We start from the raw sequence: 72,089 nt of genomic DNA, 5'->3' as shown, positions 1-72,089 counted from the left end.
TCAGAAACAATTGTAGGGGAGGAAGTGGTTCCTTGAATAGGGAGAATGTTTCATTAATTTTGGTAAATCTACTTACAGCCAGATAAATAGATTTTGTGCCCATATAGGATAGATATTCTGCTCATATCGTGCCCCCTGTCGCTATTCCAGTTACAATTATTTGAAAGCACACTATATATAAAATTTTCAGTCCTGTATTTTTCAATTAAGACTACATAAAAAGTATTTTCAATGTCAGTTAAATCTCTTCAAAAACATCATTTTAGTGATTGCACATTATAGTATTCCATAATATAGATATATAATTTACCTAATGCTCTAATGTTGGCTACTTAAATTATTTCCATTTTTTAAACCACTTTATTGAGAAATGATTTACATGCAAAAAGTTGTTCGTACTTGTACACAACTTGATGAGTTTGGATATAACTATACACCATGAAATCATCACTACAATCTGTGGCATATACTTATCTATCATTTCCAAAAGTTTCTTCTCTCCCTCTTATTTATTAATATTATTTTGTGTCTGTGTATATGATAGGACTGCTTAATATAAGATCTACCCTGGGGCCGGCCCCGTGGCTTGGTGGTTAAGTGAGCGCGCTCCGCTGCTGGCGACCCGGGTTCGGATCCCGGGCGCGCACCGACGCGCTGCTTCTCTGGCCATGCTGAGGCCGCGTCCCACATACAGCAACTGGAAGGATGTGCAGCTATGACACACAACTATCTACTGGGGCTTTGGGGGGAAAAAATAAATAAATAAAATCTTTAAAAAAAAAAAAAAAAAGATCTACCCTCTTAGCAAAATATTAAGTATACAATACCGTATTGTTACCTCAAGGCACTATGCCGTACAGTGCAACCCTAGAATTTATTCATCTTATATAAATCAAACAGTACCCTCTAATAGAACCCCATTTTCTCCTTGACCCAGTCCCTGGGAATCACCACACCACTCTCTGCTTCCATGAGTTTAATTATTTTAGATTTCTCCTATAAGTGATATCATGTAGTATTTGCCCTTCTGTGTTTAGCTTATTTCACTAGTATAATGTCCTCCAGGGTCATGCATGTTCTCACAAATGGCAGGATTTTCTTCTTCTTTAAGGCTGAATAAATTCCTTTGTAGGTATATTCAACACTTGCTACATACATCATCTGCTGATGGATATTTGTGTTGCTTCCACATCCTGGCTATTGTGAATAATGCCACAACAAATATGGGAGTGCAGATAATTTTTTCAGATCAGGATTTCAATTCCTTTGGATATATAGCCAGAAATGGGATTTCTGGATCATATGGTAGCTCTATTTTTAATTTCTTGAGGAAACTCCCTATTGTTTTCCATACTGACTGTACCAATTTACATTCCCACCAACAGGGCAAAAATGTTCCCTTTTCTCCACATCCTCGCCAACACTTGTTATCTTGTGTTTTTTTGATAATATCTATCCTAATAGGTGTGAGGTGATATCTCACGGTGGTTTTGGTTTGCATTTCCATGATGATTAGTGATGTTGAGCACTTTTTCATATACTGGCTGGCCATTTCTATGTCTCTTTAGAAAGATCTTTATTCAGCTCCTTTGACCTATTTTTTTTTTCCTTGGTGAGAAAGATTACCCCTAAGCTAACCTCCATTGCCAATCCTCCTCTTTTTCCTGAGGAAGATTGACCCTGAGATAACATCTGTGCCCATCTTCCTCTACTTTATATGTGGGACGCCTGCCACAGCATGGCTTGATAAGCAATGCGTTTATGCATCCCAGGCATCTGAACCTGCAAACCCCGGGCCACTGAAGCAGAGTGCATGAACTTAACCACTACGCAACTGGGCCGGCCCCCTTTGGCCCAATTTTTAATTGGATTATTTGCTTTTTTGCCATTGAGTTGTATGAGTTCCTTATATATTTCAGATATTAACCCTTTATCAGATATATGGCTTGCAAATGTTTTCTCCCATTCCATAGATTGTCTATGCATTTTGTTGATTGTTTCTTTTGCTGTGCAGAAGCTTTTCAGTTCAATGAATTCTCACTTGTCTATTTTTGCTTTTGTTGCTTGTGCTGTTGGTATCATATCCAAGAAATCATTGCCAAGACTAATGTCCAGAAACTTTTTTCATATGTTTTCTTCTAGGAATTTTATGGGGTATTAGGTGATATTAGGCCTAGGAAATTCAGGAACTCTCAATACTACTCTAATCCTCATCATTCTTCCCTTAGAGTTCTACAAAAGAAACAATAATGAAAAATAAGGCACCACTTTTTAATTAATCGGGCTAGCTCCTAATATCACTCAAGTTCAGAGCTCAGATAAGCTTGGGTTGGAGTATTTGGTCTACTTAAAGCCCTTCAAGGACCTCGACTTCCCTTACAGCTTAAATCCCTATTGTATTGTCATATTACCTTCTGGCTGGCAATGTGATGCAGAAGAACAAAGTAATGATGAGTAAACCTAGGCACCATTCAAAAACAAGAGAATAGAGCAAGTAAAGTCCCTAAGGAGGACCTTGTTCAATTTATCAGTCCAGTCTCAGGAAGAAGAGAGGAAATAAGAAAAATATTCAGTACTATTATAACTCAACATGAGTTATAATAGTACTCATGTTTTAAAACATGAAATTTTAAAGCACAGTAACTCTACCCAGCAGTAAACATGTGCCCATCGATATCCCAGAATCTTACAAAGCAGATTTTCACTCCTCCTGGGAAACAAATAACTAGTGAAAAAGGTATTGATCCCTCCCCCACACTATTGAGAACTGAGTCAAAGGATATGAGTATTTGTCTTTTAATACATTTTGCAAAATTATTTTCCAGAAGGATTGTACTAATTTTCCTACCCACCTGCATCACAAAAATGTCTTTTTCCCTGCACTCTCATTATACAACTAACGAATTCTGCCTCTTGTTAGTTGTGTGATTTTGGGAAAGTAACTTAAAAGTGCCTCAGTTTCCTCATCTACAAAATAAGATTGATAGTGTCTAACTCATAATGTTATTGGGACAATGTAATCATATAAAACCCCTAAAGTAATGCCTATCTTGTGTTAAACGCTCAATAAAATACTAGTTGTTATTCTTTGTCATGGTTGTTGCTGTTAAAATCTTAGCTAATATCTCAGGTGAAAAATGTCTCTTGTAATTTTACTTGTTGAGTTATAATAGTACTGAATATTTTTCTTATATTTAGTGCATTTCTTCTTTGTAAATAGTCTGTTCATGTCTTTGGCCCATTATTTATGTAGTAAAATATTTTAACTTTTGTCTGGCATCTCCCTTGAATATTTTCCTCAGTTTGTAGTTTATCTTTTAATTTTCTTTATAATATTATCTCACAGAAGTCTTTCAATTTATCTTGTAAACTCAATACTTGTTTTCCTTCATGGTTTCTTACGAGGCTTTTGTGTTTTTCAAGTCCCTTCCTATCCAGACATCACAACAATTTTAACTTCTTTTTTTTTTATTTATTGTTTCAGTTTTAATATTTTCCCCTTTAATACAAATAGAATGACCCTTAGTGTGTGAAGCGCTGCTTTATTTTTAAACCCAAGTAAAGTTTGTGTTTTTTAAGAGGTTAAATGAAGTTTTTGCCTAAAAAATATTCTATGTTTTTCAGGGATATGTTATAACTAAATATTTAGTAGTTTTGAATAGTGAGTGGTGTAGATTTATGCATGGCAATAGTCTTAACAGTATACACAATCATTTTTTACCAATATGTATATAGCCATTTAGCGAAATCCACATAAACTCTAATATCTTTACATCAAAACTAGCAAAGAATGCTTCGACAATGTCATACTTTATAGAAAAAGTGGCCCTGGGGGATGGGATTTTGGAAAATATGAAATGGATTTAAATTACAACCAATTAATAAGAATAAAAATTTTCTATTTAGTATCAATAAGAATAAGTTGTGTAGCAAAAACTAGAAATATCCAATTAGGTGTCAGGTGTAAATGAGCCTCTTCTACAGGCACTAATATCATAAACCCAAAGTTTGTTCTTTTTGTCTGTGCCAAACAGGTAAACAGGCATAAATCTCAATGGGAGAAGGAAACCAAACCTCTGTGGCTGAGTTTATCTTCCTTGGCCTTTGCCAGGACTTGCAGACCCAGATCCTGCTATTTGTGCTTTTCCTCATCATTTATCTCTTGACTGTGCTTGGAAACTTGCTCATCATCATTCTCATCTTCATGGATTCTCGACTTCACACGCCCATGTACTTTTTCCTGGTAAACCTCTCTTTTGCAGATCTCTGTTTCTCTACTAGCACTGTCCCTCAACTGTTGGTCCACTTCCTGGCAAGGAGGAAAATTATTTCTTTTTTTGGGTGTATGACACAGATTATTGTCTTACTTCTAGTCGGGAGTACAGAATGTGCATTGCTGGCGGTGATGTCCTATGACCGGTATGTGGCTGTCTGCAAGCCCCTGCACTACTCCACCATCATGACCCAACAGGTGTGTCTCCAGTTGGCCATAGGATCCTGGGTCAGTGGGGCATTAGCGTCTCTGGTGGATACCACCTTTACTTTCCAACTTCCATATCGAGGACAGAACATTATCAATCACTTCTTTTGCGAACCTCCTGCCCTCCTGAAGCTGGCTTCTGCAGACACCTACAGCACAGAAATGGCCATCTTTGCAATGGGTGTGGTCATCCTCCTAGCACCTGTCTCGCTGATCCTCGTCTCCTATTGGAATATCATCTCCACTGTGACCCAGATGCAGTCTGGGGAAGGGAGGCTCAAGGCCTTCTCCACCTGTGGCTCCCATCTCATTGTTGTTATTCTTTTCTATGGGTCAGCAATTTTCACCTACATGCGGCCAAACTCCAAGACTACAAAAGAGAGGGATAAGATGATACCTGTGTTCTATACAGTGGTGACTCCAATGTTGAATCCCATAATTTATAGCCTGAGAAACAAGGATGTCAAAGGGGCTCTCAGGAAACTAGCTGGAAGAAAGTCATTTTCTTAGAGGCGATGATCTCTGGGTCTGACTTCTAGAGCTATGGTAACATTCTTAAAAGAAGAGCAGAATTTCAGTAAGCACTTATGAATTAGGTCATTTCAGGAAGAGTATGAAAGTGAATGATGTGTTATAGAAACTGTGATTATTCCACTCTAAGCTAGAGCATAGAGAAGAAATAAAAGGATGAAATGTTAGGTTATATCCTGATTATGAAAAGTGTCCAGTGGTATTTTGAAGGAGTTTGTGGTTAATTTAGCTAGCATGGACATGTTTTAATCATGATCACAATTAAATCTAGGAGGTTTAAACTGAGTTATCCTGAAACAATGTCTAATATGAGTTGCAAGCATGATTCTAAATCAAAAACATTTCAACTTGGATGTCTCAGTCATACAAACCTAGGAGTAGGCTCTGAATAAACAATCAACATATCTGGAATAGTCTTTAATACTGGGATCATTTGTGGCCCAGAGCATTTCAGCTTGTAAAAAGGCACCAGAGGCAATAATACTTTCTATTTCATGATCTTCTCTCCTGAAAGCTCCAGAAAAGGTTTTTGTATCATCATTCCAGATTTCATATAAGTATAGACTATCAGAGTAAAAAAGGAATTCAACAGTCATCTAATCTAACCATGTGTCTGAGGCTTAAACCATCCCATAATATTTCTATCGAGTAATTGTCCAGCATTTGCCTAAACAAGAATGATACGGCTCCTGATTCTTGGATTCTTTTCTTTCATATACAAATAGTTTTTACTATTAGAAAGATGTTCCTCAGAGTAAGTCAAAATCAATTTCCCTGTATCTTGAACCCACTTTCCCTAGTTTTAGTCTTAGAACAATTTTCACCATCCTTCTATACTCACTGAAGTCAGTTTCTATAGTTGCCCAAATTTAATTCTCACCACTCAAGAGTTCCCTTCAAATTCCTTTATCTGACATGCTTTGGTACCCTGTATTCCTCCTAGTCATCCTCCTTTGAACGAACCTGATTTACCCAATGAATATCTCTTCCAAAAGCAAAAGATAAATTAGAATTTTGGAAATTGGAGTTTACTAATCCAAGGCTGACCCCTCTGTAGACTTAGGTGCCTGTACGCCACATCTCACTGTTACTCAACGTCTCTAGAATGCTCAATTCCAGAGCCTACTTCAGGTTCTCCTGCACCCTTAGTCCAAATTAACTATCTGACAGCCGCTTCCTTCTTTTACCCAAACTTTGAATTCCTACAGTTACCGTGAACATGGGTCCAGGAACAACAGACCTCAGATTGACTCTGCAATAGAAGACATGCCCAGTGAAAATATATCTAGCAGCTAAATTTCTTGTTTCTTTCATTCATGCATCCATGTGTTCATTTTAAAACCACTTACTGACTCTTATTTCATTTTATCTTATCCAACTCTAGGTGTATCCAATACGCCCAGAGCAATGACTGACGCATAAAGTGTTTAATACACATTTTTGCACTTGTCACTATCCTTTTAAAATTACTGGAGCTGCATTACAGGAGACAAACTCTAATCTGGGGTGTGATGATCAGAGAAAAACCTTCATTCAAACAACATGTTCTAGTTGAGGTGATATAGATAAGAACAGAAAATTAATAGTTGAAGCTGGTAACTTGGCTGACAGTGATGATCGGGACAAGATCTATTTCAGTAAATGGTGGGAACATAAGAAAATGGAAACGGAAAGTGTAGGCACTAATTTCCAGAATTTTCACATGAGAGAGAAGGAAGAAATAAGGTATGGCTTGGAAAGTGGGGTTGTGAGCTTTTCATTTTATTTTATTTTAGATTCCTAGGTCACTGCTGCCTTTTCTTGAAGACTTTAATCCCTAGCTCACTACCACTCTCCACAACACACTGCTCCTGTTATAGATTTTGGTTATTTTAATTTTCACATAGAATGAAATGTTCTAACATTCTGCATTCTCAGAATTCCTTGATCTGCCTTCCTCCAATAATCTCTGCCATTCACTCCTATGGTCATATCTTAAATATTGCCATTACAGGTCATTGTATCCCCACTGTCCAAATTCTGAACCCACAGAATCCAGAGCAAAATCAAATGGTTGCTGTTTTAAGGCACTAAAGTTTTGAGACAGTTTGCTAAGCAGCAATGCAACTCTAACGCTGAGAGAATCATGCAACCATTCACTCCATCAAAATAGATGCCAGCGGGGCTTTTTCACATTACCAATAAAAAGCTGCCTTCTTGAAATTATTACCTCTCATGCTATGGAGGGAGAGGGGAAATAAAGGGCCACGAAGCTTCTAAAGAAAAAATATTTAGTACACTCACCCAAAAATCATACTAAAAATGATGTATTGATCAGGGTTCTTAGGTGCAAGTAATTGAAACTGAGTACGTATAAGTTAAAAGGGAAAATATAGAAATAATGGTAATTCTGTTCCTGCAGCCAGAATCACAGGCCAAAATCATAGCCGAGTCTGATGAGGACATCACTGCCATTCAGCACTAGACGGCGCAATTTACACTGCCATCACCATCAGCTCAGGCTCTGCTACTAGAGCTGCTAATTCGCTGAGCCTGGAAATTATCATGTTACTGCTTCTTCTGCTACTGACAGAAAAAGAAATTGTCTGCTGACAAACAGTACCTCTGTCAGGTGTTCAAGGTTAACATCACTAATGACAAATCATGTTGATAGTATGTACCTTTGACATGATGTAAGGAAAATGGCACTCTACCTCTGTGAACTTCCTCCACAACACCCAGAATCCCAGTCTAATCCTGAGAAAAATGTCAAATTCCAATAAAGAGGCGTCCCACAAAGTACTTGACCAGTACTCCTGAAAACTGTCAAGGTCAAAAAACAAGGAAAGTCTAAGAAACTGTTGCAGGCAAGAGGAGCCTATGGAGACATGACAACTAAACGTAATGTGGTATCTTGGATGGGATCCTGGATCAGGAAAGAGACAGACGATAATAATCAACCAACCAACAAAAAAAACAAAATGAGGAAATCTGAATAAAGTATGGACTTTAGTTAATAATAAGGTATCAATGTTATTTTCTTAGTTGTAACAAATGTACCATAATAATGGAAGATGTCAATAATAGGGAAAACTGTGGGGAGTATATGGGAATTTGCTGTACTATCTTCTCAATTTTTCTGTAAATCTAAAGCTATTTTAAATAAGTCCATTTTTTTTTAAAGAAAAGAAAAGAAACTGCCATCCTTGCTTTTTCACGTCACTAGCTCTTAATTCAAAGCCTAGACCAGGTGTATCTAATTGATTGAGTCCAAGTTACATGCTGTGCCCTAACTGCAATGGAGACAAAGAAAGTGAATTTTGTGTATATTTAGCTTCTGTGGAAGGACACAGACTCTAATTTCCCTCAAGATTCACAGAAGACTATGAAGATGGAAAGGGCATTCAGATGATCAGAAGCCAAAATTTGACAAATGTTCATTACACATGGCCCATGAAACCAAATCACACCCAGTAATGTCTTGATTACCTACAAATTCCAGATTGACCAGTGCAAGTCACAATCTACACGACACGGTATTCTGATAACGTGTAGAACACAGAAGGTTGAGTAAAGAGATACACTAGCTTAGTGTAGGGAATGCTTCTGTTGGGTGTTAAGACAGTCCTCATCTGATTGTGTTTACTAATACATTCCAAATGCCTAGTACAGTATCTGGCACATATTAGATTCTCAATAAAAATTTGCTGAATGAAATATATAAGTGATCAAGGAAAAGTGTTGGCATAAGTCAGGTCGAGTTTTCTTCACATTTTTTCTTAAATAAATACAGACAGGCTCTAATTCAGAAGAGCTGGATTTCATGATGATAGAAGGGAATGGAGTTTGTAGCAAACAATTCTATGCATCTTAAGGATCTAGTCCCAGATGGCTTCAGAGTCCTTTACTTTACATTGAAAGTCATATACTGAGAGAAACTTGTGAAGTTGTGCCATAAAAATAGCTGGACCTTCGGTGAGATGACTGCAACCTGAAAATCACCCTTGTTCAATTTGACAGCAGTGTCCAGGCTTCAGTGGACATTTGAACACACATGGTCAGAAGCTTCACACCTATGAGAGGTATGAGACGAAGGCTGGTTGTTCTCCCTCCTATTCTGTGCCGTCTCCATTTCCCTGCACTCTTATTTGGCTGTAGATCATGTTTGAGCCTGTTTATTGACAATACTTTTGAGTTAAATTTTTATTTTGTCTAGCTGGTTAAATACAACTTTCATAAAGGTCAACCCCATCACAAACAATTCATGGCACACTATACCCCCAGTCTTGGAAAATATCATTCCACAATTCTGTCATATCTTTCTAATGGTCCTCTAAGTCTTGAAGCATTGAGTGAGAAGCAGAGGGACAATTATCAAGTGATCTGAGCTTGAAGCTTAGCTTTGTCATCTTTAGTTTCAGTGAATTTGGGGATGAAAATCTCTACCTTATAGTGTTGTAGTGATGATTAAGTTAGATGATATTTATAGTTTGCTTATGATAGTATGAGTACCGAAGCTGGCAAAAAAATTCTAGTTCCCATCTTGTTTTACCTTGGTCAACACATGGCCTGGATTTGAAGCTCTCTACTAGTTTAAGATCTTCCTCTGGGACTCAATCCCAGACCCTCTCCTTTGACTCTTCTCTCTCTCTCTCTGCAATGTCCTCTCCACTCATAACATCAATTACTATCCATGCAGAATGGACACAAATGTTACACATCTAGCCCCAGACACCTCTAAGCTCCAGATGCCTGTATCTAACTGCCTATTTGACAATGCTTCCTGGATGTCACCAAGTATCTCACACTCAACAAGTGAAAACTGAACTCATGATCTTTCGCAAGATCTTTACCTCGATGCAAAATTGAATGAATCGGTGAGTCACTAAATGAGTGAAAAACATGTTAAACCATGTTACACGCAAGATGGTATCTTGTCGAAATTATGTCACTGTTTTTTGGTTCCAAGCAAATGGCGGAGAAAGGCGATAAGATGGGAGGCGTGGGGGACGAGAAGAAGGTAACAAAGGGTTGGCCAGTTTTACCCAACGGGATGCAGGAAGTGATGAAGTTTGACACGCCCTTATTCCCCCCACCCTGAGCGCTCCTGCATCCATCCATTGGTGGCCCTAGGCTTGGACTACACCATGGAGTGGGCAGGGCCTGGGGAAAGTGGTGGGACTGGGTAAGGCCCCCTGGTCTACTTGAGAGACTCCTGCCCCAGGGACTTCCGGGGCTCCTTTCAAGGCTGTTGGGCCTGCGCGGGTTGGGGGGGTGGGCAGCGCACCTTGGCATTTATAAGGCCCAGACCCCACAGAGGCATTTATGGGCATTTAAGGGCCAAGTGTGGACAGGGTTTCCTAGTTCTAGCCCTGAGATGTCACTATTTCTTGTTGGTTTCCAAAATCCTGTCTTAACCTTCACCTGCTAGGTACAATACTCCTGTCTCTAATAAGAGTGTGAGAAGAAGGAGGGCAGAGCTCACATATTCAGCTTCATCGTACCCATGCTCTTCACTACCCACCTCAAACACACATGCAAGTTCATCTGCACGCACACATACATGTAGCACCTAGCTCAGAGTAAGTGATTAAGTGATGCTGGTTAATATATAGATTATTTGATGACACAAAGAGATTCAGAAATAGAAAAAGATAAAGGAGTCAGAGTGGGATCAGGAATAGATAGTAATATATAGCATGATACAAAAGATAGTTTTTACAGGTTCCAGGGTTTATAAAATGTGAATGTTTCTAAGGGGTATGTTAACTCTTAGGTGCCAAAAGACCATGGTCCATGGATTATTGTCCTTCTTCTACAAAGGAAGTGCTGGACGAAGGATGGAGGGTGGATCTACAACAAGACCCAAGGATGAGAATTGTACCGTATTCCAGTCTTGCTGAAGGAACTACTGAGCAAGTCTTACGAATAGGAAGCCAAGAAGGTGTCATTGTCAGTGGAAAATTGCAAGCCTGCATGGGAAATTCCTTGTGGCTGCTTTTCTCAGAGTTCCCTTCACATCCTTGTTCCTCAGGCTGTAGATGAGGGGATTAAGCATGGGGGTCACCATTGCATAGAACACAGACACCAGTTTTTCCTGTTCTTTGGAAGACTTTGGTGTCGTGTAGGTGACAATTCCTGACCCATAATAACAGATGACCACCATGAGGTGGGAGCTACAGGTAGAGAATGCCTTGAGCCTTCCTGCAGCTGACTTCATCCTGACCACAGTCACTATGATGCAGCCATAGGATATAAGAATTAGGGAAACAGGTACGAGGAGGATCATGACACCCATGAGGAAAATGACCATCTCCGAAGTGCTAGTATCTGTGGATGCCAGGATCAACAGGGCAGGGGCCTCACAAAAGAAATGAGCAATACTATTGCTGCCTTGGTACGGTAGCTTTAGTGTGAAGGTGGTGTCCACCACAGACACCAGAATGCCGCTCATCCATGATCCTGCAGCCAGCTGGGTACACACCTTCCACGTCACGATGCTAGGGTAATGCAAAGGGTTGCAGATGGCCACATACCGATCATAGGACATCACCGCCAGAAGAGCACACTGTGTACACCCAAAAACAAGGAAGAGTAGAAGCTGAGCTGCACAACATGTGAATGAAATGACCTTCTTCCTGGATAGCAGGTGGACTAGGGCCTGAGGAACGATGTTGGTGGAGAAACAGAGGTCAGCCAGAGACAAGTTGAAGAGAAAAAAATACATGGGTGTGTGAAGCTGGCAGTCAACCTGAACAAGGGACATGAGAAGCAGATTTCCAAGCACAGTGACCAGGTAGACACCCAGGAATAAGATGAATAGCAGCTGCTGGGTGTGTGGGTCATCAGAGAGTCCCAGAAGGAGGAATTCTGTCACCTGTGTCTGATTTGTCTGTCTCATAGTTTGTCTCTTTTTTCACTGTGAAGTCATTACACGCTAAACATAGGTGTATACAATCTATAAAATTCTATAATTCAGAGTTGGAGGGCTTAGAAATTTCCCCCAATCACTACCAACCATTTCAAGAAACCCCTTGGTAAGGTTCTTAGAAGATGATCATGCTGCTTTAGTTGTAATGTTTTCAGTGTTGGAAAACTTAATACTTTATATGATGGTGCATTCATTTTTAGTGTCATCTGGCAAGTGTAGAGTAGATCAAAAGGATCATCTTCTTTATTCTTAATATCACACTTCTAATAATAAAAACATAGATTGAGTTTATCTTTAAAGTCATGCTATTTAATTTCACTTTATTATCAACTAAAATCCTTGACTCTTATGCTGCTCTTGCCACGCCTCCCCCATCTCATGATAGTGTTGACTTTTTTAATTCTTTGGACGTTCAACTGTTCCTCTTGTCTCTTCCCTGAGAAGACAGTCACTAAGGTATACGAAAACAAAAAGAGCCAAAAAAAGTACTTTGCAGAACTGACACTTTTCCTTGGACAAAATAACCTATCTTAAAAGAGCTGGGAAACCAAGGGGTAACTCTGGAGAGTGTGCCATAATCTTTGGCAATCCCATCCCCACTTCAGCTGGAGCTCCCAAATGTCACTCTTAATTGTCAGTGACCTTCCAAAATAGCAGACACACCACCACAACATAATTTCCATTTTAAGCTGCAAGCTTGGCTCATTTTCTGTGTTCACACTGAATAGCACTAATCCACCACCTCCAGCCCATTGTCTCTCCTTGCCTTGCTTTATCTGTCTGCTCCTCCCAGAGAGTAAAACTCCTCTGAAAACCATGCCTTTCTTTTTCATTTCTGTACTCTTTATTAGACAGCTTACAGCTTTATTCAATAAATTATCATTAATTAAATAAAGTAAATAAAAATAATTTGATCACATAGTTTAGGAGAGTTGTTTAAAAAGCCTGCCAGTATCCCTAGAGATTTTCCAAGAATTTGGAGCAATAATGAAATTTCATGGAGCTGTTTCTAAAAGAGAGGAAAGAAATTTAAAGTCTAAAGTTTAAGGCCATGTACAAGGTTGGGGCTATCAACCATTTATCTGCCCAGTAAAAATGCTACAAAATAATGTTTTAAATCCATTAAATAAAAAAATAAATACATCAAATAGAACATATAAGGTTATCAAAGAAACCCATATAATACAATATAATATATAGTTATGAAAATAGTCTTAGAAAACAAATATGTGATATCATAATACATGTGCTTCTTTCACATTTTAAATTTTAAAATATTATGGCAGGTCTAATAACCATGTTAATTTCAAAATGATGAGCTTAAAAGATATTTTGAGATATCTTCAACTACTGCAATGTTATATAAAAATACTTCTGATTTCTATTGGTGATAAAGTCACGGATGCTGCCAATGCTGGTCTGGGTTGGTTACCCACATTCCAACAAAAAGGAAATTTTAAATTTCAGTTAGAGTAAAGGAAAAATAAAGAAGTAGCATTCACATCTAAATTGAAGACCTCCCTGATTCTCAAATTAAGAACTGCTGTGCTAAATGAATTCCCAGGAGTTTTCTCAAAAAGCTAGAATTATACTCTATGTAATTTGATGATGGAATCTTCAGTGTCTGGTTAGGTCTGTGAGTCAAAGTGATGAAAATTTCAATTCATCATTGAAATAAGAAATGAATAAATAAAACAATAATATGAACAATCACATCTCTGCTTCATGATCACTTATGGCTCCCTTATCTGACCACAGGCCACCTTTCCAGCCATTTTCCCTCCACATAACTAGGACACACTGCATCTTTATATCTCACTGGTTTTTGCACAGCATAGTCCCTCTATTCAGAGGTATGTCCACTACAAAGAGTTAGCATCACATTCCTTGGGGGTTCATCACACTTAGAATATTCAGTCACCTAATTTGGTGAGCAAATGGTACTGGCCAGGCACATTCTTCGTAATAGGGATACAGACAGAAGACCCAGCTCCTGAGGCCAAAGAATCTCAGAGAAGATGTAACAAACTATAGTTGTGTTTTTACCCATTGCCAGTGGGGTCCCTGTAACATCATATATTCACAGCAAATAATGGTTTAGTGAAGGAATGAACTGGGCTAAGTGGCTCTTTATAATCTAACAATTTCTTAAATCAAACTAATATAGAATTGCTTCTAAAGGGAAAGGTAGTCTATTGTCAAAATAGCTGATATAAAAATAAATTTTGAGAACATTAGCTATTTTAAGATGGGTACTTTTTGAATTACCATCTATCTAGTGGAAGGTGCTACCTGGTATGTTCTTAGAGTCTCCAGGTTCTGGTTCAGCTCAGCTCCTTTAGACTTGCTTCTCTCTCTGCCACAGTTCACACCTTTCCCAGAGGAGAAATTAGTATGTGTGTCTACATCTCAGGGAAAATTAAGTGGTAAGCAAACATTCTTTCTCAGTTTTGATGAAAAGAGATAGCATAGGACTAAATACTTGTCACCAAGTTCTAAGTGATGCCTACAATCAATGGTTAACTTAAAGAAAGGGCAGCTACAGGACATTGCTGATTTCTATGCCTTCTTCAACTAGCGAATAACTACAGGTTTTTAAGATTCCATTTAGGAAAAATATTATCCAGGAACACTTTCATTTCTGACCCACACATTTTCCCCATTCCCCGCCCTTACCCATCCCCAACACACATAGACATGGACACACACAAGTACGCACATTCACAAACACCTAGTCTAACCTAGATACATAAGTGTACCTACAGCATCATGTACTTACCTCTGTCATAACTCTTAACAAATTATATTGAAATTATTTTCTTTCTCTGTGACTGTAAGATGTTCAAAGGCAAGGACCACATCTGACTCATCTTTATTAACAGCAAATAAGTTAAATACTAGCACAAAATGTGTCCAACAAATGTTTTTTGAGAAGATTTGACCTGAGCCAAAGTAGCAGGAGACAGAGAAGTGAATGTGAGTCGGAGAGGAGTGTGACCTGTGACCTGTCAGACGGTGGGAGTTCTCAGTGACCCTGGGAGTACAGCAGGAGAAGGCTGCACCCCTGACCTCCCCTGATTTGCTTTATAAGCATGTTACTCTTCATGCAAACGTGGAGAAGAAAATGCTCCCCCAGGTGACTACGAATCTGCCCCCAGGGTCAGGAAGCTTCTGAAAGAAAATCATGTTTTTTGTCAACCTTTCTCTTCTGTTATTCGCTGCCTTTGCCCCAGACTTAACATCAACTTGTAAGTTTGTTTCTCTAAAAATGACATATATTACTGGAGGTGGAACAGAATGACAGAGACACAAAGCCATGGATTGTCTCATCTGACAATTTCTTTTAGGTAGAGGATACTGAGAAAATTCATAGGAACGCAAAGAAAATGCTAAATTCCCCTTCCGATTCCAAGATCTTTCATGCTCAAAATCACCTATTCCCTACCTTCCATACTTACCTCCTGTCTTCCAAGCCCAGCTCAACAGAGGCATAAGGATCTCCACCCGAAGTATCAATATTGACACCATGGAAGTTTTGCTTCTGTCTCCATCAGGTGATGGTCATGCTTTGTCTTCACAGAGAATTTGACATTGCAATTGTGGGTTGATAAGGTAGATCCACTGTGGAAAAAAACATAGATAGACCTATTGCAGAAAATTTAGCTGTAAGAATCAGATTGTTTGGACAAAATTAGTTGAATTTTAAAAGCCAAAACTATAAAGAGATTGAAACCAGTCCACTCCCAATATATGCCAGATTATTCCCTTTGTTCAACTTGTGCCTTCACTCTCCCTCCCTCTAATACTCTTACCAACATTTTCTCATCTGGTGGAGATAAAAGATCGAATTAGCATGTCAAAGCCAGTAAAGACATCTCACTGTTGAAGGGGAAACTGCTGCAGGTGTATTGGCTGCAGAATAGGCAGAGCAGAGGCTGCAAGACTGAGGGCATCTTGTCATAAAGTCAAAGAGCTCGGTAAAATCTCTCAAGTCAAGATCAAGGACAAGGCGGGAAGGAGAATCCCCACATCTCCCATGTCCTCCTGCTCCATCCAAAGGTCTTCTCATTGATTTCAGGGCATAGTGCACAACAATAGTTCCATTTAAATGAGGTGAAGAGGGGGATACTAGGAGCAGTCTCTGGAGCAGCTGAGGTGTCAGGAGAATTCTGAATCATTAGGGTCGATCCTGACCTGTGTTTCCTCTCAGGAGGTTCCCAAATGGTTATAAGGAGGACAGAAAATAACACACAGTTAGCACTCATATCTCCATCTACCGGCCCATTACCAGTTCTTCTTACACGTCTTCTGTTTTGGGAAGTGTTGTATTGTTGCAATTAAGTATTTGGTTTCTGGGTTCTAGGTGGCAACCCAGGTCTATCACATTCTCTCTGTATGATTTTGAGGGATTTTATCATTTGTAGAATGTGAATATGATGTATAAAGATAATTATATTATATAATAATGATAATAATAATATTAATATTATGTAATAATTATACTATATAATAGATTCTCCAATTGTTAACATTTTAATCTCACTTTCTTTATTATTCATCTCTATTTATACACATATTTTTATTTTAATAAATTGATGGCAAGATGTAGAATTGATGCCCAGAATATATAAGGATCTGTTTACAAATTAATAAAAGTCAGAAAATTCCATTTTTTAAAATGAGCAGAAGAGTAGAACATGTACTTATAATATAGGAAATACAAATAGCTATTAAGAACATGAAAAGGTGCACTAAACATAATTAACCACCAGAGTATATAAATTAAAACCACAGTGAAATACCACGAACCTTCATAAAAATGGGTAAAATGATTGAGGATATAGAGCAATTACATTGCTGATGGGAGCATAAATTTGCACAATTAATGCAAAAAGTTCATTTGAAAGCATTTTTGACAACTAACCTAGACATATGCCTTCCCTCCTATACCCCAGTAGTTTCACTCTTGAATATATACCATATAAAGATGGGTGTTTATATCCACCACAAGATATGTACAAGGATTTTTATTACAGCATTATTCATAATAGCAAAAGTGGAAACAACATAAATTGCCATGGACAATAGAAAGGATACATTGTGGGACATTCATGCAGTGGAATATTATTGAATAATTTAAAAAGAATGAACTACTACTACTACACACAACCACATAGACAAATCTCACAGATGGTGTTTAGTAAAAGAAGTCAGATACACAAAGAAGTATATACTGTATGATTTCATTTATTTCAAGCTCAAGAACATGCAAAACTATTTTATTATGTTTAGAATTCCAAATAATGGTTACCTTTGAGGGAGTGTTGATTTGGAGTTGACTGGGAGCCTTTTGATGTGCTGTGGCTGTTCTACATTCTGATCTGTATAATGGCTACATAGGTGTACATGTATGTAACAGTTTCTTGAATTATACGTAAGACTGGTGCACATTACTGTATGTAAGTCATACCTCATTAAAAGAGAGAGAGAGGGAAAGAGGAAAAAAAATGAAGTTAAGCATTTGACTGAAACTGGTGGGGTAGGGGTGTGAAGAGGCAGAGCAAATCCAAAGGCACAAACAGGGAAGTCAAAAAGATAAAAGAAGAAATCAATGAAATAGAAAACAAAATACAAATATGACAAGATCAACAAAATTCCAAATTGGTTCTGTGTAAAGGTTACTAAGGTAGCCAAAACTCTATAAAAAATTATTTTTAAGAGTGAAAATAAAATTTTTTACAATGTCATAAACCTATGTTACTGCAATAAACAAAAATTAAAAAAAAAAACAAAGAGTGAAAATAGTGAAGCAGGAAACTCCAAACGACTATCCCTCCAAAGAAATACAAAAAACATGACAAATACTGTCAGAACAAACTTTATCTGGACCCTGGAAAACAGTCAAAAGTTTACAGCACCTGATTGAATGTTTCATCAAGAAAAAGACAACTGAAACCAAGTAGGAGAGCTTTGTGTCATGTTAACTCACTCTTACCAAGAAAGTGAAATGACATCCCACAGAATGAGAGAAAATGTTACCAAACCAGGTTCGTTTTTGCCCGTCGTCCAGAAGGCCAATCACCGAGACAATGAGACTGCAGCAGAGACTCCCTTAATCACAAGGGAGCCAAGTGAGGAAGTGGGAGAACAAGTCTCCAACCTGCCTCCTGGAAAATGGGGACTCAGGAATATTTATGGGGTAGGGCAGCAAGGTGGTCTGAAGTGTGGAGACAGACAACTGGAGGTAAGGAGAGGTGAGGTAATTGATGAGCTGTGCACTCATAGTCAAACTTCTTGCCTCTTCATAGGATGCATGTTCACAAACTGGTGGCATTAGCATGATCTGAGGGTGGAGTTTTAGCCTCTTGATGTCAAAAGGTCACTTATCGGGCACCTGCACAGGCCCAGTTGATGAGTTGGTGGTCTCAGCCAGCCTGAACTAGACAAGGGAGTCCTAATTCCTGAAAAACAGCTTAAACATCCATTACCATGGTGATCTAGGTACCAGGGAGATGTTATCTATAGGAACCTAGTGGAAGTCAGATAGGATATTGCCTAAGCAGCACAGGTAACAGTGGGCTGGTGATCAACTAAAAGCTATAATTAGTAACTGCAAACAAACAAAAAAAAAAGAAACAAAAACTTTACTAGCTACCTAATCAATGGCCATTTACCAATTTCAAAAATATTTGCAAATCATGTATCTGGTGAGAGTCTAGTATCCAGAACACGTAAAGAACACATACAATTCAAGAACGAAAAAGATGAACATTCCAATATAAGAATAGACAAAGAACTTGAAAAGGCAGGTTTCCAAAGAAGATATATAAACAGATAACAAGAACATAAAAAGATGCTCAACATCATTAGGCATTTGGGAAACGCAAATTAAAACCACCATGAGATATCACTTAACAATCATTTGGATAGCTATAATTTTAAAAAAGGAAGGAAGGGAGGGAGGAAGGGAAGAGGGATGGGAGGGAGGGAGGAAAGGTGGGAGAGAGAGAGAAGAAAGAAAGAAAGAGAGAGGGAGAAGGAGAGAAAGAAAAGAAAGAAAGGAAGGAAGGGAGGGAGTGAGAAAGGGCGGGAAGGATGGAGGAAGGAAAGAAAAGTATGAGTATTGTAAGGATGTGGAGAAATAGGAACCCCATACATTGCTGTTGGGAATGTAAAATGGTGCAGCCACTGTGAGAAACAGTTTGGCAGTTCCTCAATAAGTTAAGTACAAAATTACCACCTGACTCAACAATTCCACTCCTAGGTATATACCCAAGAGAACTGAAAACGTGTTCAAACAAATGCTTGTACATGAATGTTCACAGCAGCACTATTCACAATAGCCTAAAGATGGAGACAACCCAAACGTCCCTCAACTGAGGAATGAATAAACAAAATGTAGTATATCCATACAGCAGATATCATTCAACCACAAAAAGACATGAAGTGCTGATATATGCTACAACATAGAAGAACACTGAAAACATGCTGAGTGGAAGAAGCCAGACACAGAAAGCCACATATTGCACGATTCTATTTTCATGAAATATCTAAAATGAGCAATACATAGCGATGGAAATACATAGAGATAGAAAGCAGATTAGTGGCAGATAGTTGCTGGAGAGACGGATGAAACGGTACTGTTATTGTTATGGGATTTCCTTCCAGGGTGATGAGATGATCTATACCTAGATAGTGGTGACAGTTTCATAACATCATGAATGTACTAAGTGTCACTGAATTGTACAGTTTATGATACAATTTTCTGTATCATAAATTTTATGATATTTATATTTTACCACAATTACATAAATAAACAAATAGTAGAAGAAACATACAAAATAATGACAACACTAGGGACCCAAACTTATTTACTAAAATACATGACAAAGGTGCTCTGAAGATTTTGTTAGTTCTCAAGTAACACAAATCAAACCCATTGTCTTTCCTGCAAATTACGTGGAGCAATGTTTTTCTCTTCTGATGCATTATTTAAGGAGCAAAATAAAAGTCACAACTTTCATTTGAAAAACAAGAGTGATTTTTAAAAAAGAATAAATGCAAATAAAATATTGAGTAACAGGAAAATAACTATAGCTAAAACTTTTATTAAATGAAAGACTATTATGAACAACTATATATCAATAAATTTTAAAATAGATGAAATGAATAAATTCATAGAAAACGTAAAATGCAAAATTGATGTAGAAAATTATTGCAGGAGAACTTGAAATGACAAATACCACTGAAAAGAACGCCACAAAGACCTGCCCTCCCAATATACTCCAGGTCTGGATACTCTTACAGTTGACTTCTACCAGACTTTCATGAAACAGTCCATTACCTTCTTTGTACACTTTTCCATAAAAGACAGGAAAAAAAAGTTAATGCTTCTTGTCTTATTTATAAGTATCATGTAAACTTGAGTAGTACAAAACCACATAATAGTGTATGTAAGAAAAGAAAAATACAGATTCATTTCACTTACGAATGTAGATGCAAAAATCCTAACTAAAATTAGAGCTAACTGAATTCAAAAGTATATTTAAAAATATTACACAGCATGATCAAATATAAATTATCTCTTGGATGCAAATATGTCTTAACATAGAAACCATACAAAGAAATGTATGAATTATTATACTGAAGGATAAAAATTAGATAATCTCAGCAATGTAGGAAAAATAATTGTTAAAGAAAAATACCTATTTATTATTTTTCAATCTTTGTAAACCAGGAGTAAAATAAAAGTTCTTTTACCTGATTGATTTTACACCAAAACCCAAGAGCAAATCTCACATTTAATATGGAAATTTTAGGTGCAGGCTCTTAAGATCAGGAACAGGACAAGAATGCTGTCACCATTGTGTTTAGCATAGCACTGAGTGTCATTGAAACCAGCATGAAGAAAGGAAAAGATATAAGATACAAGAATTGGAAGAGAAGAAATAAAACTGTGCTATTTGCTGATCATATGATTACCCACCTAGAAAAAACAAAAACAAAAATCTTCAATGAAGAAGCTGTTAGAGGTAATAAAGAAAGATTTCCTGGATTGGAGCTCAACTTAAAAAAAAAAAAAGCAAATTTCTCAACCAGCAATAATCAAATGGAAAATATAGTTTTTAAAATTGGGTACAACTTCACAATAGCAAAAAAAATTATAAAGTATGTAGAAACAAATAAAAAATACACAAGACCTCCATGGCAAAAAACATGAAACGGAGAACAAAGAAGTGAAAAAATCTTCCCTAGAGCAAAATACTTGGAGATAAGCTTTGCTAACTGCAGCTGTGCCTATTCAGCATAATCAACTGTTGTTTAAAACTAACCGGGTCTTTCTGTCCCTACACAGTATATGAGTGATCTGTCTTTCCCAGGAAGTCAAGATCCAGACATCAAGATTCAGCCTCACAAGGCCAAGTGTAGAATGAAGATGAAAACTAACCAGAAAAGTCCAGATAGTCAAGTGAAAACATTCAGCCTTCACGGCCAAACGCAGGCTGGTGGGAAGGTGCCAAACAGCAAGGCCACATTCTCCTCCTCCCCTACCTAAAACCCAGGTAAAAACTCTTATCTTTTTTCCTTCAAGGAGGTGGATCTGAGTTCTAACTCCTATCTCCTCATCTAGCTGCCTTTCAATAGCAAACCTCTTTCCTGGCCACAAGCCTGGCATTTCAGTTTTTTTCTTTATTGCCCCTCCTGTGAGGTGGGTAAATGAACCTGTGCTTGTGTTTGGTAACAAACATAGCTCTAGTAAAGTAGAAGATGATCTGAATAAATGGAGAAATATTTCATCTCTTGAATCAGATGACTTTAATATTTTGAAGATATCATTTCTCCCCAAATTGATCTATAAATTTAGGGTAATACCAATAACAATTTCAGTTGGATTTTTTGAGTAACTCCATAGATTGATTCCCAAATTTATGTGGATAAATAACAATCCACAATCAGTCAGAATATTAAAAGGGGTAGGGTAGGAATGCCCTACCAGATACGAAGACATATTGCCAAGCCACAAAAATAAAAGCCAGGAGATACTGGTGCAAAACAAGACTAACAAACAAATGGAACAGAATTGAGAGCTCATAGACGAACTCATGTTGAAATGTAATGTACTTCAAAGTTAATTCCAAAAATCATTAGGAAGAGGACAAATAGTTTACCCAATAATATTGCTAAAATTAGCTTACTATATAGAGAAAAATAAACTTGGATCCGTACCTGACATGATACAAGAAGGTACCCTCTGAATGGATTAAATTTTAATAAAGCTAAAAGCTGAAACAGAGCAACGGCATCTTAGAGAAAAAACAGGAAAACATCTTTCTGACCTACAAAATCACAAATCATAATGAAAAATTTGATGAATCTGATTTCATCAAAATCTGAGATTTGTCTTCAGTAAAGAATAGAACAATACTCAAATTCATTAGTAATCAAAGGTATACAAATTAACAAAAAAAACCAAAGAGATATCTATTTACCTGTAGTAGACATACAGAAATTACAAAGTCTACTATAAAGTGTTGGCAAAAAAACTAGAAAATAGAGAACTCTCATTCACATTTGGAAAGAATATAGAAAGGTATAGCCATTCTGGGAAGGAATTTGGTATTAGTTGGTCACCTTATGCTTATTCTATAAGATAGCAATTAATGCTAAATAGAGAGCCAAAAAAATTCTCACACAAACTTATATGGTACATTGTTGGGCTATCTGTGGTTCTGTTATTTGTGTTGGCCAGGTGTTGTGTAACCTGGATATCCCTCAGTGGGACAGGAGATAAATGAAAATGCAGTGGATGAACACCAAGGATATTCCACAGTAGTTAGAAGGAAGAGATTAGACGCACACATGGGAACATGAATGATCTTTGAGAGTAGACTTAGAGCTGAGTAAAAAAAGTAAGAAATAAAGGAGCATATAACACATCATTTATATAAATTAAAAATACACACACAAACAAAAAGTTTTGCGAAAACAAAATAAAAGCATGGCATACATTAGAATTGTTGCAAGATCAATGGGAATGAGGTATGGGTATAAATTAAGCAAACAATAAATAAAATTAATGTATAAATAAATAAACAAGAGAGGGGATTTGAAATCACTAACCATGGTACTATGTCATACACCAAGGAACGTAATTAATTCAATTCTTTGCACCTGAGAATCAAAAAACAAACAAACAACAGGAGAAATTAAGATTTCATGGTACTTGTACAGAAATAGAAAGTCAGAAAAGGAACAGACTAGAGAGTATTAAAACGGACCGAATCTAGCAGAGTTTAGTATCTTATACAAAAGATATTTTAAATTGATGAAAAATTTTTCCATAAATGGTGCTGAGTGATCATTTGAGGAAAAAAACTAAGGATCCCTACCTCACTCCTTACATCAAAATAAATTCTAGATGTATCAAGATGCAAATGAAGCCATATATGTAAGCAAACCTATAAAAATCTTAGAAGAAAAAATGGCGGATTTTTGAAAAGTATAATCTATTAATAACAGAGGCCTTTCAAATATTAACACAAAAATCAGAAGTCATAAGGAAAAAGACTGATTGATTTGCCTAGATTAAATTATAACATGCTTGCATGATACAAAAATCAATAAAGAAAATCAACTGGAAAATGGAAAAAAACTTATTTCCAAGGCAAAATCAAGGAGCCAATTTTTCATAACATTCAAAGATTTTACAAAGCAGTAAAAGAAACTTAAACAGCACAATAAAAGAAAATTAGCAAAGGAAATCAACAGTTCCCTCACAGAAAAAAGAAATAAAAATGATCAATAACATATAAAATTTTGCTCATCCTCAAGTATAAGTATCATATAATAAAGTAACAATGAGTTTTTTTTACCTAACAGATTAGCAAAATTGAAAAGTTTGACAATACCAAATGTTAGTAAAGGCGTAACTAAATAGGAACTTGCATGCAATTTTGATGGGAGTGTAAATTGATGCAACTGACAATATCTATTGATATTTTAAAGGCATATGCCTTTAGACTCAGCAACTAAGCCTCAGAAAACTTATTCTTCAAATGTATTTGACAAGGACATAAAGATGTATGTTCAAAGGTGTTCACTGTGGCACTGTTTTAATGTTTAAAGAGTGGAAATAACCAAAATGTCCATTAATATGTTTATAGTTAAATAAATCATGGCATATTTATACCACGGAACATAATCCATTGATTTTTAATGATTTGGATTTATACGTGCTGTGAAACCAAAAATGAACTACAAATAATGTGTCAGCCAAACCACAAAACCAGTAAAACAGTAGAATTCAAATTGATAGCATTTCCTTAATGTGATAGATGACGTTTTGCTGAAACTAAATTGCCGCTTGAAATGTGATTGGAAAACTAAGAGCTTCAGGGCATTTCCTTGAATCCTTCATGCCTGTACTTCCATGTGATCACTTGATTCTTCCACCATTTTTCTTTTACATCGTTTGGGCTTCAGATGATATGGATGCGTTATTTAGATATAAAACTCACCATCAAAAGTTTTTTTGTTAGCTTCAGAAAATTATAGAAGTTCCATTTTAATGTGGCCAAAGTTTTAATTTAATAGTTTAAGAAACTAAAGTCTCATTCCACAAAACTGTCCTTTGACTGTGAATTATCCCCACAAATGAAAAGCTTTGACTTTACGTCCAGTAAAGTATACAATTTTAATGTAACAGCACACTCAGAACTTCTGTTGTCATGTTGATATTAGGACACTGCTAACCAAACTAAACTGCACCACTCAAGGTGATCACATGGCACCAAAACCACCACAAACAGAAAGGAAAGTGCAAGCACTGCAACCAAATTGCAGTATTCATTGAGAAAGTTGGCATCCAGACAATCCAATAGAGTAGCCCCCCCTCATCCGTGGTTTTGCTTTCTGCAGCTTCAATTATCTGCAGTCACTGCAGTCGGAAAACATTAAATGGAAAAGTTCAGGAAAAAAAATTCATAACTTTTAAATTGCACACCATTCTGAGTAGCACAATGAAAACTCACACTAACCTGCTCCATCCTGCCCAGGACATGGACCCTCCCAGGACATATATCAGCTACCTGCCCTTAGTCACTTAGAAGCCATCTCGGTTATCAGGTCCTCTGTCCCAGTATCGTGGTGCTTGTGTTCAAGTCACCTTTATTTTACTTAAGAATGGCTCCAAAGTGCAAGAGTAGTGATGCTGGCAATTCTGATACGCCCAAGAGAAGCCAGACAGTGCTTCTTTTAAGTGAAAATGTGAGTTTTCGACTTAATAAGGAAAGAAAAAAATCGTATGCTGAGGTTGCTAATATCTACAGTAATAATGAGTCTTCTATCTTGAAATTGTGAAGAGAAAAGAAATTCGTGCTACCTTTGCTATTGCCCCTCAAATATGTGTGTATAGGAAACAATATGATACACATATATAGGGTTCTGTACTATCTGTGGAGTCAGGCATCCACTGTGGGTCTTAGAACTTATCCCCCTGGATAAAGAGGGACTGTATCTGCTCATTTTTATTTCTATTTAATTACCATATAAGTGAAAACACAAGTTTGATATCTTGTGAACCCTTGAGAACATATTTGCTGATCCCATTTTGACTAACATTGGTGTAGGGTTTGAAAGAGGGGTGAGTGTGTTTTGGAGACTTTAGTCTGTGATTTCAAATATAACACAAAGTGCCCTAGGGTGTCTCAGAGGATGAAAGGTAATGAAGTTGAGGGCTCTTAAAGCTCCAGGGAATGCCCTGTTTACATCACTCGCAGGACTTCACCTTTAAATATTTCCTCAAAGGAAAATCCTATGTTCAGAAAGGACCTGGGAGAATTGGAGTTGGTACCTTGAATTGAGTAAGGCTGAAAGGCTTGGAATGGAGTCACACTCACAAGATGACTCTATTGCAGACCTTGGGAAGCATTGCTCGGGAGCCAGCCCAAAATTGGTGCTGCCCGTCAAGAGTGGATCTGCAGGCTGCAGAAATCACTCCCTCCTACACTTGATACTCCATCCCTTCACCAATGACCCCTCTGCCCTATTTCTGCCTCACCTCAGCCCTCAGGTGAGAGTGGGAAAGCTGCTGATGGCCCTGACTCTGTAGCATCCTGCAATACTGTTTGGGGGTTGGGAGGTGGGCCTGGTGTTAGGAAAGATGAATTTTGTCATTTACCCTCTGACCCATGAGCGTTTTCCTTGCTAGACTCTCAGAGACAACAATTCTACACCCACTCTTCTGCTCCAGAATCTCAGCCCAAAAATCCTCTTCCAGACCCTCCTTCAGGGATGAGGCTGTTTCCCGACAGATCACAGAGACTGCATCCTCTCACATTACTTTCCTCTTGCAGATGAAAAGCAACTCTTCCTGATTCTCCCCTGCCCTCTGTTGTCGGTCCTTCAGTATTCAGTGTTTCTCTCAGCTTTGCATTTGTTTCACCATCTTGAACAGCCAGGGAGCTGGAAGGAAACTAGGAATCTTGCTTTGAGGAACCCCATCAAGAGCCTCTTGCTCTTGAGCGTGCTCTGGGTCTATGAGATGGGAAGGGACCAGGACTACGTGTTACACTGTCCTACAAATGCTGGCACTGCCGCCTCCAATCCCCTGGTGAGTTAGGGCAGATTGAGGAGAGTGGGTTCAGTCACAATCAGTGCTGTCCTTCTAGTCCAGAGGAGGATACTAGCCCCCACTGCTGGTGCCATCACACGTATACCCCATATTCCAACATCCTTCCCCTACGAGTCAGGCATGGTGGGTTCCCAGATGACCCAGCCTCGGTCAGTATCCAAGTGGCTCAGTACCTACTCTGTGACTCCTTTTGTTGTCGTGAAAGATTAAGTGGCCATGAGGGTATGTATATAAGAATGTGAAATACGTATGTGAGTATATCTGGGACGTGTGGACATCGGCGTGTTTGTGTGAGATATTGTTTGTAAGCTGAATGAGTAGGTCTATGTAGCAGGTGGGGTGTGTGTGTGACAAGGAATAATCCCCATGGATGCAGTTGTGTGCATGTGAGACAGAGTCATTAAGGGAAGGTATCTGGAAAGGCCATATCAGAGTTATCTCGTTAAATTTCCCATCAGAAATTGCTTATGGATTTTGATTATAATTGCATTTGATTTTTACATTGTTACTGGGCAATGTTTCTCAAAATATAGTCCATGGAATAATCATATCAAAATCATCCGGTAAACTTGTTAAAAAGGTAAATTTCTTTGTTCAACAACAAATCTACTGAAAATCTTTAGAGCCCAGAAATATTTATTTTCAACAAACTTACAAAGAGAATTATATTGGGCCAGCCCCAGTGCCCTAGTGGTTAAGTCAGCATGCTTTGCTTCAGCAGCCCAGGTTCAGTTCCCAGGCATGGACCTACACCATTTGTCTGTCAATGGCCATGCTGTGGTGGCAGCTCACATACGAAAAAAAAAAAAGAGGAAGACTGGCAGCAGGTGTTAGCTTAGGACTAATCTTCCTCAGCAAAAGAAAAAAAAAAGAATTATAAGGAACATTAATATATGAGAATCAATGATTTGGGAAGAAATGACACCTTTATAATATTTAAATGTCCCATTTACAAAATTTAAATTTAAAAAGTTGAATCTCCATTTATTCCTATTTACTTCTATGTTCCTCAGCAATGCATGAAGGATTTTTGTCCTGTATTGTTTCTGAACATAGTCTGTTAAATTCACACCTAAATATTTGGGAGAGGTTGCTGTTACGAATTGTATCTACTTTTAATTAATTTTCTAATTAGTTCTCATTAATATATAGGAAAAAATATGTATAGAAAACTAGTCTGTTTACAGACTTCTCATCATTTCTAATCAGTTTTCACTAGATTTTATTACGATTTCCAGACAGAAAATAAAATCATCTACAAATAATGATAAATTTGCCTTTTTCTTTCCAATAACTATACCTCTCATTTCTAGTTTCTATTTCTAATTTTTATCACATTAACTAACTCTTTGGAAACAAAGACACATTTTTCTAACCCAGAATTTAATGCAAATGTTTCTAATACATCACTATTAAGCATGATGCTAGCTTTTGATTTCAAATAATATATACCATCACAAGACAGAAGTATATAACAATTGCTTCTAAAAGGAAGTACACCTAAGTTCCTCTTTTACTAAAAGTGCTTATCAGGAATGAAAAATGAACTTTATCAAATGTCTTTTGCAGCATCTACTGAGATTATTTTTTCCCATTTTGATTGATCTGTTAATATGAAGAATTGTTTTAATAAATTTACTAATTTTGATCTATCTAAGCATTCTTGGAAAGAATTCACTTGATCATTATGCTTTATTCATTTTGAATACTGTTGTAATCTATGTTTTTATTTTATGTAGACTTTGTATCTATCTCACGGGAATTGGTTTTATGCCCACTTCTTAGAAATTAACTGACTTTTCCCTTTTTCTCTATGAACCAGGTAAATGAAATAATTACCATTCTTTGAAAGTTCAAATGAATTTCAATTTGTTAATATGTTGATATTTTCATTATTATTCAGTTTAAAATACTTTATAATTTCACTTGATTTCCTCTTTGATCCATGAGTTATTTTGGAGAATGTTAATTGCCAAATACTTGAGGATTTTCCAGTTGTCCTTTTGTTAGTACCGATTTATACTTTAATTCTGTTATGGTCAGAGAATATGTTCTATATGATTTCAATCCTGTGTGATTGATATTTGACTTATTGCCTGGCATATATAGTCTGTCTTTAGTAAATGTTCCTTTTGCATTGGAAAAGAACATATATTCTGGACTTGGTGGGTGGAGAGTTCTATAAATATCCATTAGGTCAAGTTGGTTGTTAGTGTCCTCCAAGTCATCTATATCCTCACTGATCTTCTCTCTGTTCTATCATCAGAAGTGTTGAAATCTCCAACTATATCTGTGGATTTTTCTCATTATTCTTTTAGTTCTGTCAGCTTTTCTTTAAGTACTTTGAAGGTCCATTACTGTGTGCATTCATATTAAGTATAGTTTTGTGTTTATGATGAATGACACTTTTATCATACAAAATGTCTCTCCTTATTTCTGGAAATACTCCTTATATTGAAGTTTACCTTGTCTGATATTGGTATAGTCATTCCAGTTTTCTTATGACTAGTGTTTGCATGGTATATTTTTTCCATCCTTTTACTTTCACTCAACCGTGGTGTTATATTTAAAATGTATCTGTTGTAGAGAAAATGTTTTTAGGTCTTCCTTTTTTTCACCATTGACAATCTCCTTTTCATTAGACTGTTTTATCCATTTACTTTTCATGTAATTATGGATACAACTGGGTTTAAGTCTAACATCTTGTTATTTGCTTTCTATTCTTCCCATGTATTCTTTTTTCTTTTCATTTTTCTTGCCTTCTTTTTAATCATTTTTTTATTATTCCAGTTTACATTTTATATTTGATTTTTAGCTATAACCCTTGTTTTATATGTTAGTGGTTACTCTGTGTGTTACAATATGCATCCTTAATTCATCCCAGCCTTCCTCCTAAGATCTGTCCTCTCTCAGGTAGCAACTTAGTGCCAGGAGTTTTCAGTGAAGCTTCTCCACTCTGGCTGGAATCCCAAAATCTTGCAGCTTTACCTGAGCTCCCTAACAGTTGCTTTGTGGGGGGTGGGTGGGGGAGCTTGCACAGTCTTATCCTGTGCATGCACAGCTTAGTATTCAGCCAAAACTCAGACAGATTCATGGAGCCCCTTTACTGTGTAGCTACTTCCTTTCTGATATTCTCTTTCACAATTTCCAAATGCTTTGGCACTATCAGTCATGGGTCTCTGTCTCCTCAGCTTGGCAAGGCCATCATCCCCTGCTTAGGCTCCAATTCCATGGACCACAGTCCTGAGAGTGCCTCCAGGCATAAAGCTACTGTGATCATGGGGCTCACCTTGTTTGTTTCCTTGATATATGGGCTTACTTTCTGAGTTGACTCTTGTCTAATGTCTGAAAATGGTTGTTCCATATTTTGTTTTATATTTGCTTCTAGCAAGACGGCTAGTCCGATTCCAGTTACTTTATCAAGACTGAAAGTACAAGTAACAAAGTGACTAGTTTAAATTATCCTCAGTTAAGTGCTGTTTAGATTTTCCTAGTTTTATATTTTTCCTATGTTGGCAATATATGGCCTTTCAAAGAACAACTTTAAAGCACCAAAACATTAGAAAAGAAAAATAGCCCATCCATAATTCCAGTACCCAGAGTCAACTACCCTCAACATTTTAGAAATTTTCTTCTTTCAGACTTTTCTGTGCATTTTGAAAACATACATTAGCATTGGCTCCTAAGGCATTAGCAAAACCACTTTTGGTAAGAACCAATGGAAGATGATTGTCATTATTATTATTAATGATATTAATAATCACTATCTGTAGGTGCAGAGGAAACAGTACTGTTCAAATAATGCCCAGACAACAAGAGAAGGGGAAAGAGAAAACGATAGACATTACTTTGGGGCTGAAAGCGCTGAGAACAGATAAGTTATTCCCTGTGGAATTTCAGAAATAATTGTGGGAGAGGAAGTGGTTCTTTGAATAGGGAGAATGTTTCACTAATTTTAGTAACTCTACTTACAGCCAGATAAATAGATATTGTGCCCATATGTTATTGATATTTTGCTCACATCGCACCCCCTTTCACTATTCCAGTTACATCTATTGAAAGCACACTATGTATAAAATTTTAAGTCCCATATTTTTCAATTAACGCTATATAAAAAATATTTTCACTGTCAGTTAAATCTCTTCCAAAACATCATTTAAATGATTGCATAGTATAGTATTCCATAACATGGAAGTATAATTTACCTAATCCTCTAATGTTGGCTACTTATATTATTTCCATTTTTTAAACCACTTTATTGAGGAATGATTGACATACAAAAAGTTTTTCATACTTATTGTACACAACTTGATAAGTTTGGGCATAAGCATACACTGTGAAACCATCCCTAAAATCTATGCCATATACATATCCATCACTTCCAAAAGATTCCTCTCTTCCTCTTATTTGCTATTATTTTTTTTGTGTGTGTATATGATGACTGCTTAATTTAAGATCTACTCTCTTAGCAAAATTTTAAGTATACAATGCAGTATTGTTAACTATAGGCATTAGGTCATACAGTGCATCTCTAGGACTTATTTATCTTGCATGAATAAAACTTAGTACCCTGTAATACCTCCCTATTTCCTCCTTGCCCCAGCCCCCAGGAACCACCACACCATTCTCTGCTTCCATGAGTTTGACTATTTTAGATTCCTCATATAAGTGATACCATGTATTATTTGCTCTTCTGTGTCTGGCTTATTTCACTTAGTGTAATGTCCTCTAGGTTCATCCATGTTGTCACAATTGGCAGGATTTCCTTCTTGTTTAAGGCTGAATACATTCCATTGCATGTATATTCAACATTTGCTTTATCCGTTAGTCTGTTGATAGATATTTAGGTTGATTCCATGTCCTGGCTATTGTGAATAATGCTACAATAAATATGGGAGTGCAGATCTGGATTTCAATTCCTTTGGATACATACCCAGAAATGGGATTTCTAGATCTTATGGAAGTCCTATTTTTAATTTCTTGAGGAAACTCTCTACTGTTTTCCATAGTGACTGTACCAATTTACATTCCCACCAACAGTGCACAAAGGTTCCATTTTCTCCACATCCTTGTCACCACTTGCTATCTTTTTTTTATATGTAATATCTGTCCTAATATATGTGAGATGATATCTCAACGGTGGTTTTGGTTTGCATTTCCACGATTAGTGATGTTGAGCACCTTTTCATATACTTGGTCATTTGTACATCTTCCATAGAAAAAGGTTTATTCAGTTCCTTTTCCCATTTTTTAATTGGCTCATTTGCTTTTTTGCCATTGAGTTGTATGAGTTCCTAATATATTCCAGATATTAAGTCTTTATCAGTAATAGGGCTTGCAAATATTTCTCCCATTCCATAGATTGTCTTTTCATTTTGCTGATTGTTTTTTTTCCTGTGCAGAAGCTTTTCAGTTTGATGTAGTCCCACCTATTTTCGATTTTGTTGCTTGTGTTTTTTGTGTCATTTCCAAAAAATCATTGCCAAGACTAATGTCCAGAAGCTTTCTCCCTATGTTTTCTTCTAGGAATTTTATGGTTTCATATGTTTAATTCTTTAATCCACTTTGAGTTGACTTTTATATGTAGTGTGAAATACGGGTCCAATTTCACTCTTTTGCATGTGGATACCCAGTTTTCTCAACATCATTTTTTTTTTTTTTGAGAAAGATTGGCCCTGTGCTAATATCTGTTGCCAGTCTTCCTCTTTTTCTTTTTCTCCCCAAAGCCCCAGGACACAGTTGTGTATCATAGTTGTAGAGTTATAGCTCTTCTATGTGGGACGCTGCCTCAGCACGGCTTGAAGAGTGGTGAGTAGGTCCGCGCCCAGTATCCAAACCGGTGAACCCTGGGCTGCCGAGGCAGAATGCATGAACTTAACTGCTATGCCACCGGGCTGGACCCACCAACACCATCTATTGAAGAGACTGTTCTTTCCCTTTTGTGTACTCTTGGTACCCTTGTGGAAGATCAGTTGACTGTGTATGTGTGGGTTTATTTCTGGGCTCTCCATGATGTTCCATTGTTCTACATGTCTGTTTTTAACCATTATTTTATTATATGATGTGACAAATATATTTTCTTGAGAATACTCTCTGCAACTTAGAGTATTTATTTAGAATGGGCTCCTAGAATTGGATTTAGAAATTGGGGGAACGTTTGGAGGTATTAGATGATATTAGGCCTACGAGATTGAGGAACTCCTAATACTACTCTACCCAATACTACTCTAATCCTGGACATTCCTCCCTTAGAGCTCTACAAAAGAAGCAAGGAATAATGAAAAATTAGGCACCACTTTTCTTAGTTGGGCTACTTCTTAATATCACTCAAGTTCAGAGCTCAAATAAGCTTGGCTTAAGGTACTACTTTAAATCCCTTCAAGGACCTCAAATTCCCTTACAGCTTAAATCCATATTGTATCATCATATAACCTTCTGGCTGGCAATATGATACAGAATAACGAAGTGATGATGAATACACCTAGGCACCATTCAAAAACAAGAGAATAGAGCAAGTTCTTAAGGGGGACCTTGTCCAACTTATCAGTCTAGTCTCAGGAAGAAGAGAGGAAATAGAAACATGCATGACCTTTTAAAGCACAGTAACACTACCCAGTAGTAAACATGGGCCAATCAATATCCCAGAATGTTACAATCAGATTTTCACTCCTCCTGGGGAAGAAAGAACTATTAAAAAGGGGATTTCTCCCTCCCCCATACCACTGAGAACTGAGTCAAAGCATATCAATATTTAAGTCTTTTAAAGTATTTGGCAAAATACATTTGGCAAAATATTTTCCAGAAAGACTGTACTAATTTTCCTACCCACTTGCATTGTACAAAAATATCTTTTTCTCTCCTCCCTCATTATACAGCTAATGAATTCTATCACTTACTAATTGTGTGATTTTGGGAAAGTAACTTAACTATGCCTCAGTTTCTTCATCTGCAAAATAAGATTAATAGTGTCTACCTCATAATGTTACTGGGACAATGTAATCATATAAAATCCTTAAAGTAATGCCTGTCATGTGTTAACTGCTCAACAAAATACTAGTTATTATTTATTGTTGTGGTTGTTGCTGTTAAAATCATACCTACTTTCCCAGCTGAAAAATGTCTCTCTCATTGTCGTAACTGTACTTACTGAGTTATAATACTATTGAGTATTTTTCTTGCATTTAGTGGCTATTGCATTTCTTCTTTGTAAATAGTCTGTTCATGTCCTTGGCCTATTATTTCTTGGACTCAACAATTTCTATAGTGTTTTATACGGAATCTTAATGTAATAAAGTATTCTAATTTTTGTCTGGCATCTTCCTTAAATATATTTCTCTGTTTGTAGTTTATCTTTTGATTTTCTTTATGATATTATCTCACAGCAGTCTTTCAATTTATGTTGTAAACTCTATATATGTTTTCCTTCATGGTTACTTACAAGGTTTTTGTGTTTTTCAAATCTGGTCCTGTCCAGATTTCACAAAAATTTTAACTTTTTTCTTTTTTCATTGTTCTAGTTTTAATATTTTACTCTTTAATTCAAATAGAATGGTCCTTAGTGTAAGAAACGTTAAGGCTTTACTTTTAAACTGAAGTAAACTCTGCTGTTTTTTAAGAGGTCAAATTAAGTTTGATGCCTGAAAACTATTTTACAGTTTTTGAAGATACGTTGTAATTAAATATGTAGTAGTTTTGATAGTTAGTGGTGTAGTTTTATGCATGGCAATAGTCTTAACAGTATACATAGTCATTTCTTAACAGTATGTGTATAGCCATTTAGCAAAATCCACATGAACTCTAATATCCTTACATCAGAACTAGTCAAGAAGGCTTTAACGGTGTCACACTCTATATTAAAAAAGTAGCCCTCGAGAGAGGGTATTTGGGAAAAAATGAAGTGGATTTAAATTACAACCAAATAATATAAATAAAAATATTCTACTTAGTATCAATAAGAACAAGCTGTGTAGCCAAAACTAGAAATAGCCAATTAGGTGTCAGTTGTAAATGAGCCTCTTCTACAGGAACTAACATCATAAACCCAAAGTTTGTTCTTTTTGTCTGTGCCAAACAGGTAAACAGGCATAAATCTCAATGGGAGAAGGAAACCAAACCTCTGTGGCTGAGTTTATCTTCCTTGGCCTTTGCCAGGACTTGCAGACCCAGATCCTGCTATTTGTGCTTTTCCTCGTCATTTATCTCTTGACTGTGCTTGGAAACTTGCTCATCATCATTCTCATCTTCCTGGATTCTCGACTTCACATGCCCATGTACTTTTTCCTTATAAACCTCTCTTTCACAGATCTCTGTTTCTCTACTACCATTGTCCCTCAACTGTTGGTCCACTTCCTGGCAAAGAGGAAAACTATTTCCTTTTTTGGGTGTATGACACAGATTATTGTCTTCCTTCTGGTTGGGAGCACAGAATGTGCACTGCTGGCGGTGATGTCCTATGACCGGTATGTGGCTGTCTGCAAGCCCCTGCACTACTCCACCATCATGACCCAACAGGTGTGTCTCCAGTTGGCCATAGGATCCTGGGTCAGTGGGGCATTAGCGTCTCTGGTGGATACCACCTTTACTTTCCAACTTCCCTATCGAGGACAGAACATTATCAATCACTTCTTTTGTGAACCTCCTGCCCTCCTGAAGCTGGCTTCTGCAGACACCTACAGCACAGAAATGGCCATCTTTGCAATGGGTGTGGTCATCCTCTTAGCTCCTGTCTCCCTGATCCTTGTCTCCTACTGGAATATCATCTCCACTGTGACCCAGATGCAGTCTGGGGAGGGGAAGCTTAAGGCTTTCTCCACCTGTGGCTCCCATCTCATTGTTGTTGTCCTCTTCTACGGATCAGGAATATTCACTTACATGCGGCCAAACTCCAAGACTACAAAAGAGAGGGATAAGATGATATCTGTGTTCTATACGGTGGTGACTCCAATGTTGAATCCCATAATTTATAGCCTGAGAAACAAGGATGTCAAAGGAGCTCTTAGGAAACTAGCTGGAAGAAAGCCCTTTTCTCACAGACAGTGATCTCTGGGTCTGAATTTTAGAGCTATAGTAACATTCTTAAAAGAGGAGCAGAATTTCAGTAGGCAGTTATGAATTAGGTCATTTCAGGAAGAAATAGGAAAGTTAAAGATATGTTCTAGAAACTGAATATTCCACTCTAATCTATAACATAGAGAAGAAATAAAAAGATGAAAAGTTAGGTTATATCCTGATTATGAAAAGTGTCAAGTGCTATTTTGAAGAAGGTTGAGGTTAATTTAGCTAACATGGACATGTTTTATTTATTTATTGTTTTGTGTGTGTGAGGAAGATCAGCCCTGAGCTAACATCATGCTAATCTTCCTCTTTTTCCTGAGGAAAACTGGCTCTGAGCTAACATCTATTGCCAATCCTCCTCCTTTTGTTTTGTCCCCAAAGCCCAAGTAGATAGTTGTTATGTCGTAGTTGCACATCCTTCTAGTTGCTGTATGTGGGACGCGGCCTCAGCATGGCCAGAGAAGTGGTGCATCGGTGCACACCTGGGATCCGAAGCCGGGCAGCCAGTAGCAGAGCGTGCGCGCTTAACCGCTAAGCCACGGGCCCGGCCCTGGACATGTTTTAAGTATGATCACAATTACATCTAGGAGGTTTAAACTGGATTGTCCTGAAATAAAGTCTACTATGAGCTGCATGCATGATTCTAACATCAAAGATATTTCACGTTTGGATGTCCCAGTCATACAAACCTAGGAATACGTTCTGATTAAAATAATCAACATATCTGGAAGAGTATTTAATACTGGGATCATTTGTGGCCCAGAGCGTTTCAGCTTGTAAAAAGGTACCAGAGGCAATAATACTTCCTAGTTCATTATATTCTCTCCTGAAAGCTCCAGAAAAAGTTTCTTATATCATCACTCCAGATTTCATATAAGCATAGACTATCAGAGTAAAAAAGGAATTCAACAATCATCTAATCCAACCACGTGTCTGAGGCTTAAACCATCCCATAATATTTCTATTGAGTAATTGTCCAGCATTTGCCTAAACAAGAATGAAATAGCTTCCTACTTTCTGGTACTGTTCTCTTTCATACGTAGATAGGTTTTACTGTTAGAAAAATGTTCCTCAGGGTAAGTCAAAATCAATTTTTCTGTATCTTGAAGCCACTTTCCCTAGTTTTACTCCTAGAACAGTTTTCATTATCTTTCTATGCCATAACTCACTGAAGTCAGTTTCTATATTTGCCCAAATACAATTCTCACAGTGAACTACCCACTTGTTCCCTTAAAATTCCTTTATGTAACATGCTTTGGTACCCTGTATTCATCCTGGTCATCCTCCTTTGAATGAACATGATTTACCCAATGAATCTCTCTTCAGAAAGCAAAAGAGAAATTAGAATTTTAGAAACTGGAGTTTACCAATCCAAGGCTGACCCCTCCATGGGCTTAGGTGCCTGTAAGCCACACCTCACTGCAATTCAACTTCTCTAGAACAGTCGATGCCAGAGTCTACTTCAGGTTCTCATAAATCCTTAGTCCAAATAAACTGGCTGACAGCGATTTCCTTCTTTTACCCAAACTTTCAATTAATCACATGTTTAAAGGGGATTCCATGGTAACCATTCTACAGTTACCATGAACGTGGGTCCAGGAAGAACACACCTCAGATTGACTCTGCAGTAGAAGACATCCCCAGTGAAGAGATGTCTACTAGCTACATTTCTTATTTCTTTCATCCATGCATCCATGTGTTCATTTTAAAACAACTTACTGAACTCCTATTTCATTTTATCTTATCCAACTCTAGGTGTAACCAATACACCCAGAGCAATGACTGACGCATAATGTGTTTAATACACATTTTTCCACTTGTCATTATCCATTTAAAATTACTGGAGCTGCATTACAATAGACAAACTCTAATCTGGGGTGTGAGGATCAGAGAAAAACCCTCATTCAAACAACATGTGCTAGTTGTGCTGATATAGACAAGGACAGAAAATTAATAGTTGAAGTTGGTGACCTGGCTGACAGTGATGATCAGCACAAGATCTCTTTCAGTAAAGGGTGTAAAAATAAGAGAATGGAGACAGAAAGTGTAGGCACTGATTTGGAGAAGTTTCACCACGAGGAATAAGGAAGAAATAAGGTGTGGCTGGGAAAGTGGGATTGTGAGCTTTTTATATTTTTATTTTATTTTAGATTTCTAGGTCACTACTCTCCCCTTTTCCTTAAAGACTTTAATCCCTGGCTCCCTGCCACTCTCCTCAACACACTGCTCCTGTTATAGATTTTGGTTATTTTAATTTTCATATAGAATGAAATATTCAAATATTCTACATTCTCACAATTTCTTCCTCCTCATTCCTCCAATGATCTCTGCCATTCACTCCCGTGGTAATATCTTAAATATTGCCATTACAGGTAATTGCATCCCCACTGTCCAAATTCTGAACCACAGAATCCAGAGCAAAATCAAATGGTTGCTGTTTTAAGACACCAGGTTTTGAGACATTTTGTTATACAGTAATGGATAACTGAACCCCTGCGAGAACCATGCAACCATTCGCTCCATCAAAATAGATGCCAGCAGGGCTTTTTCACATTACCAGTAAAAAGCTGCCTGCTTGAAACTATTACCTCTCATGCTATGGAGGGAGAGGGGAAATAAAGGGCCACAAAGCTTCTAAAGAAAAAATATTTAGTACACACACCCAAAAATCATAAAGATGATGTATTGACCAGGGTTCCTAAGCTCAAGTAATAGAAACTGAGTACGTATGATATAAGTTAAAAGGGAAAAGACAGAAATAATGGTAATTCTGGTCCTGCAGCCAGAATCACAGGCCACAATCATAGCAGTGTGATGAGGAGGACATCACTGCCATTCAGCACTAGATGGTGCAATTCACACCACCCTCACCATCAGCACAGGCCCTGCTGCTGGAGCTGCTGAGTCTGGAAATTGGGATGTTGCTGCTTCCTCTGCTACTGACAGAAAAAGAGAAAAAGAAATTGTCTGCAAACACCACCTCAGTCAGATGATCAAGGTTAACATCACCAGTGACAAGTCATGTTGATAGTATGTACCTTTGACATGATGTGAGGAAAATGGCACTCTACCTCTGTGAACTTCCTCCCCAACACCTAGGATCCCAGTCTAATCATGAGAAAAATGTCAAATTCCAATAAACAGGCATCCCACAAAATACTTGACTAGTACTCCTTAAAACTGTCAAGGTCAAAAAACAAGGAAAGTCTAAGAAAGTGTCATAGCGAAGAGAGCCGATGGAGACATGACGACTAAATGTAATATGCTATCCTGGATGGGATCCTGGATCAGAAAAAGACAGAAGGTAAAAAACAAAAAAACTAGGAAATCTGAATAAGTATGGACTTTAGTTAATAATAAGGTATCAATGATATTTTCTTAGTTGTAACAAATGTGCCATAATAACGGACGATGTCAATAAAAGGGAAAACTGTGTGTGGCTATATGGGAACTTGCTGTCCTATCTTCTCAGTTTTTCGGTAAATCTAAAGTTGCTTTTAAAAAGTCTATATTTTTAAAGGAAAAGAAAAGAAACTGTTGGCTATCTTTGCTTTTTTATATCACCAGCTCTTAATTCAAAGCCTAGACTGATTGTATCTAATTGACTGAGTCCAAGTTACATGCTGTGCCCTAGCTGCAATGGAGACAAAGAAAGTGAATTTCCGGTGTATTTAGCTTCCACGGAGGGAGATAGACTCGAACTTCCCCCAAGATTCACAGAGGACTATGAAGATGGAAAGGGTACTCAGATGATCAGAAGCCGAAATTTGACAAATGTTCATTACACATGGCCCATGAAACCAAATCACACACTAATGTGCTGATTACTTACCAATTCCAGACTGACCAGTGCAACTCACAGTCTACACGACACAGTATTCTGATAATGTATAGAACACAGAAGGTTGAGTAAAGAGATACACTAGCTTAGCATAGGGAATGCTTCTGTCGGGTGTTAAGACAGTCCTCGTCTGATTGTGTTTACTGATATATTCCCAATGCCTAGTACAGTATCTGGCACATATTAGATTCTCAATAAAAATTTGATGAATGAATATATAAGTGATCCAGGAAAAGTGTTGGCCTAAGTCAGGTCGAGTTTTCTCTGCATTTTTTCTTAAATAAATACAGACAGGCTCTAATTCAGAAGAGCTGGATTTCATGATGATAGAAGGGAATAGAGTTTGTAGCAAACAATTCTATGCATCTTAAGGATCTAGTCCCAGATGGCTTCAGAGTCCTTTACTTTACACTGAAAGTCATATACGGAAAGAAACTTGTGAAGTTGTGCCATAAGAATAGCTGGACCTTCGGTGAGATGACTGCAACCTGAAAATCACCCTTGTTTAATTAGACAGCAATGTCCAGGCTTCAGTGGACCCTTGAAGACACATGGTCAGAAGCTTCACACCTATGAGAGGTATGAGAGGAAGGCTGGTCATTCTCCCTCCTATTCTGTGCCTTCTCCATTTCCCTGCACTCTTATTTGGCTGTAGATCATGTTTGAGCCTGTTTATTGACAATATTTTCAAGTTAAATTTTTATTTTTGCCTAGCTAGTTAAATATGACTTTTATACAGGTCAACCCCATCACAAACAGTTCACAGCACACACCATACTCCCAATGTTGAAAAATACCATTCCACAATTCTATCTTATTAATGGTTCTTTAAATCTTGAAGCATTGAGTGAGAAGCAGTGGGACAAGTATCAAATGATCTGAGCTTGAAGTTTACCTTTGCCATCCTTTAGTTTCAGTAAATTTGGGGATGAAAATCTCTACCTTATAGTGTTGTGGTGATGATTAAGTGAGCTGATATTTATAATTTGCTGATGATAGTACTGAGTACAGAGGAAGTTAGCAAAAAAATCCTAGTTCCCAGGTAAAAAAATCATCCTTGTTTTACCTGATCAACTCATGGCCTAGATGTGAAGGTCCCTACCGGTTTAGGTTCTTCCTCTGGGACTCAATCCTAGACCCTCTCCTTCGACTCTTCTCTGTCTCTCTCTCTCTCTGCAATCTCCTCTCCACTCATAACATCAATTACCATCCAAGCAGAACTGACACACGTTACCCGTCTAGCCCCAGACACCTCTAAGCTCCAGATGCCTGTATCTAACTGACTATTTGACAAAGCTTCCTGGATGTCACCAAGTATCTCATACTCAACAAGCGAAAACTGAACTCATGATCTTTCGCAAGATCTTTACCTCGATGCAAAACTGAATCAGTGAGTCACTGAGTGAAAAACATCTTAAAACATGTGACACACAAGATGGTATCTTGTCGAAATTATGTGACTGTTTTTTGGTTCCAAACAAATGGCGGGGGGGTGGGGAGGAGGTGGAGGTGGGGGACGAGAAGAAGGTAAGAAAGGTTTTGGCCAGTTTTACCCAATGGGATGCGGGAAGCGACCAAGTTTGAAGCGCCCTTCCTCTCATGCACCAAGTATGGCAGGTATGCATCCATCCTTGGCGCTAGGGTCAGATGCTAGTCTATGGAGTGGGAGGGGCCTGGGGGAAGGGGCGGGACTGGGAAAGACCCTCCACCCCCCCACCACCCCGTCTGCTGTACAGACTCCGGCCGCGGGGGCTTCTGGGGGCTCCTTCTACGGCTGGCGCGCCTGCGCGGGAGTGCGCCGGAGCGCGCCTTGGCTTTCTTAAGGCACAGAGCCCACAGCGACGTTCCAGGCCCGGGTGGGGGCACGGTTTCTTAGTTCTGGAGTGGTTAGCGGCGTCAGCTCGCTTCACCGGCCAGGACGGCGACTTCCACGCCTCGTCGCGGCACTGGCGCCTGGGCGTGACTGAACGGAGCCCTGGGTGGGAGCCGTGCTCACAGGTATCACCCGGGGCAGCGGGCGGTGAGGACGCGGGCGCGTGGGATTGGGAATCCCGCTCGAGGGCGTCCAGCAACGCGCGCTTGTCCTCGGCCTTTTCGCAGTGACGCGGACCCCAGCACCGCGCTCCGCTGTCTGCGGGAGAAGCTGGGGGAGGGCGCGCGCTGACAGGGGTGGAGGCGAGGGCGGCGGCGGGAAGCTAGAGCGTCAGAGAGCAGAGATCAAGGGGGTGAGGGTGGGGTCCAGGACCGCTGGGGTCTGGGTCCAGTTCTGCCAATCCAGGAATTGAACTTCGCTGGTGTCCCTTCTTTCTGTCATGGGGGCGATCTCCAGGCGCTTAACCTGGTAAATATATCATGATCAGCTGGTTTTGGAATGACTGGTATTGATTGCTCATGCAAGTACCAGGTGTGACTGGATCGATCAACTGGAAAAGACAACCGAGAAAAGTTAATTCCAACTTGCCTTGCTTTCCCAGTCATTCCTGGCCACTCCCCCAAAACGTTAAAACCTCCAGGCGTCTTTCTTATTTCAGATACTCATTTGCAAACTGCTTTCTGCTCCTCTTTATCTGAGCTGATCTGGAAAGGCTCTTCTTACCTCAAGCTACTGCCGGACCTATGACCTATTCCGTTAAACGCAACCGTATTCGCAGACAGTTACTACCCTTTCCGCATAATTAGCAGCTGTTCAAGTTCCTTGAAGCTGTAAAATCCTTCGAATTTGTGTCACCTCATTAATCTGACTCTCCAGATTCTTGTAACCTGCATGTTCCTAATGCCTCCCTTCCAATGGCACTGGCTCACCATCTTAATTCTTCATCGTGAGTCCCACCATCATCCTCAAAGGCGTGTATTCAGTATCTTAGAGTTCTTGACTTTGTTTATTCCAGTGTTCATCTCTTACAGACCACTTAAGCGACTCGCATCACGGCCATACCTCCCGGACTTTCTATCATCCAGACTGTTTCTCCTCTGAAATCTTAAATGCAAGTGTATCATCCTGAACATCTCTACCTGTCATCCTAGCTATGATTATTTGTACTGAGTAATTTATTAACTTAGGTTTTAAACTGTAAATCCCTAGTATACTTTGTTGCTTTTTTTCTCACTTTCTTTGTTGAGTGTTTAGTCCATATTAATCTTGTTTAATTATATATGTAAGGCCTTGCCATTGTCTCCCGGTAGAGCTTGAGCTGTGCTTTGTAGATTTTGATGTGCAATGTTTTTATTGTTTTTGATTCTTAGATATTTTACAATTGTACTTTTATCTTTTTTATCTGCGTTTTGTAGAAGCAAAATTTTAAATTTCAGAGTGGTTGACACTTTTTTCTGTATTTGGTGTTCATTTCTGGTTTTCATTCTGGTTATAAATGTGGTCTCTACCACCATATTTACTTTTTATTTATTAATGAGTTTTTTGGTAGCCTAGTAAGTAGCTTTTGTAAGCATTCTCCTAAGTGCTTGAATGGAAACTACATTCCATCTGGATTTATCTAGCAGATTAAGTATATTATTCATATCCACTGTAGTATTACCTAATTTTAGTTTACTTTTTCGTTTAAGGACTGAGAAAATTGCCTTAGTCTCTCATTTCTGTTATATCATTGTTAATTTCATATCTTGTTTTCTGAGGGTTTTGCTATAAATATATTTCAATTATGTTATTTGGTGCGTTTAATAACAGTCATATTTCCTTATGAGTTGTACCTTCAATCATTTAAAGTTTCCTCTTTGAGTTAATGCATTTGTGCTTTTAATTCAATATAAATTTTAATTCAATTTATCCCTGCATATTTTACTGTTGTTTATATTTGTTGGTTATTTTTTTTAATCATCCCTTTACCTTCAATTCTGGAGTTCTCTTTTTGGATGTCTCTTGAGTTTTTATATAGTCGAGTTTAAATTTTTACTCAGTACATTTATTGTTACAATGGATATCCTTGTTATTATTTCTATCTTTTTTCTTTTTTAATTTTTATACTTCCTTGTGTTTTGTTTTGTTTTTAACATAGGGCCTGTGAGCTTTTTTTTTTTCTTCTCTCCCCTTTTATATTAATTTTTGAGACTCAGTGATAACTCTTCAGCACTTTGAAACCTTTTTTGTTGTTGTTGTTGAAATGAACCTGTACTTTCCTTAAGTTTTGGAGAAGGTTTGTGGATCTCAAAATCTTCTCTCAGTTGGTCCACTTTGCCCTGTGTCTGGCAGACATGTAATAGGGGTACTACTGAGCATATAAATGGTGTCAGTATGTTTCTACAAGATGGAAAGGTGAGAGAAATATTGTTTTGAAGGAACAGTGTAGAAAAAGCCACACTTAGAATATGCTAGGAGGTGATCACAGTGGAGGTGGAAACCCATCTGCCCACATGAATCTTAAGGAGTTCCAACAGTGTGTGGAAGTGAGAATCAAATAGAACATAGAAATCAGGTGAAGGATTACATGTGAAACATCTATTCCAGTCATCTCTCCAACCTCCCATCCCCTTTCACACCTATGTAGGGAAGCAGTTTAGCTTCAGTTCCTTCCTCCCACAAAAAGTTCTGCCCTAAATAAATGGAATAAACCATCTGAGGAGAACTAAGGCTTTTAGTGTGGGTGTTGACATTTCAAAGTAAAACCTTTTTACTTTGTTGTGTGGGGGATCCCCAGCCTGACAGTGCCCCCACTCACCTAAATCAAAGCCTGCCAATCTGTGTGTCTCACACATATACTGGTCTCCTGGTGAGATCTCCCGTGCAGGGTAGACACCCATTAGGAAACCAATCTACTGATACAGCAGAACCAGAAACTCATATGACTGTCTGGAATAGTCACCCTAACACTCGGTTCTTAAATATGAGCAGAAAACTAAGGGACACCAGATGTCTGAAAACCAAGATAAATACAAGCCCTGACCACAGAGTAAAAGGAAATTTAGGAAACAGAAAACTCAGCATCATCAGAGAAATCTGAAATGATATTGCTACAACCAAACAAGCACAATGCTATGGAAAAAGAACCATCAGTGAACATGGAGGAGCTTTTAAATTTAAAATATGACTGGTAGAAATGTTTTGTTTTGTTTTTAATCAAAAGAAAATCTACAAGGTCGAGTGAAGAAAATCTCCCATAACTCAAAAAAAAATTCAAAAAAATTTTAACAGTTTTCAAAAAATCACCTCTGTGGAGTCAGTCTGGGTATAGAAGAGAGAGTAGGGTGGAAGACTTGATTTTCATCATAAAAGTTCTCATACTATCTGATTGTTTTTCCTTTTGCCATGTGCATGGATCACTTTGATTTGATAAAAACTTTCCATGAATTTAATTTTTCATCATACAAGTTTGTTCTCCCTTTACCTCCACATTTTGGAAGAGTCTTTTAGGTTTGTCTGTCATATCACTGGTTCAATGAAGTGTCCCTTCTGCTCTTTACTGCTTTCAATCAAGATTGTAAGTCGGGTAATCTATTTGGTATTTACCTTCATCTCATCCTGTTTTACCAAATGACTCCCTAAGTCTGTTTTGTAACGTTACCATGCATCCTTTTGAATCTGCAGACATCAGGCAAGTGTCTTCTAATTTTTTTTAATAACATTTTTGTTTGAGAACAATTTTAGATTTACAGAAAAATGAATGCCACCTTACATTTAGTTGTCTTATATCCTTAGGCTCCTCACGGCTATGGCGGTTCTCAGGCTTGTTTTTAGTGACCTTATGGTTTTAGGGAGTACTGCTCAGGTATTTATAGGAAGCCCATTTATTAGAATTTGTCTCATGTTTTTCTCATGATTTAGACAGGGGTTATGGGTTCAGGGGACGAAGATCACAGAGATAAAGTGCTGTTTCCACCACATCTTCTCAAGGGTACGTACTATCAACATGACTTATCACTGTTGATGGTAACCTTGATCACCTGGCTGAGGCAGTGTTTGTCAGATTTCTCCACTGTAAGTTGACTGTTTTTCCCCCTTCCCGTACTGTACTTTTTGGAAGGAAATCACTATGCAGAGCCCACACTCAGGAGGTAGAGAGTTATGCTGCACCTCCTGAGGGGTTAGTATCCACATAAATTATTTGGAATTCTTCTGCATTGGAAATTTCTCCATTCTCCCCCATTTATTTATTGATTGATTCAATCATGTATATCAGTATGGCTTATGGGTATTTATTTTATAGTTTGGGTTATAATCTAGTACAGGCATACCTCATTTTATTGCACTTCACAGATACCACGTTTTTTACAAGACCCTCTACCAGCAAAAAGATGACTACTCACTGAAGGCTCAGATGATGGTTAGCACTTTTTAGCAATAAAGTATTTTTAAATTAAGATATGTACATTTCTTTTTAGACATAATACTATTGGATATTTAGCAGACTACAGTATAGTGTAAACATAACTTTTATATGCACTGGGAAACCAAACAACTCATGTGACTTGCTTTATTTGATGTTTGCTTTATTGCCGTGGTATTGACCTGAACCCACAGTATCTCCGAGGTATGCCTGTGTTACTTTATTCTGTTGCTCGTATTGTTCCAGCCTTAGCCATTGAGAGCTCTTTCACTTGGCTCCTGTGTACATTTGACATACCCCAGGAAATGTGTTTTTGAGCACTTCTTTATTTTATGGCACTTCAGGATGCTCTGGGCTCATCTATATCCTGCTCCGGTTCTAGAATCAGCCATTTCTCCATGAAGCCCTTGTTCCTTTTATTGAAGAATGGTTTTAGAAGCCAAGATCTGGGAGCTAGGTGTTCTGGTTGGTGCTGGGGTGTCCTTGCTTCTAGGCCCACTCAGCTGTCAACAAGGAAATATATTTGTGTATACTAACCTCTATATATACACATGTCTATAAATATTTCTATGTGTAACCATCTTACCTATATTAAGCTAAACACAGGTTCATACTGATATCTCCAACTCTAATTCAGTATTACACGGATCATTCTAGCTTCCTTTTCTTCGTTATCCGTAAACTCGTGCTCAAATATTGAGAAACCAGGCTCTCACTACCCGTAATCCATTTATTTATTATTCAGTTTCAGCATACATTATAGCAGTATCAGAATCGTCAATCTATACCTCCGTGGAAAATAACTTGATCAACTAGAGTACATTTTCTTTTGCCTTTAGTCTTACAGGTGTTGCTCATTCCCAAACTTCTTTTTTTTTTTTTATTTTACAGAAAGTTGTATTCTAAAATGTTCTCTTGCCTAACTCTTTTGAGCATTGTGCATTTTCCTTCTGCTACACTGTCTTTTCATAGGCCTCCATATATCCTTCCCCTACTCTGTTTAGTAATCCTTACTTGAATGTTGAAAAATCTGTTCAAGTGGACATTGCCAATAGATGAGGTCAGGAAATACTTTTGTGCACAGACTTTTAGCCTGTCTGTAAGATCTGCTAACAAGCAGACATTTATGTGTGTATATGATAATTTGCCAAGAAGTGAGATGAGTGTTCTTTTAATCTCTATAATTCAATCAGATAGATATTGCTGTATCCATTTTACAGTTGAGAAAACTCAAGCTTTGGTTAAATAATTTGCTCAATTCGATACATGTAGTAATTGGTACAGCTGGGATTTAACCTCATGTCAGTTTGACTCCAAAGTATGTACTCTTAGCCACTATATATTGCCTATAGCAGGTCTTCTTAACCTTGGAATTATTGACATTTGGGGCTGAATAATTCTTTGTTTTGAGGGGCTGTCCCGTGCATTGTAGGATGTTGAGCAGCGTCACTGGCCTCCTCCCACTAGATGCCAGTAACAACTCCCACTTGGGACCACCAAAACTGTCTCCAGGCATTGCCAGATTTCCCCTGGTGGCACAATTGCCCCTGACAACCACTGGCCTAGAGTTTATAATAAAAAATACCCTTGAATGGTAACTTGCGTCTGGACTGGGAGAACTGTAAATGGGATAGAAAGCCGTATCTGAACTTCCCTGAATGTAACGACTCATAATTGAGCAAGCTCTGTGGGAACCCTGAGAGCTGATCTCGTAGAGTTGTTAGATATTGGCTCCTGTGGGAAGGCTTTTCAGTCAAGATGCTTTCTGCTCAACCCATGTGGGTCTCATCTCCTTGCACTTGTGCTCTACTCTGTGAGGATTCCTACTGAAGAAAAATGCCAGTTACTCACTCCCCTGCTAGCAAGCTGTGTTTTCTGTCCAATAGCCCTCAGAATAAGCTGGCACCAAATATGAGAATAAGCTGGCACCAAATATGAGCTATGGTTGTCTTATGAATCTAAGTGTTAGTTGAGCCTAAGGCATCCCTGGTGGGCATTGCAGACTAGCCCATAGTGGGTCCTAACAAAAGAAAACTCTTAATTATTATAGTCTTAGAAGGTATTTTTTGACTTATCCCTAACAACGGAATGACCTGTAGATATTTATTCTCATACTTTTTAAACAATTCTCTCTTACCTTAATTTCCAGTACTATTGCCAGTTTTACTCATTTTATATAACTTTATTGGTATTTTTTTGTGTGTGTGAGGAAGATCGGCCCTGAGCTAACATCTACCAATCCTCCTCTTTTTTTTTTGTTTGTTTTGGTTTTTGCTGAGGAAGACTGGCCCTGGGCTAACATCCATGCCCATCTTCCTCTACTTTATATGGGATGCCGCCACAGCATGGCTCGACAAGCGGTGCGTTGGTGCGTGCCTGGGATCCGAACCGGCGAACCCCAGGCCGCCGCAGCAGAGCGCACGAACTTAACTGCTTGCGCCACCAGGCCAGTCCCAACTTTATTGGTATTTTAATGAGAACTTGGGAAGAGGTTTTTTAGGCATGTCTAGATTGAATCCTTAATATCTTAGTTTTAAAGCAAAAATGAGTTGTTACATGATATAAGAGTAATCTAAGTGCAATTAAATTGTGAGGTTTGTTTTAATCAAAAGACTATTTCATTTATCACTTTTTTGAGATATCTCTCGGTGTTTGTTTGTCTGTCTGTTTGAGAAGTGGTTGGAAGATAGAGACAGCATATTTTCCTGTTCTACAGAAGGAAAACAAGAATGGAAGGAGAACTCATATTTATTTTTCTTCAGTAATTTTAAGAATATTGTTTGTACTATTTTATCAACACCATGCTAATACATGTTCATTATCTGTAGGTCATATTTGTGTCTTTTTTCAGTCTCTCAGGTACCTGAATACTGGCCTTGTGTCTGAAGCTCCTGGAACTTTTCTCTTACTGAGATATAACTTGGCTCAAATCACACTGCATGTATATAGTACACAAGTGCTTAGCCCAAGCCTGATAATTATTGGAATCCTTTGGTAAGACAAATTCAGACAACAGTGGGAGTTCCATCTAGGAAGATGCAGCCTCTGGACAAGTTGCTGGCTATCTCAAAACCTCAAAACCTGGCTTCTCATGAACAAAGTGAGGTCCTGAGAGCAGATGTGTCTTGGCAGCAGGAAACCACCCCAGTCATGGAGACATATGACTCTGAAGCCTCTCGTCAAAAGTTCCGGCATTTCCAGTATTTGGAAGTGTCTGGGCCTCATGAAGCCCTGAGCCAGCTCTGGGAGCTATGTCTTCAGTGGCTCAGACCAGAGATTCATACAAAGAAGCAGATCTTAGAGCTACTGGTGCTGGAACAGTTCCTGACAATTCTTCCTGAAGAGGTCAGGACTTGGGTGAATTTACAACATCCAAAGAACAGCAAAGAAGTGGTGACCCTTATAGAGGATGTAGTTGAAATGCTTAAAGACGAAGGTGAGACTATAGAAAATTGGAGGTAGAATAGTTGACCCTTCCCGTATGAAGAGAAGTTATGTTTTTCTGAAGTTAGATGGTGTCAAGGGCCAGATCAGGAAGGACATTGCTATATTAGGAAGCGCAGACTCGATTCTATACACAATAGAAATGAATATGAGATCTCACAGACTGAGGAGGAGAGTAAAACAATTTGATTTGCCTTTTAAAAATATCATGTTGGTATCAGTGTAGAGCAGGGGTCAGCAAACTATGACCCACAGATATTTTTGAAAATAAAGTTTTATTGAAACAGAGCCACCCCATTCATTTACATTTTGTCTGCAGTTGCTTTCATGCTATGATCAGAGTTGATTAGTTCTAACAGAGAATGTATTGCCTGCAAAGCCTAAAATATTTACTATATTTATATATACTATATAAATATGTAATATTTATATAAAATAATCAATATATTTACATCTGGATCTTTGCAGAAAAAGTTTATCAACTTCTTATGTAAAGGATGGACCTGAGGGCTCTGTAAATAGGAAAATCAGTTTAGGAGACTGTTGTAATAGATCAGGTGTTAGAGAATGAGGGGCATTGGGAAAACAGAGGAGTTTGAACCTAAAGGAGTTATTAGGTGTGAATGGGCTAAAATTTGATGTAAACTCCCATGCTCTGGCTTGCATGAAAGGAGCATAAGTAGCATATTTTGTTGGAGGGTGGATTAATGTATTAATTATGTGGCATGTTGAATTTGAGGACTCTGGGTCACCCACAAGGAATAAACTATAGTTAACAATATGGCTTTAGTGTTTAGAAGTATAGCAGTGTCTATTACTGCTACAAGAGATTACCATAAACTTGGTGGCTTAAAAATCCAAAGTTATTCTACAAGTCTGTAGATCACTGGTCCATTGTGGGTCTCCCTGGGCTAAAATCAAGAAAGAGGGCCGGCGCCATGGCTTGGCGGTTAAGTGCCCGTGCTCCGCTGCTGGCGGCCCAGGTTCGGATCCCGGGCATGCACCGACGCACTGCTTCTCCGGCCATGCTGAGGCCGTGTCCCGCATGCAGCAGCTAGAAGGATGTACAACTATCTACTGGGGCTTTGGGGGAAAAAATAAATAATAAAATTATAAAATAAAATAAAAAAAGAAAGAGAAGATTTGAAAACTTAAGGTGTGAACAGAAGTAGGAGAAATACAAATCCTTAGGGAGCATCAATATTTAAGAGCTGGTATAGATCTAACTACCAATTACAGAAAATACAGAGGATTGAGAAACATGTTATACTATACCATGGGAATGCCATTAGTAAAATCTGAACCACAAGGCAATCCAGTTTTAAAACAAAATAATTCTAAGGGAGCAGGGAGGGGGGTATGGAAGAGAGACTTAGAGATTAAAAAAAAAATAGAAGATGTATAACCAATCATGTGACTGTGTGGACCAAATAAGACCTGAGGCAATTGACTGGATATTTGACTAGGCATTATTGATTGGGGAAAGTGACGATATTGGTATTGTGGTTATATTTAGTCCTTTTCTAAAAAAAATAAAACGAAGGACTGAGCAAAAGAGGAAAACTCAGGTAGACAGGCTAGAAAGGAGTAATCCAGAAAGTCAGAGAACCAGGAAAGACTGATGTCTTGAGCTCAGAAAGAAGAAATCTTCAAGAAGGGAGTGTCCAAACATGGTATAACAAAAAGGTCCTGTTATTATGAGTATTGAAAATAATTTATTGAAATTGTTGATTATAAAGTAATTAAGTTTTAGAGCAATTTCAGAGAAGTTGAGGGTGTGCTTATTTATAGTGAGTATTAGTTTTCTATTACTGCCCTACAAATACCATAAACTTGGTGGCTGAAAACAATATGAATGTATTATCCTACAGGTCTGTAGATCAGTGGTCCAACATGGGTCTCCCTAGGCTAAGATCAAGGCATCAGTAGGACTGCATTCCTTTCTGGGCCTCATGATTCCCTTCTCCCATCTTCAAAGCTGGCAATGGTGAGCCAAGTCCTGTTCACCCAGTCATCTCTGACCTTCCACTCTATTGGTACAGTGCTTGCACTCATTCGCGCTCTCTCTCACTGGCCACAGCTGGGAAAGCTTCTCTGGATTTCAGGATTCATGTGATTAGGTTGGGACCACCCAGATAATCCAGGATGATTTCTTCATCTCAAGATTCTTTTTTTTTTTTTTTAAAGATTTTATTTATTTATTTATTTCCCCCCCCCAAAGCCCCAGTAGATACTTGTATGTCATAGCTGCACATCCTTCTAGTTGCTGTATGCGGGATGCAGCCTCAGCATGGCCAGAGAAGCGGTGTCTCAGTGTGCGCCTGGGATCCGAACCCAGGTCACCAGCAGCGGAGCATGCACACTTAACCGCTAAGCCACAGGGCCGGCCCCTCAAGATTCTTTAACTTTAATGTTGCTGAGTCCTTTTTGCCATGTATCTGAGGATTACGGCATGGACATCTCTGGGTGCTATTATTCTGGCTATGACATGGGTCAAAAAAATATCAAGTATGAAGAGGGAATGTGATAATGATTATAGACTATTCTTGAGAAGTTTAGTTGGGAGGAAAATGAAGGGTTGCTGGATAATACAAGACTGAGAAAGACTTTTAGTTTCTTGTAACCTGTCGTGGCTCCATGGAGAACCCACTCAAAGGGTTTGCCTTATTTTACCTAACTCAGAACTCTCCCAGGGCTGAGGTCGCTACCTGGGGGAGAGTTTGTCAAAAATATTTAATGGAAAATGTTTTAGCTGCTGCCATCTGGCATAGTGAATAAATAGTTGGGGCAAACATAGACAAATCAAAAGGATTGGGAGGAAAGGCTGGGCTGTGAGATCCTTTGGAGAATAGAGATTTGGAAAGCTCCTGTCTATTCCTAGAGATCTAGATGGCTGGGCACATGTTCAGAAAGATCTGAGAATTCCTTGACTCTTACCTCTGACTGACCTTCAGGCTCTGCACAAACAGGAAGCGAAGACTAAGGTAGAGTTGAAAACTGTTAGGCTGAGTGTTGAAGGCATGCCCTGACACACGCAGCGCCTTTTCAAAGACTAGGAAATGTTTTTTGTTATTGTTTTTCTGGTTCCAGGCATTTAAGGAAATCTCTGTGGAATCACTAGCTGACCACTAAAATAAGGGAACAGACTTAAGTGGGCACACACAACAAAGAATATAGACTTTATAAATTCGTTCAAAAAAATCACTAAGTGAGCAAGAACTACAACAGTCAGGCCCCAAAATATATGAAGCAAAAACTGACAGAAATGAAGGGAGAAATAGATCAAGAATAATAGTTGGAGACTTCAGCATCCCTCTTTCATTAATGGATAGAACAACTAGATAAAAGATTAAAAAAAGAAATAGAAGACTTGAACAACACTCTAACTAGACCTAACAAATATGTAAAGTATTCCATGCGACAACAGAATATTCATTCTTCTCAAGTGCACATGGAATAGCCTCCAAGATAAACCAAACATTATGCCAAAAACAAGTCACAATAAATTTAAACATTTAAATCATACCAAGTATCTTTCTAACCACAACACAATGAAATTAGAAGTCAGTAACAGAAGGAAATCTGGAAAATTCACAAATACTTAGAAATTAAACAACTCTTCCAACAACCAGTGAGTCAAAGAAGAAATAACAAGGGAAATTAGAAAATGCTTTGAGAGGAAAGAAAACAAAAACACAGCTTACCAAAACTTATGAGATGCAGTGAAAGCAGTGCTCAGAAATTGGTAGTTCTAAATGCCTACATTAAAAAAGAGAAATCTGAAATAACTTAACCATCCACCTTAAGGAACTAGAAGAACAGCAAACTAAACACAAAGCAAGCAAAAGGAAGAAAATAATAAAGAACAGACAGAGATAAATGAAATAGAAAACAGAGAAAACTCATGAAACCAGAAGTGGGTCATTTGAAGAGTTAACAAAATTGATAAAAGTTTAGCTACATTGACCAAGAAAAAAAAGAGACTCAAATTACTAAAATCAGAAATAAAAGTAGGGACGTTACTACTTACCTTCCAGAAATCAAAAGCATTATAAGAGAATACTGTGAACAATTATATGCCAACAAATTAGATAACATAGATGAAATAGAAAAATTCTGAAAAGACAAACTACCAAAACTGACTCAAGGAGAAATAGAAAATCTGAACTCATCTATAACAACTAAAGAGATTGAATCAGTAACTTAAAACATTTCAACAGAGAAAACCCAAGGACAAGATGGCTTCACTGGTGAATTCTCCCAAATACTTAAAGAAGAATTAACACCAATCTTTCTCAAACTCTTCCAAAAAAATAAAGGAGGCAACACTTTTTAACTTACTCAGTGATGTGGGTTTTAACCTCATGCCAAAGCCAGACAGAGACATCACAAGAAAAGAAAACAACAAACCAAATCTAGCAGCATGTTAAGAGGATTATATACCGTGACCATGTGGGATTTATCCCCGGAATACCAGGATCATTCCACATATGAAAATCAATGTTATACACCATACTAATAGAGTAAAGGGAAAAATCACATGACCATCTCAATTGATGCAGAAAAAGCATTTGACAGAATCCAATGCCCTTTCATGATAAAAACACTCACACTAGGAATAAAAGAGAATTTTCTCAACCTCGAGAGGGCATCTATGAAGCACCTCCAGCAAACATCATACTTAATGGTGAAAGACTGAAAGCTTTGCCCTTAGGATCAGGAACAAAACAAGGATACCCACTCTCTCTACTTCTTTTCAACATCGTATTGGAGGTTCTAGCCAGTGAAACTAGACAAAAAAAGAAATGAAGGCATCCTGGGGCTGGCCCGTAGCAGGTTTGCGTGTTTGGCTTCAGTGGCCCAGAGTTTGCTGGTTCAGATCCTAGGCACGGACCTCCACATGGCTCATCAAGCCATGCTGAGGCAGTGTCCCACATAGAGCAACTAAAGGATGTACAACTATGACATACAACTATCTACTGGGGCTTGGGGAGAAAAAAATGAAACGAGGAAGATTGGCAACAGATGTTAGCACAGGGCCAATCTTCCTCAAAAAATAAAAAAAGCCATCCTAATTGGAAAGGAAGAAGTAGAACTATCCCTACTGGCAGATGACCTATTATATAGAGAAAATTCCTAAAGAATCCAGTAGAAAAAGCTATTAGACCTAATCAACAAATTTAACAAAATTTCAAGATGTGAGATCAACATACAAAAATCAGTTGTATTTCTATGTACTAGCAATGATCAATCCTAAAATGGAATTAAAACAATTTCATTTATAATAGCATCAAAAGGAATGAAATACTTCACTATAAATTTAAGGAGGTATAAGACTTGACCACTGAAAACTACAAAACATTGTTGAAAGAAATTAAAGGAGACCTAAATAAATGGAAATATATCTCATGTTCATGGATCGGAAGACTTAATATTGTTAGGATGATAATACTCCCCAAAGCAATCTACAGATTCAAGTGGAATTCAAATAAAAATTCCAGCTACTTTTTTTTTGCATCAATGGACGAGCTGATCCTAAAATTCCTATGGAATTACAGAGGACCCCAAATAGCCAAAACAGTGTTGATGAAGAACAAAGTTTAAAGATGCACACTTCCCAATTTCAGAACTTACTACAAAACTACAATAATCAAAGCCATGTGGTACCGGAATAGAACAGACATATAGATCAGTGGAGTAGAACTGAGAGTTCAGAAATAAACTCATAGATCAGTGGTCAATTGATTTTCAACGGGGTGCTAAGGCCATTAAAGGGGAAAATAATTTGTCAGTAAATGGTGCTTGAACCCCTTGATATCCACAGGCAAAACATTGAAGTAGGACTTTATACTGTATACAAAAATTAACTCAAAATGGATTAGCAAATATAAGAATTAAAACTGTAAAATTCGTAGAAGAAGACATAGAAGAGTAAGTCTTCATCACTTTAAATTTGGTAATTCATGCTTAGATATACCACCAAAAATACAAGCAACAAAAGAAAAATTAAACTTCATCAAAATTAAAAACTTTTGTGCATCAAAGGATACTATCAAGAAAGTGAAAAGGACTCTCACCTGCAGAGTGAGAGAAAATATTTGAAAATCACATGTGATAAAGGCTTAGTATTGAGAAAATATAAAGAACTCTTACAACTCAACAACAAAAAGACATCACAATTTTTAAAATGGGTAAATGACTTGAACAAATTTTTTTTCAAAGAAAATATACAAATGGCCAATAAGCATAGGAATAATTGTTCAGCATCATTAGTCATTAGGGAATTGAATATCAAACCAACAATGAGATAACACTTGACATCCACTAGGATGGCTATACTAATAAAATAAAAAGAAAAAGTGTTGGCGAGGACGTGGAGAAGTTGGAACCCCTGTATGATGCTTTTGGGAATGTAAAATGGTGCAGCCACTGTGGAAAAACAGTTTGGTAGTTTCTCAGAAAGTTAAACATGGAATTACCATATACCTAAAAGAATTTAAAACATATGTTTACACAAAAACTTGTACATGAATGTTCATAGCAGCATTATTCATAATAGCCAAAACGTGGAAACCATCCAAATGTTCATCAATTGATGAATGGATAAACAAATTATAGTATATTCCTACAATGGATTATTATTCAGCCATTAAAAGAAATGAAATACTGATACTTGCAACAACATGGATCAACCTCCAAAACATGCTAATTTAAAGAAGTCAGACACAAAAGGTCACATACCATATGACTGAATTTATATGGAATTCCCAGAATATGCAAATCCATAAAGACAGTATGGGAGGGAGGGAGAATGGAGAGTGACTCCTTAAAGGGTATGAATTACTTTTTGGGCTATGAAAATGTTCTGGAATTAGGTAGTGGTGATGGTTGCATAACAGACTAAAAACTACTGAATTGTATACTTTAAAATGGTTAATATGGTGAATTTTATGTTATGTAAATTTTACCTCAATTTTTACAAAGGGTTGATGAGAGATTATTGGATCAAACTAAGTGTTAGAGGCAAAGGACAAGTGTTCGAGGAATTCGAAGACTCAGAAAAGAGTGTTGAAAGTGATTTACCATGAAATCTAAGCTGCAGAGAGAAGAAAGTGACTCACAAGAGGGGTGATAGACTGGGAGAAAATTACTATGTACTATGTACTATGGTGGGACCTTGATGAAAGTTGGAGAGTATACTAAGAGTAAGAAAGTGAAAATGGAAAGGGCAGGAAAATGTAGTTAGGGATTGATTTATTCAACTTATCATAGTAGAACAATTCTAAGTAATAAGGACCCAAGTATGAAAAAGGAAGTAGCTTGATAGCTGATGGTTATTAAAAATAAGGATGTCAAGGGTCTTCAGGCTGTGTTGTTGGAAAGGTTGTCTGTGCCAGTTTTGAAGTAACTTATTGTAATATTGGCAGGATTTGGGGTGGAAAACAACGATGTGAACCAAGTAACCAAAATGTTATTGACCTAATACAATTACTTATTTAATATCTGTTGTTCACAATAGACTATAGGCTCTCTGAGGGCAGGCATTTTTGTGCCTCCCACATAGGAGATACTCAGTAAATACATGTTGAGTAAATGAATGAGTGATAGTTTAGTATATCACAACATCAAGAAGGCCATAGCTGAAGGGCATGAACCTCTGAGAAGAGTATTTTGTATGAGAATAGAAAAATCTTTATGAGGAAGTGGGAGTGGAGAGGTATGTGTATATCAAAACAACTTCCAAGACCGTAGTAGTGGAGGATGAAAAGACGTGGCCTTGATGATGGTCAAGATCCATTTTAGATTAGAAGGGAGAAGGAATGTTCTATGAAGAGCTTGAGAATGTATGTGATTTTTTCTTTGAAAGGAATGAGAGTTTTAGAGAACATAACTGTAAAGATTCAAGAAGGAGGTCAGCAGGGAAGACAGATTAAGGGAAGGAAACAGTATTCAGTGAGAGCAATAAATAAGAGGATAGGTGATTGGATGTTGTTGCGCCTTTTCAAGATATCGCGCATATTTCCAAGAAGGACAAGAATAAGAAACAATGTTGTATTGACTGTCCTAGGAGTTATGGGCCTGAGCAGACTGAGACCTCACAAAGTGTTATAACCCTGAATAAAGTAATCTTTTGGCAGCATCCAAATGGTATGTTGCTGAGAAATTTGGATTTTTTTTTCACTTTGCCTTTAGTTACAAAATGGTCTTATAAAATATCCCCTACATTGTTTCTCTTTTTTCTTATTTCACCCTGAATCAATGAACACTTCTTCATAGACCAGTATTGGTCCATAGCCTGGCATTTAAGGATCACTGGTGTAACTCATGAATTTGGAGAAACTTTAAGAAAATGGCCCTTGGGTATACTTCTCACCAAAGAGCTAAAGAAGAGAATTGGTTGCCACTGAGATTTTTATGTCCTGAAAGAGTCAGTAGTTCAAGATGACTGGACTGCCTCAGTCAGTGTATAGTGTACACAGAGCAACTGAGAGGAGAAGAACCTTGAGTAGAATTCTCCCCAGTGTGTTGGAGGAGGGATGGGTTGGATAAAATATTCTTAGCTCCCAGTAGAATTATAGCCTGTGGTGGCCAAGCCCTAGTTAGGGTTTAGTTTTGACAGGATTAAAATTGTTTTTTGGAAACTGCTATAACCACAAATGAGGCCTCAAAATATTATTTTGGCCCTCTTCTCTGTGATCCAGTAGATCTCAACCCCTGGTAGGATATCAAATCACTGTTAGAGCTTTTTAAAAATGTAAGATCTGGGCCCCACGCTTGGAAATTCTGATTACTAGTAGAGCCTGATACCATTATTTTTTCTAAGTTCTAATGATGATTCTAAATCACGTTAAAACTACTATATAATCATTGAAAGTTTCTCCAGGGCCAAAAATTGTCTCACTAATGTTTTCCTTCATCTTTCTCAGATATGCCTTTCAAGGATTCTGTCCTGTTCCAGAAGGGGAGCATCAAGAAGGAGAAAATGGAAGCTGACTCACTAACAGGCAAATCCCAGGTGAATTAGGATTCCACTCTTTACTGAAATGACCTGCTTTTTCCTTTTTGGTCTTGGAACTTTTGCCAAACATAGTTCCATCTAAGGACATGAGACTTATTCTCCCACAGGACATTGGACCTATTCTAGTTGGTGATACACTCTTGGGAAATATTTAATCTTTGTCTATTCTCTGAGCATCTATTCCCTCAAGATTGTAGACGATAATTGAAGCTATTGAAATAGAGCCTACCCAGAGAATGCTTAGAATTAAAAGTGAAGGGAGGGACCGGCCCGGTGGCGTAGCCGTTAAGTTCCTACATTCGCTTTGGTGGCTCGGGGTTTGCCGGTTCGGATCGTGGGCGTGGGATCTACTCACTGCTCATCAAGCCACGCTGAGGCAGTGTCCCATATGTAAGAGCTACAACTCTGCAACCATGGTACACAACTATGTACTGGGCTTTGGGGAGAAAAAAGAAAAAAGGAAGATTGGCAACAGATGTTAGCGCAGGGCCAATCTTCCTCCAAAAAAAAAAAAAAGTGAAAGGAGCCGAGGGCAGAATCCTAAGGAGTGTCCTTTAATAGGCAGGAGCAGAAGAAACCTTCGAAGGATGCTGAAATGAAAGGACCAAAGTGGAAGAGGAAAACCAGGAAAATATGCTGTCACTGAAAGCAAAGGATGAGGATATTTCAAGGACAAATCCTTCAGAAGTTCAGGAAAATTCAGCCTGCATAGCATCTATTCACTGATTTGTGGAGATAATAACATGCATGGGAATAGAAGCCAGGTGCAGAGGGTTGAGGAAAGAGAAGAAGGTGAGGAAGTAGGCAGAACGAATGTAGACGACTTGTTCTCAAAGACTGGCTCTGAAGGAGAGGAAGAGACATGTATATTTCAGTGTGACTGAAGGTGCCAATAATGACAAGGTTGAGAAAGCTGGAGAGAGAAGTGCAACCACTGATGGTTTGAGGGCCTGTATAACAAATATTTATGCAGAGCCTAATATGCCAGACACCTTTCTCAGGGCTGGGAATGTGATGGTAAACAGCAAAATCCCTGCCGTTGTGGAGATTACATCCTAGTGGAGGTAGACTGGCAAACACAAGCAAGTGAAATCATTGCAGATAATAGTAATTATAACAAAGAAACGAAAGAAACAGTACAGTAGAGACTGATCGGGAGGATGGCTACTTTGGGTAATCAGGAAAGGCCTGTCTGACAGGGTGACATTGGGCTGTGAGATAAGGAGTGAGCAGGCCGCGTCTCTCAATTGCAGAAAATGCCCTACCTCGTCTACTAGCAGAGCCTAAATCTTCTTAACAAATTTCCCTCAAATCTACCTTAAACTCTTCTGGTTCTGAACTCCTTTTATATAAATTATTCCTGCTACTCTATAGTAATTTTTTGTTCCACAGTTATTCCAACTGTCTTTTTCTCAACCAAAATGTAACTTACTGTAGAGTTCGGACTGCACTTTCTTTTCTTTTTGCAGCCCTCACAGAGTACCAAGTTGATAGGCCCCTAATACAACTTGATTTTCATCGCTTAGATCCCCATATATTGTCCTGTCAATTTCTTGTATAGAAAGATTCTGGCCACCTACCCTATTCCTTCCAAATTCATTTCTCCTCTTGTCATATTTTTGGGAGTGACTTTCAATTAGAAACTTCATGTTTTAGGAACCAGTGACATTCAAAGATGTGGTTGTGGAATTCAGCCAGGAAGAGTGGGGGCAACTGGACCGTGCTGTAAAGAACCTGTACAGGGATGTGATGCTGGAGAACTATAGGAACCTGAATTCACTGCGTAAAGGTGGCTTCTACGTATTTACCTATCTGACCATTAGTAGTCTCTCCATCTCCTGTTAAAAACTGTAGGACTGCTGAAGTGGTTAAGGGCACTTGGGTTTGGGTTCAGCTTTCCTAATATCCTTTGGGCACAGTAGCAGATTCTCCTGCTGTGTCTGGTTGGAAGTCTTTTCTGATGCAGAGTTAGAAACACGCGGGTCCACGGTGATCTCGGGCTTTACCTTTCAGCAGCTCTTTAGACTACTACGTTGGGTGGAATTCTCTTCCCTATGAAAATGTCTACAGTGTCATGTTTGTTGTTTTCATTTCCCCCTGAACAGAGCATCTACTTTCCAAACAAGTTGAGATCTCCAAGTTGGAGAGTAAGAAAAAAAGATGGATAATGGAGAGAGAAATCCCAAGAACAACCGTTTTTGGTAAGAACCAGACAGATATGAGGCATTTGTTAAGAAGTTTCTATGTAAACACACTGACAATGTACAACCCAGACTTACAGTTGATAATTGGGGAAATGACAACAAAATCACCTAAACTTTGAAGGAAAAAAAGGCATCAAAAGTCATCATTGCTTTTCCTTCACAGGTTGTTTCTCTTCTGTGGACGGGCAAAATAGTGCTGTGGGTAGGAATACAGACACTTAGAGCTGTGTAGCCCACCTGCCAGTTTCCTCGTCTATAACAGAGTTAATAATAGTGTCTCCCTCCACGTTACTGTGGGGGTTGAGTGAGTTGGTGTGTGTAACACACTTAGACCAGTGCCTGGCGTGCAATAAGTGCTGTATATACAAACATTAGCCAACATAACGTTAAATGATATTCTTTCTTTTAAAGAAAATTAAAAAACTGCTTTATTCTGGAGTGGCTTCAGTAATCCTCCATTTTTCCTTCTCTTACTATAGATCTCCTTCACTCGTGCTTCAACGCCCTACCCTCGCCATAATCTCTTCATTCTTATTAACATCTTGTTTGTGAGAGATTATAAATTACGATGTGCTTAGTATAAATGTTAGAACGTGTAGAAAAGTATGGAGAGGAATATAACTCCCCCCATTACCTCACTACCCAGAGTTATGCAGTATTTACATGTGGTTCGTTTTCTTAGCTGTATTCTTTGTTTGTGATGATGTGTCTTGAAGATTTCTCTATTTCCAAAATTGGGGTCATCAGGATTATGTCATTATATATTCTGCTCTTCTCACCTAATATGATACCGTGAGTATTTACCTATTTTACTAAATAGTCCATGAAAATGTGGTTTCTAATTCACATATAACATTCCATCACATACATGTATCAATATATTTAACCATCCTCCCACCACCAACTGTTGGACATTTGGGTTGTGGCCAATTTTTCAGGCATGTCTGATGACTTCCACAGGATACCTTATTAGGAGAAGAATTTCAGCATTAAAGGGTATAAATATATTTAACGGTCTAGTTACATTATGCTACATTGTCTGCAGCAATTGATACTCTCACTGGTAATGAGAGTCTTATTATATCTCTATTCATTGTTGTCACCCTAGCAAACACTGGGTATTGTTTACCTGAAATCTTTTTTAATTTGATAGGCAGATTACTCTATTTCTTCCTTTCTGAGGTGAATCCTCCCCCTCAATTATCCTGTGGATCCTATTTTTTCCTGCCTTCTTTCACTTGTATTTTCACCATTTCTGCCTCATCCTCCTGTTAGCTTTTTAGCATTTTCAGGTCATTACTGATTTTTAAAATTTTTCTATCAACCTCACATTCTCTTTTATTACTGTCTTTCTTACCTCTTCTTTATAGCCAAACTTCTCAAGATGCTTTATACTTGCTTTTCTCGTTTCCTCACGTGTTATTCCTCACCCCATTCTGGTGTAGCTCTTACCCCAGATATTTGTCTGAAACCGCCCTTGCTGAGGTCGTCAGTAACTTGATCGTAGCAAACTCCGGTGGACGCATTTTCATTCCTTGTCTCACTTCTCAGCAGAAAGCAGCACTGTTACCTGTTCCTCATTCTTAAAACGCTCGTAGGTTCTTGTAATACTTCTGATTTTCCTCTTCTTTCTGGCTATTCTGTCTCTGTCTATTGTAGGCTTATCTTTCCCTAGCTATCCAAATTTCAGAAACTTCCAAGTTTCTCAGCATTTGATCTCATTTTCTCTTCTCCTCTAAGTCTATATTTTCCTCCCTGGGTTGTCACATCCACAGCTACAACTTCAGTTGCCACGCGTAGACAGGTGACTTACAGATTGATATCCCAGCTCAGGCTTCTTTTCTGAACTAAAAATTTATATGCACGTGACATTTCTCTTGGATGTCTTAAAGATGCCTTAAATTTGTAAAACCAAAGTCATAATCTTTTCCTTTCCCATCTTCTTTCGTTGTTGCCTAGCAGAGTGAACTGCCATCCACCCAGGTATACAAGTGTAGTTTAAGATTTATCCTTGACAGACCTTCTCCTTCACCTATCTCTTATTTGTTTTTATTTTAACTTCCTAAATATCTCTTGAATGTCTCCATTTCTCTCCCTCTGCAGTACCAGTACCCTCGTCCATGTGTCGCCGTCATCTCTCAACTGAACTGTTGCCATAGTCTCTTAATTGTCTTAATAAAAGATCTCGGTATGCCTCTGAGCTCTCTGTTTTTTCCCCAATTCCAGTGTTTGAGCCACACTGCAATCAAAGAGGTCAGATTTTGTCAGATACTTGCTTAGTCACTATACTGATTTCAGTTTTCCCTTCTTCACAACACACAACACACTACTCAACACACTTACTTCACAACACACTTCTCCAGCCTCTTCTCACACTACATCCTCCCCTTACTCTTTGCACTTGAACCACACTGATCTTTCAGTCAGTCAACATCGAATATGTATTGGCATCTACTGTGTCCCAAGCACTCTGGTAGGTGCTGGGGTAATGCAGAGCGAAGACAGTTCCATAGGAAACACATTCCAGTTGTCCCTTGAGTGTGGCTTGCCCTCTCCCATCACAGGACCTCTCTACGTGCTGTTTCTTTACGTAACATGCTCTTTCTCCTATTCTTTCCTAGTTGACTTCTCGTCTTCCTTCAGATCTCAAGAGGTCCAGATTTCCTCAGGGAAGACTTTCTTGACCAGATTAGTTTTTTCTGTTATATATTCCCGTAGCCCCATATCTTTCTCCTTTTAGCATTTAACACAGTTGTATTTCGCATGTATCTATGTGCGTCTTTGTCTCCACACTAGGCTTTATGTTCCTGGAGGGTAGGGGCCATGTCTCTTTTGCCCTATCTTTATATCTCCAGCCCTTTACACGTATAAAGAAACCAAAGAAAAAAATGGATAGGTATTTGATTATGAGAAAGGTAAAAATTAATTCATCTGTTTTGGCCACTTGTGATTCAGTAAATGGTTGTTTTATGTCCTTTATCTATTAAAACTTTAGAGGTTTTTAAGGAATACATTAAGATCTTATGTAAATTCTCACCATTGACCTCAGTTGTGGCAAATGAGATCTCTGAGGTTTTTTAATTTTATTTTTGGTGTCTGCCATATATATTTTTAAAATTTATCAGATATCTTCCCCTATTGTTTTATATCTGTTAATTTTATACATAAGAATTTTTCCATCCCAAAACTAAGATACATACTTCCTGATTTTATTCTAATTTCATCATTTAAATAAAATACTTTAATCAATCTGGAATTTACTTCAGTAAATGTAATTTATTTTCCCAAACAGTTATTGGATTGTGGTGGATTAAAGATGGCCACAAAATCTTTGTCACTGTCTCCATCAAGAAGTGGGCTTTGTTTCCCCTCCTCTTGAATCTGAGCTGGCACTAGACTGTTTAACCAGTAAATGCAGCGGAAGTAACACTGTGCCATTTCCAGGTCTAGCGTGTAATAGGACTTGCAGCTTCCACTTCTTTCTCTTGGAAGTCAGCAGCCGTTAGTTCAACTACCCTGATGTCGCTATGTTCATGAGAAGCCCAGCCTAGCCACAGGGAATATGTATACATACACACACACATATATAATTTAAAGGCTCACCAAATGATTCAGATGCACATTTAGGTTTAAGAGCCAGTGATCCAAGTTTATGAGACAGTATAAGGTATTTGGATAGACAGTATAAAACCAAATTTTTGACAGCTTAATTAGCTAGTTGAGACCTATGGATTTTAATCTATAAGCACAGATAAGCCACTGGAGTGATTTGAGAAGTTGGGGGAAATTGTCAGATAGGCCAAAGAAAAGCAGAGGTGGGTTGGCATGGGCTAGTCTCCAGGAGAGATGTAGGCAGAGACCCAGGAGTGGGATTGTAGGCCAAAGTTTAAAGTGTTCGTTTTTGTTTTAGGTTAGAGACAGAAGCAAAGTCTTGTAGATGAAGCACAGTTTGTGAGTTTGGATTCAGTGGTCAGGAATAAGCCAGTGATTGGAAACCTATTTAGGCAGAGCAAAAGGAGAACAAATCATGAGTTGGTATCATCTGTGAAGATAAACAATGTTGTTACCACTAAAATCAACAGATAATGCCTAGTACCATAATTATTTAATATTGACCTAAAAGACTTAACTAATGAAAGAAAAATAAATGAAACAAATGAAAAATTTAATTAATAGAAAAGAGGAGAAAAAAAATATTCTTTGCAAATAACTTTCTACTTAGAAAATCCAAAAGACTCATTTTCAAAATTATTATATCTAAGAGTTTTGTTAGATAGCCAGACATAAAATAAAAATATTAGTAGCTTTCTTACATATTAGAACTAAGTGACTTAAAAATAACAAAATATGTGAAAGTGATTTTAAAAATAGGAGTAAGGAAGTTACATGAAAAATGAATTGTACAAATATGAGAAGAACAACAAAGATTTATTTAGGGAAATACAATTAGGAATTTTGCCATTCAATAAATGCTGCTGGAACAGTTACTATTTCGGTTATCTATTGCTTCTAACAAATTACTCCAAAGGTTAGTGATGGAAAACAGCAATCATTTTATTAATTCTCACAATCTTGTGAGTTGACTTAGGAATTCTTACTCTCCATATGGTGTTGGCTAAGGATGCAGTGTTTGACTGACATGGAATGGTCAAGATGGCTCATCACAGGGCTGGAAGTGGATGCTGGCTGTCACTGGGAACTGAACTGGGCCTGTGAACCAGAGCACCTACACCTGGCCTTTCCTTGTCTCCTCAGTCTCCTAAAGGCTAGGCCCAGAAGTAGCATAGTATCACTTCTGCCACATTCTGTTGGCTAAGTAGTCACAGAATCAGCCCAGATTCAAGGGGAACAAAGATAAACTCCCCTTTCTATGGGGACAGTGTCAGAAAATGTGCAGCCTTTTTGATCTACTATGGTCTGTATGCTGGCCACAAATTATCTTTATTTTCCCCCTTGTTAGATACATTTCCTCTCTCCTAAGACCTCATCTCATTATGGCATCAAGCTCGAAGTCCAGGATCTCATCATCTAAATTAGGTTCAGGTTTGGAAGAGGTTCCTCTCTCTCTGAAGGCCTATGAACAAAGGGACAAGTCATCTGCACCACCCACCCAGTGTACACTGGTGAGGCAGAGGCAGGAAAACCACAATCAACACTCCCATTATATTCCTAGGCTCCACCCCAGGAGATTCTGATTTAACAGTCTAGCTCCCAGCTTGGGTATTGTACAGACAAATGATAATTTCTGCTCGAAATTAGAGTAAACTAGGCTGAATTGCTAGGTACTTGACAAAGTTGGATGTATCAGTGGGGCTGCTTTGAGGTAAAAATCATTTCATAAAATAATAGTAGCTAAGGAGAGATTAGATATGAGAGAGAAAGAGCAATGGTTATTCAGCATCTCTTCATGGACTCTAGTGTAAATAGGACAAGAACAGTGACTCACTGAACAAAAATGAGGACATTGAGGGAAGTTCTTTCCACGTGGAGGATGATATTCTCAGGCTCTTTGTTGAGTTGGAAGAGAGAAGTAGGATAGTGAAGTGGAGATGTCCTGGAGACTGGTAAAAAGAAGGGTCGATAATATATGAAGATGTGATTTGGCTACCAATAAAGTGTTGAAGATAAAATTGTTAGATGTACCTGAAGTTATGTGGAAAAGGATAAAGGGCAGTCAGTGAAATTTAATTTTAATTGCTAAAATATATAGCATACTGGGCATATTTGTACAGAAGCTTAAGTGAGAAAGGAATTTTGAGAAGCAGAACATTATTAAATGAAAGAAACTGAAGACAGGTGAAAAGAATCTAACGTTACTCAGAACAGGTGAAGTTTTGAGTTCTAGGAAATACAGAGAAAAATATCATAGCACTGTTGGAATCAGGAGTGGTTTTGAGCCCAGAAAAAGGATGATTTCCCTGCTACCTTATATTACAGTTTTTTCTGCCTCTGTTCAATACAGGGAATAATTGCAGTTGTCTAGAGAATAGAGGCACTAAAATTGCAAGTCTGCTTTAGCTGGTTAAGGTATGGTGCCTGTAATTGTAGACATGTTCCTAAAGATGTGATTAAGCTGGTATTTTAAGAGCTTATTTATTATTGGTGAACAGCTTGGGTTAAAAGAGACAAGTCGCTAGGGAAAAGAAGATCAGGCATAACCTTCACAGACTAGTTATGCACCAGTGGTAATTTGAACTGTGATATGCCACTCATCCCAGTTGATATGCTGATGTGTTACCCAAGCCCTACATATTCTCCTTAGTATTCCTGAATAGCTCTCCTCACATTTTATGATCTCCTGACCCCCTTTTTAATATTTTTATCCAGTTTATTTCTTCTGTAATTGTCCTTTTCTAACCTCACCTCACATTTCCATTCTGTATTTAAGATCCATAAAATATGCATTTACCCTGATATGGTTTAGCCTCTCTTTCCTAATTAAACAATTTCCCTTCTTCTAGTTCATGGAATTTTTTATTTCTTTTTAGACAGAGAGACAGTTTCAGAAAACCAAGATTCAGTTCCAAAGCAGAGAATTTCTGGAGAAGAAGCATCCCATGGAGTGATTATGACAAGACTGACCAAGAGTGGACACCCTTCTTTAGATGGCTGGAAAAGTGATGATTGGTTACATAGCAACCAGGAACACTGGGACATAAATTTGCCACAAGAAGCTTTCATTCATAAGACAATCTACACTGAGGAAGGTGACTTTGAATCTAGTGAAAATAAGAAAAGCTCTCATGTTAACTCAGTTGACTCAACTTTTGATACACAACAAGGAATTCCTATAAGAAAGGGGCCCCTAAAGTGTGATAAGTTTAAAACTAACTTCACATTTAATTTAGACTCAGTAGGTAAGCAACATTCAGAACATAATGAATGTGACAATGCCTTGAACCTGAGTCCAGATATTCAACACCCAGAAAGTCACACCACAATGAATTCCTATGAGTGTTATCAATGTGGGAGAGCCTTCAGCCGGAGTTCATCCCTTGTTAGACATCAAATCATTCATACAGGAGAGAAACCCTACAAATGCAGTGAATGTGGGAGATGCTTCAACCGACGTACAAACCTTACTAAGCATCAAAAAATTCATGCTGAAGCAAAGGCCTACAAAGGCAATCAGTGTGGCAAAGCCTTCACTAAGGGTGAAGACAGTAATATAAATCCAGGACTCCATTCTGGAAATAATCCCTATGAGTGTAACTGTGGAAAATCCTTCAGCCGGAGCTCCTCACTTATTCGACATCAAATGATTCATACAGGAGAGAAACCATTCAAATGTAAGGAATGTGAGAAAACCTTCAATAGGAGTTCAAACCTTAAAAAACACCAGAAACTTCATAGTTAGAGGACAACTCAAGAGAAGTCCTATAACAGGCAGAAATTCGGGATTGCCTTCATTCAGAGTGCAGAACTCATTCAACATCTGTGACTTTATGCTGGAAGGAATCCTATGAATATAGTAAATGGAAGAAAATATTTGACAGAGATTATTCTTTAATTGATATGACAATTAATATTGGAGAGAAATCTGTTAGTAGATAGAAATCGAAGGGAGTTTTTCCAGGCTCCCAAATGAAACCACAACGGTTTGGAGTTAAACGTATCAGCAAATGAGTGTTTGTCTATCATTCTGATACCCATTACCATGATCTCTCCCTACTTCATAAATGGGACCTGTGGCATATTTATATTCACCTGATCTATTGATGAAGTAGATATTAAGGAGGAGCCAAGCAATACCCTTGGAGTTGATATTTAATAAAACTCAAACTTTCAGTCCTTATAAGTTCACAAGGAAGCAGGAGCTCACAAGAATGTAGGAGGACACTTCTGTGGACTGAATTCTCTGAATTAATGGCAAAGACCACAGTGACAGCCCAGTACTCCACCCTTGGCTGTCCTGGTGCTGAGTGGGGACTAGAATTGTAAGAGGGTTATCAACTGCAGTGGGAGGTGGATGTGTTGTTAATCTACATGTATTCTTCAGTATCTGCATTTTTTAAAGTACTCTTTGGGATCTAGGCTGGAGAGACATCCATAGCCCTAGGTTTGTCATTTATTCCAAACATTAAAAGGTTAATAAAGTTGCCTAATGCTCTGTGCACCAGAACTGCCTCTTTGTTCTGTAAGCTACTTCAGGATCCCAAAGGGATCTTGAGCAAAGAAGCTTATCATAATCTGCCCCAAAAATTCATACTGGAGACATTCCCAATGAATGATGATGGTGGCTCTTTGTCAGAGTTCATACCTTATTCAAAAGCAGAAAAGGTATACTGGAGTGAACCCCTATGATGAGTTAATAAATGTGGGAAATTATTCTCCGTTCATTTGTTCATCCTTTACATCACAAGTTGTATTCTTTAATACAAAACCCTACACAAATAAGTATGAAAATTCATATAAACATAAGGAAATGTAGAGGATCCTAATGGGGAAAACACTATGAATGTAAGAAATTCTTGAGGTATATAGTTGAGTCATTCATCAAAGCAATTACATGTTTAATACAATGGACTCTGACTTTCTTATTTTGGGTGTTCTGAATCTAATAGTTTGCTTTATTTTATAAGCTATGATTTTCTTTTGGGTGGTTGAAAGATAAAAGTACTATTTTCATTTTTTATCTTCTCTCAACAGCTAGCTATTTGGGTCTGGGTAAAATGGTTATGTTTTTCTCCTAAATCTCTAAGCTTTCTAAAAAATAAAAGGTGTTTATTATTTACTAAATTAAACATACATAGCTTCAAAGAATACTTCTTTAGAATGCGTTTAAAATTTAATTTTTGCAAAGTATTTACAGTCCATTAACATTTTCCCTGAGCCTTTTTCCATAAACCTATTTCTTTAATAAATATTTGAATTTTACTGTGTGCATTCAAGGGTAGATATCTAAGCTGAAAAATGAAGAAAGAATGGAAATTAGATTGTGTGTGGTGGAGGGTGAGAATGTTAGGAGAGATGATAAAGGAAAAACGAGTACAAAGCTACAGGGGAATGAGGGCATGACATCAGGAAACAGACGTCCACTGACTGGACTATGGCACTGGAATAGAAGGGAGCAGGAATACAGAGAGGAGAGAGACTAGGGGAGAGACTCAAAGGCCAGATCATGAAAGGCCTTGTAAGCCACCTTCAAAATGTAGACTTTATCCTAAAAGGGTGGCAAAAAATAAAATTCTTATCTCCACAATTATTTGGGTCTCTGAAAGTGCTAATTGAAATAATGAGAGAAGGAAAATAAATGGAAATTGGAGAAAATCATTTGCTGATATGGTAGGCCATCAGGACAACCTAAAAAAATCAGTTGAAGAACTTAGATTTAATAAGTGAATTCAGATATGCTATATATACTCCACTTCCCTCAAAAAATACCTTGAATAAATGGAAAGAGATTTCTGGATGAGATAACTATTCTAGAGATGTTGAATCTCCCCATATTAAACTATAAAAAGAATTCAAATATGTCATTGGGAACATTATTTCACAAAATGAATATAAAGGTTATTTTGTAGAAGAAACAAAATAGGTATGAACATTTTTTTTGAAAAGAGGATAATAATGGGAACGTTACTACTATGCTAGTAACATATTTTGATCCTAACCTAGGAATTGACATCTCTGGGACAGAACTGGTTGTAACTAAACCTAGATGTTTATAAGAATTTAGCATATCATTAATTGTCACTTCAAATTGCTGTGAGAAAAAGACTTAATTTTACATATATATCATTGCAGATGCATTAAATATATGAATATGTAATATAGTTTGATATTAATCTATTAAAAGCAAAAACAAAGTTGAACATCTGTGGAAAATGGTCAAAAAAATTCATGAAAAAAGATAACCAATAAATAAGAGAAAGTACTATTTTCACTAATAAAAACATAAAAGGTAATATTTGGGGCTGATAGACAACATATAAAAGGAATAATAACACTCAATTTTAGCTGGACTGTCAAGAAATCGTAACTCATAACCACTAATGGGAATGAAAATAATTACTACCTTTCTGGAGAGCCAGTTTGACAACATGTATCGAGAGCCTTTAAAAAGTCAATACACAAAAGGGAACAGAGCAGGAGTTAAGCATTCAAAAACCTCAAGACTGTGTGATCATTCCCAAAGGGCAGCACAGAATGCACAGGCTACAAAAGGAAACAGCAAGGAGAGTTGCAGAAAGGACCAGGCATCCAGCCTACAAAGAGAGAGAGGAAGTAACTGCAGGGCTCAACCTGAGACAGCAAAAAGGAACAGTTAGGGTTCAAGAACCATCAGACCCTCAGCAGCAAAAACAATCATTGAGGAACTAGGTCAGAGATGAGCTAGGGGTAAGGCAAACACATCACGCACGCTCTCTTACCTCTGCTTAAAGATATCAGTAAGCACTTTAATCGGCTGTCCATCTATTTCATATGTAGTGAGCTGTGATCACGTTGTCATTGGCACAGATTACTCTGGAACAAACCACTATGATTACTCCTCCACTCCTCCATAATGTGGTAATTATGACACTTTGTCTCTGACACAAGCCCCTCTGGCCTCTGCCACTCTGGAAATATATGAGTACCATTAAGATCAAGAAACCCATTTCAGTTGTGGCCATTTTCACTGTCATCTTCAGCCTACATAAAACAAACACTACAAAGCGCTTCAAGAATGCCTTTGCCTCTCTTTCAAAACATCTCTTAACACTGAAGAGAGTAATAATATTTCCATTCCAATAGTCCATCACCCTGCATCTCTGAATACCTTTCTCTATGGTATGTGAGAAATGATGTTGTTAGAAGCAAGTCAAGTTTGATTCCAGGCTTTAATTAGCCAACTTAATAGGTTGTTCTTTCTGGTGTTAAACGCAACACACTATATCCCAGGTCCCAGATGTTTGCACCCATGACAATGAATTCAACTCAAGTGTAACTTGTATTTGCTCCATCTTATTTTTTTTTTTTCACAAAAAATCTAAACACACGATTTATTATTTTTAAAGCCCCGTACCGATTATTTCACTGGGTCGTAGAGACATGAGCGACTCTGAATATATGTCAGCTTTGTTCAGTTCAACAAGAACATCCTCAGCCCCCTCCAACTGACTCAATCACGCCTGCCTGTGATGGAAGCAACAGTGTCAACCGACGTTTGAATCGGTAGGGTATTTCGGGAATATTTTTAAGTGTCACTTTATCATATTTTTCTTAAGCTGGTAACAAAATCAATCTGTATCCCCCAGACAAAGCTACGGTGCAGAAGGCGGTCTGATGAGCAGAGAAACTGAGCCCTGAACGCTGCCTAATCAGGAAGCGAGTAACTGCGCCTGAGGAAAGCACGCTAGCGTCCTTCGTTTGGTAAATCCCCCAATTTACGCAGGAAAAGGCCAAGTTGTTCGTGTGATACCTCTGAAACCTCCGAGCGGGTTAATAATGAAATTGACTCATCCTATTCTTGACGACTCTAGAAGCTTGGAGACCCCCGCAGGACCTCTACAGCCACCGTCCGTATCTCACTACAGAGCCCCCCAAAGTCAGGGACAGCCTTACCTAGTCGTGACCTTCCTCTCCCGCGCCCCCCTTCCCGGAAGGCCCGCCCCCAGCCTGGCTCGGAGTTCCGGCCCGAGACAACTACGGAGAGCAGTAGTCGCTCCATCTTAAAATCTACTCCCACACTTGCTCTCCAGCCTCTTGCTAATACA

At 38.1% G+C, this 72,089-nt stretch overlaps 4 protein-coding genes across 4 annotated transcripts; 3 read left to right on the top strand and 1 right to left on the bottom strand.

Moving 5' to 3' along the window:
* The first annotated feature begins 4,054 nt into the window (after positions 1 to 4,054).
* On the top strand, positions 4,055 to 4,926 carry LOC101403001 (olfactory receptor 2D3). Its single transcript, XM_014792022.2, is given in 2 exon segments — positions 4,055 to 4,876; positions 4,879 to 4,926. Coding segments are annotated over 2 exon segments (870 nt in total).
* Positions 4,927 to 10,943: 6,017 nt separating this feature from the next.
* On the bottom strand, positions 10,944 to 11,921 carry OR2D2 (olfactory receptor family 2 subfamily D member 2). The gene has a single exon (XM_004418380.2). It carries the CDS (start codon positions 11,889 to 11,891, stop codon positions 10,944 to 10,946), a length of 948 nt encoding a protein of 315 aa, XP_004418437.2. The 5' UTR covers positions 11,892 to 11,921.
* A 22,711-nt stretch (positions 11,922 to 34,632) lies between these two features.
* OR2D3 (olfactory receptor family 2 subfamily D member 3) lies at positions 34,633 to 35,592 on the top strand. The gene has a single exon (XM_004418381.3). The coding sequence runs from the start codon at positions 34,648 to 34,650 to the stop codon at positions 35,590 to 35,592; it is 945 nt and encodes a 314-aa protein (XP_004418438.2). The 5' UTR covers positions 34,633 to 34,647.
* A 5,669-nt stretch (positions 35,593 to 41,261) lies between these two features.
* Positions 41,262 to 68,504, top strand: ZNF215 (zinc finger protein 215). The gene is made up of 6 exons (XM_087433279.1): positions 41,262 to 41,446; positions 48,575 to 49,159; positions 58,095 to 58,183; positions 59,843 to 59,975; positions 60,292 to 60,387; positions 66,879 to 68,504. The coding sequence occupies exons 2-6, from the start codon at positions 48,760 to 48,762 to the stop codon at positions 67,745 to 67,747; spliced, it is 1,587 nt and encodes a 528-aa protein (XP_087289405.1). The 5' UTR covers positions 41,262 to 41,446; positions 48,575 to 48,759; the 3' UTR covers positions 67,748 to 68,504.
* Positions 68,505 to 72,089: the final 3,585 nt, after the last annotated feature.

The sequence above is a fragment of the Ceratotherium simum genome, chromosome 7 (assembly GCF_057802395.1).
Source record: "Ceratotherium simum simum isolate JZ-2026a chromosome 7, ASM5780239v1, whole genome shotgun sequence".
NCBI classification, from domain to species: domain Eukaryota; kingdom Metazoa; phylum Chordata; class Mammalia; order Perissodactyla; family Rhinocerotidae; genus Ceratotherium; species Ceratotherium simum.
Note: the sequence above shows the minus strand (reverse complement) of the source record. Positions and strands in the feature narration are given on the sequence as shown.

Coding starts and splice junctions, on each gene's coding strand:
- OR2D2 (XM_004418380.2), bottom strand. CDS start 11,891: ATGAGACAGACAAATCAGACACAGGTGACAGAATTCCTCCTTCTGGGA.
- OR2D3 (XM_004418381.3), top strand. CDS start 34,648: ATGGGAGAAGGAAACCAAACCTCTGTGGCTGAGTTTATCTTCCTTGGC.
- ZNF215 (XM_087433279.1), top strand. CDS start 48,760: ATGCAGCCTCTGGACAAGTTGCTGGCTATCTCAAAACCTCAAAACCTG. Junction 49,160..58,094: donor TGAAATGCTTAAAGACGAAG/GTGAGACTATAG, acceptor CATCTTTCTCAG/ATATGCCTTTCAAGGATTCT. Junction 59,976..60,291: donor CCTGAATTCACTGCGTAAAG/GTGGCTTCTACG, acceptor CCCCCTGAACAG/AGCATCTACTTTCCAAACAA.